The sequence below is a fragment of the Gallinula chloropus genome (genome assembly GCF_964237585.1).
Source record: "Gallinula chloropus genome assembly, chromosome: 2".
In the NCBI taxonomy this organism is placed as follows: domain Eukaryota; kingdom Metazoa; phylum Chordata; class Aves; order Gruiformes; family Rallidae; genus Gallinula; species Gallinula chloropus.
The window spans coordinates 144,109,043-144,180,085 of NC_140086.1; the positions used below are offsets into that span (position 1 = coordinate 144,109,043).

Sequence of the window (71,043 nt, forward strand, 5' to 3'; positions counted from 1 at the left end):
TGCACCGAATATCAGGTTTTGAAACAATTTTAACATATTTATGTTTTCTCTCATAGGAATGTATTGAACCTAGCAAACTTTTTCTTTCTTTTTTTCTTTTTTTTTTCCCTTCAGAAAAACAAGGATGCTTTGGAAATCCTATTGGGAAGGTAGGTGATTCAGTCAGCACAGATACATAGTTTTTATTGCAGCTAATTAAAACTGTCCTGGAAAACACTTATGCACCTACTCTAGCTGATTAAAGTAAGAAATATTGTGCCATTAAAAAAAAAAGGTACATCTGTAACAAACTTTGGAAAACAGCTGTTCAAACTTTGCTTCCTCCTTTCTACTCGTACTATTTGAACTTTTCAAGAAGCATCACAAGGGTCATAAAAAAAAAGTACTTTATTGATGAACATCTTGAGAAAATGTTTTCTTTTAGAGTAGGGAACTTCTAACTGTTGTGTCTTTCAGTATAGGCAGATCTCCTCTCCATATAACTGATGTGTCTTGGCGCTTGGACTATCAGATCAAGGTAATTTTCTCTCATCAAAGTGTTTCTTTAGTCTGTTTCAGTGCTGATACCTGACTTTTTTCTGTGCTCTTTGCTTTTAATTTAGAGCAATCAACTTCATAAAACTTACCAGCCTTCCTACTTGGTGACCTTAAACGTAGAGGTACTGTACTAGCACCTTCAGAGCAATTTCATAATTTTAATTTTTTTTTAATTAAAACAGGCTCTTTTTTTTTTTTTTTCTTCAGAACAGTGATTCAGGATCACACCCAGATGTTAGGTTTAGTTGCACAATGGAGCAATTACAGGTACTTCTTTCCTTCATCATTATTTCTATGCTTGGCTCCAGCTGTGGGTGTAAATCTTTTTTAACAACTTGCCAATCAAAATGAAATCATATATAACTTTATCAAGATTTTAAAAAATAATAAGAATTTTAAAAATCCGGGACTGGGAGGGTAGGGAAGAATCTTCTATAAAAATTATCTAAGTGTAATTTTCTGGTCTTCTCAAATAAAGTTGTGAAGTAACTGATTTTATGCATGGGGAGTGGTTTACATACATGCATAAATGTTGTGTCTTTGTTTTCATAATTGTAATATATATGTATGTGTGTGTGGGAGGAAAGACTTTTTTTTTTCTGAAAGTCTGATTTCTCATGGTTTTGAGAAATGATTAAAGAAGCTGGTTCAATGATTTAAATGTTCGATGAGTAAAAACAGGGAACAGACTGAAGGCACTTCAGTGCTCTTAATGACATGTAAAAAATGTTCTGAAACAAATGTTCATCTTTGTTTAGCGATTTAAATGTGTAACTGAACAATAGAGGTATTGTAATGCTTGGAAGTGACCAAACTCGGGAGGACTGGGAAGAGGGTTTGGGGTGGGAGAGGAAAAGCAAGATATGAAAGCATCAGGTTTGCACCTCTGCTGTTTTAATGTGTGCCTCAAAAGTCACCCTTCCCTCACTAATGAGTGGGTTTAATCTGTTTGCTGACTTGTTTAAATCTGCCACGCTCTGGCTGGAGAATGGACCTAGGACAAAATTGCACTCTAAATATTTTCAGTATTTTAGAAATGTATACAAGTACTTCAAAGCCTGGAGCAAACGTCAGCGTCAAGCATCATAACGGTGCTGATAAAATCTCTGTGTTAAAAGCAGTGATCTATTTTAATAGATAATATATGTTAAAAGGTGTTTTCCTTCAGTTCCCACTTTTCATGCTCTGTTGTAAAATGGGAAGCTATTTAATTACTTGCTGGCATTGTTCAGCAGTTGCAACATTTCTTTGTGGCATAAGGTGCTGGTTTCCCTTGTCTCTCTGTATATATAAAAAAATACTACGTTCCTCCAGCCGACCTTTTAAAAAATGTTTATTCTAAGGCAGTATTTCATCTCTTAGGATTTAGTTGGAAAACTAAAAGACGCTGCAAAAAGTCTAGAAAGAGCGACTCAGATGTGATTGAAGGAAGGTGTCAGCCTGCTGAGCTGAAGTACTCTCATTCCTGTGTCTTCTCAATGACAAATGTCTTTCATCTCTTCATGCAAACTGTTCTTTTTTTTTTTTTAAGTCCTTGAATACAAATTAAGTGAAATATCTGGTTTTTATGACCGCGCTTGGTATTCCTTGCTCGCGTCATATTTTTTTTTAATTAACTGTTGTTAAATCTTCGCTTAACTGGCGTGTCTTCAAAGCATTCCTTCTGTTTTGTGTATTCGGACGATTGTCACGGAGTATTTTTCCCCCGCGATCCAATAAAATGTATTCGCCCCCGTCCCGCAGTTTCCGAGGGTGAATTAGCTGTACCTAAAAAGTAAGATGCTAAACGTCGGAGCAGCTCGGTGAGGCGCAAACCCCTGCCTCCCGTGCCGCGGCCGCGGCGCGGCTTTGGCTAAATTGCCCCATCGCGCTTTGTTATTTCGCTGCAGCCGATGTTACATCTCGGCTAAGAATAAAGGCTGGTCCGCTGCACGGAGGGCTCGAATTTAATTTAGTTTTGTGGAGCCGGGGCGCCGCACAGAAAGCCGCTAGTCCGCGGGCTGAGCGGAGCTCGGTGTCGGCTCCGGCTCGACGGCAGCTTCCCCTCTCTCGGGGCCGCTCCGCGCCCGGCGGCGGGGTCGCTGCTCGCCTCTCCCGCTGGCTCCGGTGGCGGCCGCGGAGCCACTTCTCGCTGGCTGCGCCGCGGAGCCCGCCCGCACCTGCCGGCAGGGCGGCGGAAAGCCACCCCGCGGAGGAAGCGCGGCGGCGGGCGGGCCCTCGCCGCCCCGCCGCATAGCTAGCGCGGAGCCGGGCGCTTCCCTCCCCGGTGCCCGACGTTCGGGCTGCGGGCGGCGTCTCGTCCTCGGCGCCTGCGAAGGCTTCCCCGTTTCCCTCCCGCCCGCTCGGGCGGCGGCAGCTTTCGGCGCTCTCTTTTCCCTTCGCGGGGCGGGGAGCGGGGGGCGGGGGGGGAGAAACACCGCGGCTCTCCGCGACACGCGCTCCCGCCACCGCTGGGGAGGCGCCGGGGAGGGCTGGGGCCGGGGGCCGCGGCTCTGGGCGGGAAAGCGTCGGCGCGGCCCCCGCGGGGACGTGTCGCCCCGACGCCAGCAGCGGCCGGACGAGCGGTGCGTCCCGCGGCCGCGTGCGGGAGGCGGGCAGCGCGCACCGCGCACGAGGCGGCGGGGGCGCGAGGCCGCGGCGCGGTGTCCCGCGTGGGCTCGCTCCGCGGCGGGACGGGGCGTGCGGGGCGGCCGCGGGTGGGAGCGCGCAACAAGTGCGCGGAGGGAGGCGAGGAAAGGGGGCCGGGGCCGGCGTGTGGGGTCGGCGGGTGTGCGGGCAGGGGGGCTGCGGCGTGGGGAGGATGGAGAGGGCAGCGCCGGGCCGGGCGGGGGACGCACGTCGCGGTTGGTCGGGGTTGGGGGGGGGGGGGGCTGGAGGAGGACGGCGATCAGGATGGGTGGCGGCGGGGGGAATTGGGGTGGACGGGTGGAGAACGGGGCGGGGGAGTGGGGAGCGCGGAGCTCGGGTGGCAGCTCGGAGGGGAGCGGGGGCGGCGAGGGCGACAGGCGGAGGGGCTTAATGGGAGCGGCGGCGCGGGCGGAGGGAGCGCGGGGAAGGAGACATCGGGCTGCCACGGGCGGAGGGAGGCGGGCGGGAGCCGCGGGAGCGGGGCCGGGGGTCGGGGCGGGCGGGCGGCGCGGCGAGGAAAAGGAGGCATCGGCGGCGCGCGGGCGAGCGCGTGCAGGGCCGGGGGGAGGGGAGGGAGGGAAGAAGGGAGGGAGGGAGGGGAGGGGGCGGCAGGCGGGGGAGGGGAGGAGGGAGGCGAGGGGCGGAGGAGGAGTGGGGAGTGGGGGGGGGGAGGAGGCGGCCGGGTTGCGGGATTGGGTCACGGGGAGGCTGCCGGGCCCCGGCGGCAGCGCCGCTAATTCCCAGGCCGCCCTTAAGGAATGAGGCGCCCCACGTGACGCTGGCGGGGCGGGCGAACTCCGAGCCATTTTGGGGACGGTGTCAGTTTCCACTGTGTGCCTTCAGCGTTGCATTCTTCCCTCCTCCGCCCTCCTCCCGCCCGCCCGCCCGCCCGCCCTCCTTCCCTCCCCGGGTCCCCGCCACCAACTATGAAATAACAACAACAATAATACTCGTAATAATAATAATAATAATAAAAAAAGGAACGCGAGCGAGGCCGCGAGGCGGAGCGGGGGGCAGAGGGAGAGACAATGGGCTGGTGGAGAGAGGACCCATCCGGACCGGGGAGACTTTGCGCTCCCAGCGCCTGAGCCGCCCGGGCGGCGAACTCGGAGGGAGAGCGAGGGAGCGAGAAGGGCCGGTGGACGAGAGGAGAAAACCCGGGTGTTTTGTAACTAAAATGAGCGGAGCGCAGCGGCGGCGGCGGCAATAAGCTTATTGCAATTGACAGCGTCTGCAGTTCATTTCAAGATGGCCGCTTGGCTCACATTCATTTTCTGCTGAACGACTTTTAACTTTCATTGTCTTTTTTGGCCGCTCCGATCATCACCCACCGGCTCCGTTTTCCGGGTACGTATGAAGCGAGGTGTCGCCTTACCAAGGGCGGGGGGCGAAGGGGGCTCGGCGGCGGTTTTCGGCCGGTTTGGGGGCTGCAAAGGGGAGCCTAGGTGTCCCCCGAGCTCTCCGTATGGGAAAAGCGCTGACAGGCTGCTCCAGCCACACACACACACATATAGACACGCAGCAGCAGCCCGTGCACTCGCTCGCGTTACGCACCCACATTTGCAAATTTTAGTTCCTTTCTTTCTCCAGACGCCCCCTAAAACCTTTCTGTGCACATGGCCCCCGAGGAGAATATTTATATTTCCAGACCCTGCTGCCAGCCCGGCCTGAGCGCCCTTTGTTTAAAGGCAGATTTTGATTAAACAGGGACGTTCGTGAAATCTGGAGCTGCCTGGGTCAAGTGATTTCAGTCCTCCCCGAAAGAAATGTGTCTGGGGGAGGTTAAAATGTCAGATAACGCACCCATTTTATAGAGATAGAGCCAGCGGGGGGTAGCGATCCTCCTGGAGGGGTTGTTAGGCGTCGGGGCACCCAGCAGAAAATGTTATTAACTTAAGTTGGACAAGTACTTGTGTGAAATTGGATGGGTTGTAAGATGGCGGTTCCCAGTTGTTTCCAATGTCTCCTCTTACATTTCTGCTCGAAATGCTGAAGTTTGGGGGTTTGCGCCTGCTGGGGGAGGAAAAGGGGGTCTAACGCCGAGAAATAACTTTTTTTTGGAGGGGTGAGGGTAGCAGTTTGGCTGCGATCTTGGGGAGCTGGGGCATGCGGTTTGCTGGAGCCTTTGGAGCAAAGGTGATGTGTCTGTGGGACGCAGGGTTTGGTTGGTTTTTTTAAAAATTTCTTTTCTCTGATTGTTGTGGGGTTTTTTTTCCTCTTGAGCCCGGGAGGGGTAAATTTACATGAAATCCTTTGTCAGGACTTACAAGATGTCAGGAATGGGCTCCTCGTGCTGCTGGTGGGCAGCCCTGGAAAGTTGCTGCTGTATGTTTTTCTAACTGTATGGCCTTGGCGGTATGTAACGCGGGACGTTCCTCTGTGTTTACTGTAAATATTTGCAAATAATCAGGTAAAAAGAAGCAGAAAAATCGCATTTCTCTAAAAGTGAGATAGTCACTTTTCAGCCTCTAGAAACTTTGATTCACTCCTCCACTCTTCAGAAAAGTTGAGGAAAACCAGGGCGTGTGTGCCCATTTGCAAGCTTGGCATTTAAAGGATTTTTTTTTTTAATTTTTTTTTTTTTCGGAGTCCGCAGTGGTCAGAGCAACTCCCTTTATGGGACTGTGCCGAAACCCGGGGTAATTCTGAAATACAGTCCAATAAAACTCCTTGGAGTGACTGTGCAGTGCGTCCTGGAGACTGAGACAGACTTGTCTTGCAGTTTGCCAGGGACTCGGAGGGTTGACCTACCTGATCGCTTACCAAGTACAAAATTAACATTTTTGCATGCTTTTTAAGTAGATGGATCGTGTCCTTCACCTAGTTCCAGGGAGGCGATTTAGGGGATTGGGGTCCTTTTGCACTCTCTTGCCAATATTCAGGTCTCTTCCTCGCTGCAGCGAGCTGGGCAGAGACATTTGAGCTCCGTGTGCCTTCTCTGAATGAAGCACCGTCCCTCTTTTAAAACATATGTGGCCATTCTTAAGCGAAAGAGTAATAACCCGCTCGATAGATAGTAAAAGTGGCTCTGACTGATAATGGGCGAAGATGTAGAACGACGGCTTCTTTATTCCTGATGAGAGAGTTTTCCGAGAGGAGACGGGTGCAAGCCACGCAAACCCACCCCAGCGATGCTTTTGTTTTTTGTCTATGTGTTTTCTGTTAGAGACCCGTCGAGCAAGGTTTGATAGCTTATTGCCTTTATAGATTTTTAATAATGGGGCAGATTCTTAGCAGGAGAATGCACTTCTGTTTTTCTTCATTTTGACATAACCCGTTTAAGGCCTCTAAATAATCAGTTGGCTGGCAGTGTTTACTTCTGGCGGGTATTATCTCCGTATATTTTACGTTCGGTTGTTCCGTGTGTCAGTGTGTAAAATATATACGTCCCTGGCTAAGGGGCTGTTTGTATTGACTGTGTGAAGTGTTGGTATTCGCCGTGCTATCAGCACGAGCAGAGAAGAGAAAAAAAAATCTGAAGGGCTTTCCCTCGTACCAAAATGTTCTGCTCAGGCGGCTGTAGTAAAATCTGCAGGGTTCGTGTCGCGTACCCGTAGGCATGGACACGCGTGTGCCTGCCCGGGTGGCTTTTGGGGAGAGGAAAGGCACCTGGTTCAGCTCGCTGGAGAAAACCCACCGATTTCAGAGATATCTTATAGGACGTTGAAAATGTGCAAACTTTGGGCAATAAATAATCCGCGTTTAGAGGTTGCTTCGACAAAACAGGTTTCACGGTTGAATTTAATCCCCCTCCATTTAGGAAGGGGGCTACGCCTGCGTGAAATAAACGCGTTAATATCTTGAAAGGTTTGTCCCAGTCTGGCAGGGCTGGGAAGGAATTCTCGGTCAGCCGACTTGCGTGACCTCGGTCACTGCTGGGTTTTTCAGTTCAGATATTTATGAATTATAAGGTAGTGGCTTGAACAAATAAAACACAGAACCGTGAAGGCAGCCTGCCCATGTCTGAGGACATAAGGGGACCTCAGAGCCGCCGGCTTCAGGGCTCTGGACTCTTCATGGAGGAGCGCAGAAGCCCGAGCTCTGCGTTTTCTGGGAAAAGCAAGCTCTCCGTGTCAGTTTAAAAGTAAGAAGCGGAGGGTCAGGGACCCTGAAAGCGACATTGAAACCGCAGCAGGGACTCTTGCTTTCCCGCACCGGGCTAAGAACAGCTTTGGGGACCTGATCTCGCTCGGTACTTCTTGTACTTTGCTTTTCTGTGTGCTGGCTGGCTGTGGTTTGATGCTGGGGGAGTTTTATCTGCTGTTCACTCGAGGGTTCTACTGCAGCAGCAAGAGAAGTTTCCTGGCTAGGGTCGCTCGTTGGCGCTGTGCACACTTCTTGAGGAATATTGTACCCCTGTCCTGGGCAGTTTGGACGCAATTCAAAGTTTTCAGAAAGCTTGGTGGGGTTTTTGTTGTGTTTTGTTTGGTTGGTTGGTTGGTTTTTTCGCTGCCTAAGATCGAAGTTTGCGAGTGGCTGGGGAGAACCTCGCATCTTGAGACTTCTCCAGCTCGCTGCAGTGAGAGGTGGCTCCCAAGCTCTGTCTCGGGAAGAGTGGGGACCAGGAATAGGAGCTGCTGTGCTGGGACCACTGGCGTAGGGAAAGGAATAGCTTGCGTTGGAGCAACGATGCTACGTTACATTTTTCAGGATCTGGTTGTCAGAAAATAATTTACTTTGCTATTGACGTGGCTGACGGGGCTTTTTTTTTTTTTTTCCCCCGGTGTACTTTCCCTTTTACCTCTTATTCCCTCTCATTTTAAATAGTATGTGTGCATCTAACGTTCGTGCCAGTGCATCCGATGGGGGTTTACGGGTTTCAGACTGTGAAAATGACATTTGTTTTTCACTCTTGTCGCTGCATTGTGTTGACAAGGTGTTGATTTAGCTTTTGGAATGATCTGGTCACATGGTCCTTCGCATGTTGTCACTAATGTACCGTTTAAAGTCAGTTTGGGCTTTCCCCCCAGTCCTCGGTGTGCTTTATTGCTGAAAAGGGGACTTGTTTAACTATCCGGAGACTTGTTTTCTCCCGTCCAAACACCTTACCCTGGTGCTGCAAATCTCTTTCCATCTCTTGCAAAACTTTGCACTGCGCTCGCTTCGTCCGCGGGAGGCTTTTCAAACGGGAGTCAAAAGAGAGGGGGAAGGAGAGAAAGAGAGAAAGAGTTGAGGGGCGGGGGAAGAGAGAGAAAGGAAGGAAGGAGAGAAAGGAGGAAAGGGGAGAAGGGATGCCGGCGGCGCGGAGCGGGAGCCGGGGATCGGCACCCCGCTGGCGGTGCTGGGGGCTCGGTCCCCGAGAGCGCGGCGCGGCTTGGCGGAGGGAGGGAGCGGAGGGGGAGAGGAGCGATCGCAGACCAGCTCCTCGCACCGAGTCGACGTGGAGAGAGGCCCCTGAGAGGATCCGAAATGGCCGAGGCTCGGGAGGAGCCTCTGGCACTCGCCTCCTCCGGGCTGAGACCCCAAAGCCCGGCTCAGCCCCGCGCTCGGAGCCTCCCCCGCCGCCCGGGTCGCTCCGCACCGCTTCTCGGCACCCTCCGGGCTACGGCACACCGACCCCGCCCGGGCTGGTAGTCACCCCCACGCTCTTCCTCCCGCCCTTCTCCCCTCGCAATCGGGCTCCCAGACCCCCGCGGGCTCCTCGGCTCCTCCACCCCCTCCGCCAGCCCCCGGGCCCCGCGTCCCACCCCCTGGCCCGGCTCGGCTCGGCCCGTCCCGCCCCCCCCCCTCGACCGCCCCCCCGCCCGGCTCTCGTGTGTTCCCAGCGGTGGCAGGATGCCAAGTGTAAGTGTAAGTTGCTATAGCAACCCCCTCGGAGAGCGGAGCAGATCCGGATCGGCACCGAGCAGCAGCGGCAGCCGCCCGGACCCCTCTCGCGGGCCGGCCCCGCCGCCCCGGTGCCCGGCCCCGCTCCGAGGTGCGTGTCCCCCCCCGTCCCTCCCCCCGCCGCCCCTCCCCGCTCTCCGGAAATGCCAGGGCAGCCGCACCGGGAGGCGCTGGTTCCCCTTTGTGCTGCTCGCCGGCAGCCCGGTGCCCGGCCATCCCCCCGCCCGGAGCGCCCCTCCGCCCCGCCGCATCGCCGCCGAGCCGCCCGGAGAGCCCGAGCCAGCCGGTCCCCCGCCGCGCCGCGGGGAGAGCCCGTGCCCACCGGGGAGCGGCGCGGTGGGTGCAGCGGCGCGACCGCGCCTCCGCGGGGCTGTGCCCAGGCCGGCCCGGTGCGGGGAGGGGCGGGGCGGGGACGCCCCGCCGGCCTCGGGACCGGCCCTCGCCTGCCGCCCGGCCCCGCGCCGCCGCCTTCCGCGCTTTATCTTCCCCCTGCGCCGGGGGATGCGACTGCACGGGGGAAGGGGACGCGCCGGATCTCGGCACCTGGGACGCCGCCGCGCTCGTCCCCGCTGATCGGTCCTGTGTGTGTGTCTTTCAGAGCCGCCCCTGGCCACGCCAAAATGCACCGAACAACCAGAATCAAAATAACCGAGCTAAACCCCCATCTCATGTGCGTGCTCTGTGGCGGGTACTTCATTGATGCAACAACCATCATAGAGTGCCTCCACTCCTGTAAGTACTATCGAGCGCTCCGCGTTGTTTCCTCCCCCCTCCCCTCCCCCCCGCCTCCCCCACCCCCCCCTCGCCGCTTCCCACCTTTCCCGGCATCCCGGGAGCACAAAAAACCCAACAAAAAACCCGCGACCCAACCCAACCCGAAACCCCCGGAGGCGCTCGGGTCCACCCGCCGCCCCTCCGCCTCCCCGACGGGCTGGGAAATAGGTGGCCCGGCCGCGGTGCAGTTTTTCTGACGACGGCGCTACAGTCTTTGTTAAAGTAATAATATATGTGCTCTAAGCGTCTCCTTTTCATGGTAATTGCAGTTTATTTGGGTATTTGTTTAGCTTAAGCAGCGCGCTGCTGACAATGGACGATTTGCTCTAGCTTGCATAGTTTAGAAAATCGCACCTCGATCTATGCATATCTGAGCGTCACCTACGACCATGCTTAAGGCTTTCGTGTTTGCCTTACAGTCTGTAAGACCTGTATCGTGCGTTACTTGGAGACCAGCAAGTATTGTCCTATCTGTGATGTCCAAGTTCACAAAACTCGACCGCTTTTGAATATAAGGTAGGAGAAAGATGCAATGTGTACCCTGCATCTCTTATTGTACTTTATATGGGGAGACCAGCGGTAGTCGTGTCGATGTTATCTCTTCGCCTGCGATTTAAATCTGAAAGGACTTGTCAATTTACAAGCCAACTCTGTGTATGCTCTCTCTTTCAAGTTTTGTCATTGATTGAAATTGAAGATTTCTCTGGATGCAAGACAGAAAGTTTTGGGGAGTTGGGTTGGGGGTTTTGGTTCCTTCCCCCCCATTTTTTTTTCTTTGCATATGCCAGCCACTGATGCAATGCCTCTTCCCGACATTTTTTACCTCTGCTTTCTCTATCTCCCAGTCATGCTTCATTCCAGCCATAGCTCCTAGTCATGAAAACTCTTCCAAGCTAAGAGTCAACAGCCTTTAAATCAGGCTGTTCCTTTCAGAAACAATTTTCTTGTCGAGTGTTACTCTTGCTGTCTTTACATGTCCTCCCTAGAAAATATTTTTGAAGGCCTTCCTTCAGTCCAAGAGAATTATTTTTTAAGTTGGGGTATCACAGATGAGTTTTGTTTTATAGCAGTATTTAGAGCAGTCTTAGTTTGATTACAAGGTCTTCTAAGTTAACTTTTTATGACTACTTTCCCACTTTGTATAAGATGCCTCATTGTTTTGAAAGATTATAAATGAGGAGCTGCTGCTTGGATTGAAACATCACTTCATCTACTTAATTTTATGTCTTGGGTTGTGTTTTTTTTTTTTTTTCCAGGTCAGATAAAACTCTCCAAGATATCGTATACAAGCTAGTACCAGGCCTCTTCAAAAGTAAGTAGCTAATGGTTGCAGAGCATTTTCTTTTTTTCTGAAGAGTAAAAAAACAAAACCAGAACTGCTATCTTATGTCAGTACTAGGGGTTGCAGACTATATACTAAAAGGAAAATATATGCTTTTCCATCTAGATGAAATGAAAAGAAGAAGGGATTTTTATGCTGCTCATCCGTCGGCTGATGGTAAAAGCTTCTCGTTCGCGACTTTAATAAATGTAGCATTGCCCTAGATGCTTTACTGTTTCCTTTGTAACTTACAAATTGTGTATCACCATGACAGAATTTTAAGAAGTAAATTCAGGATGATAAAAGTTTATTGTTTTAACAGTTTGGTAGCTGTAATTCATAATATTACTGTGGAGCTTTTTTTTTCTTGTTACTGAGAATTGCCATTCTTCCTGATTTGAATTTCAAAATGTAAATTATTGTGGAAATTTCTGTGCAGCTGCCAATGGCTCTAATGAAGACAGGGGAGAAGTGGCTGACGAAGACAAAAGAATTATAACAGACGACGAGATAATAAGCTTATCCATTGAATTCTTTGACCAGAATAGGCAAGTTCCAGAATGGCAATATTTTATGTTTACCTGACTGATGGCAGCTCAATTTATTATTTGTTGTAATTGCTTCATTTCTTCTCACAGACTGGAACGGAAAGGAAACAAGGAGAAAGAAAAATCAAAGGAAGAGGTAAATAACTTTTCCTTACTCTAGGGGAAACTAACACACACAAACATCAGGTTGGTGGCTGAAAAGAACACATAGGTATGTGCGTCTAGAACAAAAGAGCACACATCCTATTGTGGTGCTGAGTACAGAAGAGGTCAAACGCCTTCCTACACCTGTATATGTAAACAACTTTTTGAAATTAAAATATACCTGCAGTGTTACTTTTAAAGCGCTCTGCGATAAATTAATAATTAATTTTGAAAATCAACATGTCATACCTGCATGTATTCTAAAAAGATATTTGCTGGGAGATCAAAATATTTATGTATAAAAGTAGTTGAATTTTTTTAATTACTTATTCTGGAACTTTCATTTACCACTTCATTTACCACTTTCATTTACCAGTTTCTGTTCCTTCCAAGGCAGCAGAAATGATTAAAATTAATAATTTAGTAAAGTTTACTTTTTAAAAAATTATCACAAGATGTCAGAATAAAACTTTGGTGGAAGTAATTGCTTGTTCTCAGTAGACTTATTTTTCTTTACTGTGCCATCAGGTGAATGACAAGAGATACTTACGCTGCCCAGCAGCAATGACAGTGATGCATCTAAGGAAGTTCCTGCGGAGTAAAATGGATATACCTAACACTTTCCAGGTACCTGGGAGGAAAGAGGGGTTTAAAACCAAAATTGTTGGCATTCATTTTCTCATTACAGCCAGTTCCAGCAAGCGCTGACTGGTATGTACACTGCGTTGATGGGGTCACGAACATTATTTTTAAGATAACTACCCAGAGAGTTTGGTAGTGCCATGTAATTTTTTTATTGCTGTAAACGACAAGGTACCAATTAATTGCTCCTTAACATATTTAAAGCATACCTAATAGACACAAAAATTCCCTATTCTCTGCTGGGTTTTGTATAGCACTTTTAAAATTTTCCAATATATATGGCAGCAGGGTTACTGTCACCGCAGAGCAAATACTAGCCAGGGGTAAATGCCCGGATGATCCTTAATGCCAGGATTTGTATCTTGAACAGATCGATGTGATGTATGAAGAGGAGCCTCTGAAGGACTACTACACCCTAATGGATATTGCCTACATCTACACCTGGAGACGGGTGAGTATCCTCGGCGTGCCTTCCTGCGGGGTGTGAGAGGGTCAGTCTTGGACTGGGGAGGGTACTTACCGGGGTTTCCCCTTTGCCTTGCAGAACGGGCCTCTCCCCTTGAAATACCGGGTCCGACCTACTTGCAAGAGGATGAAGATCAGTCACCAGAGGGAAGGCTTGAATAATAGCGGGGAGCTGGAAAGTGACTCTGGGAGCGACAAGGCGAGCAGCCCGGCAGGAGGCATCCCCTCCACCTCCTCCTGTTTGCCCAGCCCCAGCACGCCAGTCCAGTCTCCTCACCCCCAGTTCCCCCACATCTCCAGCACCATGAACGGCACCAGCAGCAGCCCCAGCAGTAACCACCAGTCCTCCTTTACCAACAGAGCGCGGAAAACATCAATAAATGGCTCCTCGGCCACTTCATCTGGTTGATGTGCCAACCAGGCTACCGCCCCACCCCCACCCACCCATCCCCCTTTATATAGATCTCTCCATGCCATTACAGCTTTATAGATGCTAATCCATGTGACTATCGTCCAAATTGCTTTCTTTTGTAGTGACACTGAACTTGGCTATAAAAGGCGACTAGGTGGCATTCAGGATGGACGTTAATGGAAACGCGAGATTGAAATGTAAATTGATTTCAGAGGACTGGGAAGCAAACAAAAGTTACACCTTCACCTGTGCTGAGTGATGCGGAAGTTGTTTCAGTCCCCATCATCTGGTCTCGGGAGTCTCCAGAAGTTGATACAAATCCCGGGAAGTAGTTTGTTAATCCAGACTAACTCCTCCACTGCGTTCTCTTCGATTGTTATTGTTCTTATGCTGTTTTGTGAACCTGTAGAAAGCAAGTGCTTTTTCATCTTGAAATCCAACAAAACGGAAAGAATATGCATAGAATAATGCATATATGTAGCCATGTCACTGTGAATAACGATTTTTGCGTATTAGCCATTTTGATTCTTATGTTGCATCTTTTACTTCTCTGTTGCTGCGCAGAACCGATCAAAAGAAAAGTAAACTTCAGTTTTACAATCTGTATGCCTAAAAGCGGGTATTACCGTTTTATTTACTGACTTGTTTAAATGATTCGCTTTTGTAAGAATCAGATGGCATTATGCTTATTGTACAATGCCATATTGGTATATGACATAACAGGAAACAGTATTGTATGATATATTTATAAATACTATAAAGAAAATATTGTGTTTCATGCACTCATGATATGGTTGTTAAATTTACTGGTTCGACCCTTGCAGATGCCGCCTGTTTGAGCTTTGCTCATACTGCAAGAAACACTTTGCGTGTGAGAGCTACAGTATTGGGAAAGCACATTCAAGTCTCTGATAACCTGGAGGCAATTGGCAATCTTAAAAGGATTTTACTGGCATTGTCTCTTTTTCCAAGTGATACGTTTTTACTTTACCAAATGTTGAAGTGATGCAGTGAACAAAAAGAAAAAAAAAAGAAAAAAAAGAAAAAAGTTAATGGACATGGAAGTCTGACCTGTTTCATTACATTTTTTTTTTTGGTGTGGTGGGACTGTGTTCTTAAAAGCACATGGAATCATTACAGAAGCCATAAACTATTTGGTATAAAATTTAAGGAACCGGCAAGTCGCTGGATGAAGGCATTTTATCTAAATTTGTTTTAATATATATGTATATGGTACAGTACTAACTTCATTAAAATTTAACAGGTACTTTAATATTTCCAATAAATTGTGGAGAATGCCTCCTCTAATGGCCTGCAAATAGGTGCATTTTATTAGAGGCTTCTAAGGGGTTTGTTTTTGAGGTGGGTTTTTTTTTTCGGCAGAAGGAACTTTTCCACCATAAAATATGAACAGCCCAGAACACTTTTCAGTTTGTGCTTTGCTTTGGTCGAACTTCGTGTGTGTTCATCACCCATCAGTTATACATTTGTGAGGGTGTTTATTCTATATGGATATTGTTTCATGTTTGTACGGGAAAATTGTAGTTAAACATTTCATTGTCTCCAGTCTGCAAAAGAAGCACAATTCTATTGCTTTGTCTTGCTTATAGTCATTAAATCATTACTTTTGCATATAAATTGCTGTTATTTGTCCTGCTTGTTTTTATAGACCAGGTGATTGCAAATCCTCCACAAGGTTATTGCTTATTGATGTATAATGTCTTGTTAAACAAGAGTTGATATTTTTCCTGTAGTAAACATGTACAGTTCAATTTCAACAGTAAAAAACTTCAGTTTTATATACACGAATAACTTTCATTTATAGCTGATCAAAGAAATAAACAAATAAAAGGGATAATTCATTGAAAAATAGCAAATGACCTCTGTTGATAATGTGGCGTTAAAAGAGAGACCTCTTGCTCTCATTGGGAGCCTTTCTGGGTGTACAAAAGATTTTAGCGAACAGAAGAGCACAGTCCTAAAATAACAACAGCAACAAAAATTGCCTAGAGATCCCCATCATTTGTTTTGGTTGCCTGCCTGGAAAAAAAAATTGCTGTTCTTTATTAGTGTCGAACTGTTCTTGAAAATCAGGAAAGGGTGTCCTCTCAGACCCCAGTCGGGCACAGGTTTTACCTCCTTTCTGTTCAAACTTTACCCCTGTTAAATCGTGCTGGCTGGGAAGGGAAAAACAGGACTTTTGTGATGGCGAGTGCCAGGTCCCGCACGGGTTGCTCCGGATTACTTTCTAAAACCTCAGTGGAACACTGGAAGCGTGTTAACGTAGAGATACCTCTTCATGAGACCGATCTTGGCACCACTCCCTCGACTGTATGAGTTAATCACACTGTACCGGTGGAATTAATTCTCCCAAAGACCAGCACTGCCCCGGCAGCAGAGGGTTGTACATTAGCACACGGGTCCAAATGCGCTTATTTACACTGGGAGTAACTGGTGATGACAACTTTTAGCACCAAAACGGAACTATCATCGGTCTTTGTAAGTGGCCATGAAGCACAAAGCAATGAAACAGGAGTTGGATAATTCCCTTCGAGGTTTATTAAGCTCTCACGGCACTTTCGACATCTCCCAATTTGACATCTCCCGCCTGAAAAAGAACAAACGTTTTCAGTAGGTCTCTTGCCGAGCTGCAGAAGCCGCCGAGGATGTTTGTGCTGCCATGTGAAACTTTTGTTTTGCTGCTGGCCCTAGGCAGATGGCACCGCGATGCGTATATATATACACATACAGTGCTAAGCACAACTGGGAGGACGATCAAAGATAGCATCTTGATGTTCTACTTGCGAAGCTGCTGTGTCAACCTCCCCGGTTTCACAGTGTTCCTTGTTGCAGCTGAATAGTGAACGGGTTTCCTTACAAACGTGCGGAAATTCTCCGTACTGGGAAAGAAATCTCAGCCCGGTGTATGTAAGAGGAGCCTTTTTATTCCCTGACGTTGCGTTTATATAGATCAGGGGATAACGCCGAAGTCTGCTGCGTTTTCTCTGAGCTTGTTCAACAAGCAATCTGATCAAAGGTAGAGGCAGGGGCAGTGCGTGGCCGCTGGAAAATGATGTTTTACTGTCTTCCCCCGACCAAATTTTCTGCCCCGGTTCAGCTGCCGGCAGCTCCAAGCGGCGCTTTTGTGTCCGGCCGGAACGGGGGATCGGCGGTAACGATCCAGCCCCGGGGAAAGAGAGGGGGAGGGAGCGTGAAGAGCTGCACAGACTTCTGGAGAAGACGGGCAGAAATAAGGAGAAGGAATGCAGAAATACGCAGAAAGAGAAAGAGAAGGAGCATGCTGAGCTTTGCTCAGCCGGTCTGTTTGTCCTCGGGAACTGAGCACTGCTCAAAATAACCTGCGCCGCTGCCCGTCAGCAGGCCGATGCCGGCGGGCGGGCACCGCCGAGAAACTCCCGAAAATCGGTAGCGTCCCGTGGGCAGGACCGGAGAGCGAACGGCAGCTCCTGCGGCGGCGCCGGGGGCCCGGGCAGCACTGGAGAGAGCTACGGGGAACGCCACTCAGAGACGACGTTCTCCGGTTTTCTGATAATGAAGGGGGCACACAGAAACCCGATGGCAGAGGCAAAGCAAGCGGCGGGCGTCCGTCCAGCTGAAGCGATGCTTCTGGTCCTTTCCCCTCCGGGTCGCACCGCTTGTCACCGCCGCCGGCGGACAGCCGCCCAAGGAGTTTCGCTGGAGATTTTCAAAGTACGGCCAAAGCAAGTCCTACCGGGGCCGGTACCGGGACGAAGCTTCCTCCGTTCCGTCTCCGCCACCCCTGCGCCTCTTTTCCTCTTCGCCGCGGCCTCGCACCGCCCGCCCGTTCGCCCCGCCGGCAGAGAGCTGCGCTCCTGCTTTCTAAACATCACTTCTGGGCTGCTCATCTCCGGCGACGCAGGAACTCCTGCAGTTCCGATCTTTGCCACCAAACCGGTTCACGAGGATCGGGCTGTCTCGCCGCGTCTGGCTCCGGTTTCCAGCCCCGGCGCGGGGCGGGCGGCGGCAGCGGCCCCCGCCGCCAGGTACCGCAGCGGGAAGCGGGCGGCTGCGGCGCCGGGAGCACCTTGCGCCCTCCCAATTTTAATACGGTGAAATTCTGAGACAATGTTTACTCAGATAAGTGTTTCCTGTTTCCGCTGTTAATTTTTAACGTTCTTACTTCTACTCTGGGTACTCGAAACGGATTTCCTTTATTTTACTATAAACAGTTTCTTTTTCATGTTTTCTGCCTGTCTCCTGCCAGGAGAAAGCCTTGAGAAGGACCTGCTCTCCCGCCCGAAGGGCTGAGGATCTCCGCTTTCCTCGGTTCAAAGTCGTTGGCCCGCTCCGAGATCTGCTTTGTGCTTTATTAACTCAAGAATTGCGAGGATCCTGGCAGCAAGGATTTATTTTTGATCTCCCCACCAGCTCTGGCTCCTGCTTTCCCTTTCCCGGCGACTGACGGAGAACTCCCACAAAGGACAACAGAAAAAAGCTGCTAAAGCCCGGCAGGACCGGGGCAACGTTCGGTGTCCCCGTCTTTGGGGATGGGATATCTGTGTTTACTTGACAGAGGTGATGTGGGATATTAAAAAAAAAAAAAAAAAAAAAGGGGGAAAGGAGAGGAGAAAAAAAAAAAAGAGAAGGAAAAAAAAAGATCGGTAACGGGCACAGCGCGAAGGACACGTAATTCCCGTGGCAAACCAAGGTTCTCCCTGCTCGGGGTGGCAGGCAGAGGGACTTCCATCCCCGGTCGCTGCCGCGGAGAGGCCCTAAGCGGCGGTGCCAGGGGCGGACACTGCCAGGGGCGGGCACTGCCTCAAGGGTGCGAGGAGTCCGCGGCCGTCCCGGCCGTCCCGCCGACTCTCCTCCGGGCCGCGGAAGGCCGGCGGGGAGCCGCGGTACGACCGCGCTCCGAGCCGCCTCCGCCGGCAGGGACGCGACTCCCCGGCCGGTGCGGAAACGTGGCGCTCGGCCCGACCGGTGCCCCGGACGAGGCCTGCCCGCCCCCCCCCCGCCCCCCGCGCCGGCTGCCTCCCCGCCGGCCGGGCCGGGCGGGCTCCGCGCCCCCCACCGCCGCCCGGGCAGAGGCCATCTTGCGCCTGCGCAGCTCTCCCGCCTCGCGCCCGCGGAACTTCCTCCGCGCGCCGCCAGATTCGAACGGGGTGCACGGGGGGCGGTGCGCGGGGAGCCCCCGGGACGCTGCGCCCCTCTCTGCGCAGCCCCCTCCGCGCCGCCCGGCCCGGCGCCCCTGGCAAGCGCTGTCCGAGCCGCCTCCGCCGGCCTTCCGCGGGCGGCCGCTGCCGCGTGCGGTGCCCCGCTTCGCCGCCGGGTCGGGCCGGGCCGGGCCCCGCCGAGGGAAGGCGGGCACGCTCGGTGGGCAGTGCACCCGCCCTGCGCCAAGGCGTAACGATGCGTCCGCGGCCCCGCACCGCTCTGCGCCTCTGCCTGCCTTTCCCCAACCCCGGTCCTGCCCTTGGGGTGCTCCAGCGAGCACGGATGTTTGGGGATGGATATGTTCACCGGGAAGGGGGCACCGGGACGTGACTCTCCGGCACTGCGGGGCCAGCTGCCGGGCGCCGCGGTCCCGTGTCCCCGTCCGCCCTGACGCAGGGACACGGTGTCGCTGCGAGGCCGGCCGGCCTCAGCCCTCCCCAGGGTACGGCGGAGCCCCGGGCGCCCCGACCTCCCCCAGAGAAGGGAGGGGGCCGCGGCAGCCATTTGGCGCCTGTATTTTCATGGCACGCAGCTGAATATCGCACCTCGTCTAGAGAGACAAAGGGCTGTATGTTCCTCATCGCCAGGGAAAAGCAGATGCTTTTCCCGCTCCCTGCGCCGGTACTCCCAGCGGAGCGGCGGGGGGATATTCCCTGAGGAGCGGCCGGGTGAGCTCTCCCCCTTGGCAGGGGAGGCACTTTCCCAAGGGCAGAGGCAGCCAGCAGCCCTTCCCCCTCCGTGCCCGCCGCCGGGCTCCGCGCCGCCGGTGTCTCTCGGATGCCGCGTCCCCGGTGGAGAAGGCCAAGGCTGGGAGGCGCCGAACCCGTGTCCTGGGGCCTGAGCTGAGCGCAGAGCCCCCGGCACCTCTGCCAGCACCGGCATTTCTCGCTCCTCCCTCCGCGTGTGCTGGCGATGCTCGAGAGGTGCCTCCTCGACGAAGCACTTTCTGATCTGTGATGTAACATCGTGTCAAAAACCCTGCGGCTGCTGAAGGCTTCCGAAATGGGATGAATAAAAAATAAAAAAGGAAAGAAACATATTTAAAAAAAAAAAACCCAAACAAAACTCACCCACTTCAGCCCTAAACAGCCCTGCATACACAGCCCCCAAACTATTAATGACAGATGCAGGAAAATCCAAACCAAACCAACGCTTAAACACCAAGGGGAAAACCCAAAAGGACAACGCCAAAAGGGTGCTGGACGGGAAGGTGAAGGTGCGTTGGCATGGCCAAGGTGCAGGGGCACTATGTGAATGACGCCTCTGCAAAGCAGCTGCCGCTGCGCGGGGCGCGCAGCTTTGCGCACACCCTCCGCAGGTTCCCGGCTCTGGCAGACCGCTTAACCGGAGCTGGGCTGCGCTGGGCGCCGAGCCGCCGCTCTGCTCGGCCACCGGGTGCTCCGGTTGCAGCCGGGCGGGACGCGTCCCATCCGGAGGGATGGGAGTTTGGTTTCCAGGCTGGGTGGGCTGGTTGCGGAGGGCGAAGGGCTGCGGGGAAAACACCGCGCTGCCGCTCCCCGAGCTGGGGCATTTCCCCTGCGCAGGCGGACGTGTAGGGAGAACCCCTGGGAGCTGGCAGCACGGGGGATCGGGGGAGGCGAGGTAGGCGCTCAGCGCCGAGAGGGATGCCTGCAAGCCACGAGCTGCCATTTTGTCTCTTTTAAGAGGGTTGCCTTTCCCCTTTCCTGGAGCGCAGTGTGCGGCGGTGGCAGCGGTGTCTCCTCTTGCCCTGCCCTCCTCGGCCGCCCCCCTCGTGGAGGCAGCCCGGGGCTGCACGGGAGGTCCCCTCGGGAAAGCGCCCACCAGCACCGGGCTTCCGAACCCCGGCGTTTTCCTTGCCACCTCCGCCCTAGGTGCTCGGGGTTTGCAGGCTGTTCAGCTGATTTGTTGCTAATAGCAACCACACGACAGCGATTTGCAGCCTTTTCTGCTGCTGGTGCCTCTCGTTACACCTTCTTCTGCAGACCGGGATATCGTCGTCTGGCTGCTGTGTATCCCCACCCCTCTAACCACAGCAGCCAGGGACAATGACGGGGCAGGAGGACGCGATGGGCTCCGCCCGGGCATGGCGCAAATTTGGTCCTTCCAGATCAAGAGCTAACTACCGGCCAGCCTCCACCCGGCCGCCGCAGCCGCGCAGGCTCCGCGTATTTCGCATTGTCTGGCAGCATTGTTGTGAGCTGCCAGCGCCCGCAATCCTACCGGCATTGGGGGGGTGGGGAGGGGGGAGTGTGGAGGGGGGGGAAGCGCTGCTGGGTTTACATATGTAGATGCCGGCAGCGTTCAGCGCCAAGCCGACACACACCCTCCCCCGGAGCAACACACACAAAGGAAGACCTCGTTCCTTTCAAGTCCCCAGAATAAATTAAGCTCTAGCTTTCAGTTTTGGAACGTCCCAAAAATACTTGACTTTTAAAAAAAATTATTATTTATTTTTCTCTAATGGCACTGCATAAGCGGTGATGGTTCCGCAGGAAACCAGAGGTGTAACCGTATGCACGTGGTCAGAACGGCTCAGCCCTACCAGCTAATATTTTCCTGGTCTTATCCTACAAGTCCACCTGAAATGTTTTCCCATTTCCCAATTTATTTATCCTTTATAATTTTTGTTCTGTCTTTGCCTAGTGCGATGGCAACGCACCAGCCCCCACTAGCCGAATCTATACCGTTTACATCTTTACGGTTACAGATGTCTGCTCAAATGCCAGTGTCGTCCTATTAGATGAAGAAAAAAGGAGAAGTCTTCTTTCTAGCGCGTTTGAAGTGCCTTGGCAGTTTTGTCTTCGCCTCACAGAACTAATTTACTGTACAGGAAAGTGTCACAAATTAAATTCCCTGCCAAAAATCCGGAGAAGGGACCCCGGAATATCCTGAGCTGCTGGAGCTCCCAGCCAAAGCTCAGGGAAAAAAATAATAAAAAAAAAGGACAAGGTACTGCTAGGGTCCCTCTGACAGACTGACGGCTAAAATCACATAATGGCAAAGCCCAACTTAAACTTGAAAAATAAATTCTTCAAGGATTAAAATATTGTATGTTAGTAGAGGCTATACACGGAGATAGAGATCCCTCACTCAGTACATTCTCTTCGAGAGAGCAGTTCAGTTTCCTAGACCCCATTAACTCCCACGAACCTTTCCACGCTTAAACTCTCGGCTTGCAAAAGCCCAACAGCGATCCGCGGGAGGGAGCGGAGGGCTTTGCGCCTTCCTCTTCCCACCAGACGCCCTCAGTCGTGCAAACACGGGGTTTTAAAAAACTAATTTCTGTAATCCTGTAAATATCTGCTCAAAGACTGGAACACTTTGCCAGGCATGTGGCGAGCAGAGTAGACCCTCCAGAGGCAGATCTGACGACCCAGCGCGGTGCCGAGGGGCGTCGGGGGGGTTGTCCGGCAGGGCAGGGGAGGGAGATCGTCCAGAGAGCGAGTCCAACCCGGCTATCCCGCAGCCCCGACGGGTTGTCCCGGGGCGCATCCCGCAGCCCGTGAGGAAGCCGCCATCCCAAGACGCCTGAAGATTTCACCTTTCCCTGAGTGTCGCGCAGTTTCAAGCCGTAGAGGAACAGCCACGGCTTGTTCTGCCGCCTCACCGCGGGGCGTGAGCCGTCGAGGGGCAACGAGTCCGGTCCTGGACCCGCTACCCGGACTCCTTCCAGCTGGGCTGGGGGTGGACACCTGAGGAGGACCCGGCTGCTCCCGTTCGGGGTCTGAACCACCTGTTGCCTCCCACCCGCGGGGACGGGACAACGCCAGGAAAACCGGTGGGAAGCCCCTCCGGCACTCCTCACCCACCAGAAACACACCGGGAACAACTTCGCCCTTCACCGGCTTGGGGAAAATGATGCTTCCCCGCCCCGTTACGGGCGTGTTTCCGCGTGAATCAGAGGCTGATAATGAAGAACGCCCACCAGAAAGCGAATGCACGTTATTAATTCGGATTATTGTTGCCGATTTCCCCTGTCTCCGGTTTATTTTTTAAGCTGACGTGTGCAGTAACGCAGTCGTTACTAACACCACCCGCCTTAAGGATACAGGTTTCCTACTAATGAGTACCCCAGCAGCAGGCAATGAAGTCTCACAACTACGTCATTTCCATAAATGATTTTCCGTCTTCAGTACTTTTGTGAGAACCGGTGACATTTCCGTAGACCGCATTTGCATGGTGTTTATTCCTCATTATTATTATTAACCATGTGAACAGACTCTCAGTATCAAGCAACGAAATCTAACAGCAAGTTTTGGAGGTACCCAGAGTGCGTTTTGTTGTTTCACTTATCTGAACATTAGACTTATTTAGACAGATAAATCAATTTATCTGTAATCGACACATCTGCTTTCAAAAAAACCCCCAACCTCTGGAAGCAATTCATCACCGTTTGTTTATTTTTTTTTATTTAACTTAAGAACAGAAATAAGTATCAAGAAATGTGTTTAACAGCTGTTCCCTTCTCAAGTACACATGGTGATAATTTCCCAAAATATTTTCTGTGGCAAACGACCTTCTCACCAATCTGATTTAATTTCTGTCATTCATTTGTAAAGAGCAGCACATTGCCTGTTTTGTTTGTTTGCTTAAAGAGAGATTTTTTTCGCATTAAATACTCCTGGAAACACGTGGCTCATTTTTGACCATGATGTTCTTTACATTAGCTCACTTCTTTGCAGTTGAGCGATCCCAGAGATGATTTATTAAAATTAGACCACAGCTGATTTGTTAAAATTTGACGTCTTTCTTACACTTTTCCAAACTTTTAAAATGCGGCCGAAGGAACTCCAGCCTTTCAACTTTAAGGTATTGAGACAAAACTTTATACTCCCTATCAAACAATAGGTTTTATAGCATCAGTCCTCTGATTCTGGACATTTAGAGCTTTGCAAAACAAAATACCAGGCTATGAAATCCTGAAGCCACTGGGGGTTGAGGGGTGGCCACGGAAAAGGACAATTTTTTATTGAATGATTTGACTCTGGTTTTCTGCTGTGGATCAGAATGTCACTTGGAGCAGCCTGATCGATAGCAGAGCTAACTAGCAACTTCGTTCACAAATATCCCATGTCTTGGGAATCGCCCTCAAAAGGCACCGGAGGAGATGTAGAGTCCATTTTCACTCAAATCCTGACAACCCTGATTTTATTCTGCAGTCCCACCGTTTGAGTTAGTTGCTGTAAAGACCTCCAAGGCTGTGCCTATTCATAGATGCCACCACGCCTTGACCGACCGGTTGTGAAGGGAACCATTCGTAAATAGTCCTCACAGCCGGAGACACCAAGATGGGAAAAGTAGAAGGCAGTGCCTAGCTTATCTAACAGGCAATGGAAAAAATACATTAAAAAATAATGTTATGGTGCACAGGAATAACTGGTACTTGCGCCTGGCAAAGTCAGAAGGCTGCTGCCAGACCACCTCCCCCAGTGCCCCTTCCTGCGCTGCTCCCCCCCGGCACGGGTGGCTGCGCTCGGGCTCATCGTCAGATCTGCGCGGGTGCATGGAGTGAGCAAAGCCTTCCCCTCCAGCGGGGACGGCGCTTTTCCCGCGGCCCGATCCGCGTACATCCCGGCAGAGGCTGTAGCTCCACGGGTTCGCCCCTGCGCGCCCGCGCTGTCCGCACCGCCGAAGAGCCGCAACGCTCCGCGGCTGTGAGTGGGCGGGGGCTCCGCGGCTCTGCGCGGAGCGAATTGATTCCCCGTGCGGCGCGAAAAACCCCGGCGTGGGCCGGCGCGGCGGCGTTAGGCAACAGCGGAGATCCCCGCGGAGGAACCGCAGTGGTGGTAAGAGGTCATTAAAAAAAAAAAAAGATAAAAAAATTAAAATCGAAGCGCCCCCTCCCCGGAGGATAAAGGCGCGGCGGGGCGCGGTGAGGACAGCCCCAGGAGCGCCGCAGCTGCCCTTCTTTTTATTCTCCCTTTTTATTTCTCCCCCAGCCAGGAGCGGAGGGGCAGCGGGAGCCGGGCAGGGGACCTCGGCGCAGCTCCCGGGCGATGCGTGGCACTCAGCCGGGGCTGCGGGGCTCTCTCTCCCTGCCCACTGCGCCCCTGGCAAAGTTGCGCAGCAGTGGAGCGGGACGAGTCAGCCTCTCCGGCCGCGGAGCAGCGCGCATGTCCCCGCGCAGCGCTGGGGCCCGAGAGCCTGGGGAGCGGCTCCCCGCGAGGAGCGATCGGGGAGGAGGGGATCCCCCTTCGCCCGCTCCGTGAAGCGCCTACCGCTCTCGGCGTCTAAATATCGGCCCCGCCTCCGACCCAGCTTGCGCCGCTCTGCGCGGGACGCGGAGGGACAGCGGCGGCGGCCCGCGGGTAACGAGCCTCAGCTGCGGCCCGGGCAAGTCCCTACGCCCGGCCCGGCCCCGTCCCGCGGGCGCTGCGTGTCCCCTGCCCGTTCCCATCCTTGCCCGGCGCTCCGGAGGACCACAGCTCCCGGCGCAGAGGTGAGGGCGTACAGCTGCCTCCTGCACGAGTAACTTCGTGTTCGCCTATACGCGCGGATAACGTCTCCGCGCCGCTGCGCGCAGATCTGCCCTGTAGGCGTGAAGTCCTCTCTCCCCAGACTTGCCGGTCCGTACGCCCCTGCGCATCCCGAGATGCGCACCCGCGCACCTGTAGCTGTACGTTTCACAGACGCGTGCGGCACACCGACGTGCGGGCACAGCCCCGGCCCGCTGCGGGGGGGTGCAGGGCCCCCCCCGGGGGGGGTGCAGGTCGCCCGGTTCCCTGCACCCCCCCGCTGGGGCCGACACTGCGCGGGGCAGGCGGGCGCGCTGACGTCACGGGCGGTGTTGGCGCGGGCCCCGCCCTCCCCCGCGCCGCGGCTTCCGCCCGGTTGCCAGGGCGACGGGTACACAGTGCGGCCCTGCGCGGCCGCGCAGCCTGCCGCGCCGCCACCATGAGCCAGAGGCAGGTTCTGCTAGGTAGGTCGGGGCGGCGGCGGCCGGAGCCGGGGCCGGCGGGGCAACCGCTTAACCCGGTGCCCCAGCCTCTCTAACCCCGTGTCTCCGCGCTGCCGCCCGCAGTTTTCGAGAAGTACCAGCGCGCCCGGACGCAGTTCGTGCAGGCGGTGGCCGAGCTCGCCGCCCGCCCGCAGAACCTCGAGACCCTCCGAAACGCAGGTACGCCCCCCGTCACGCGAGAGCCGGCGGACACCGGGCGGCTTGAACCCCCCACCGGCGGCGGGGAAGGGAGAGGGAGCGCGGTGGGGGTCGGTGTCCCGCGGGGCTGCCGGGGCGCTTCCCTGTTGTTCTTCCCCGCCCCGGCTTGGCCGCGTAGTTCCCAGGGGTTTTCCTTTCCTCCCCTCTCCGTGGGATCCCTTGAGGGGCTGATCCGGCCCGATCCCCTGCGGCGCGGTGGGGGAAGTTAACGACGCTGCATGCGCGGGGTGCCCGGCTTGTCTGCGGGGTTGGCTCTGTGTTCCTGCTGGGGTAGGTGCCTCTGGCCGTGGTCTCGTCACTTGTTTGTATTCCAGGGAAACTTTCTCAGTATAACACACCTCTTGTACTTCCCCGAGCCTCAGCTTTGGGTAGAGGACAGAAAACGGAATCCCCGCCGCAGCCAGCGCTGACTCGCCGAGGAAAACCTCCTGTAGAAAGGAGAAACCTGCACTAGCTTTACGGGTTGTACCCGGATTCTTCAGTGCTTTTTTTTTTTTGCCAGCAGATTTCCTCAGGTTTAGGAGGGATTCGCTTTTGTTATATTGCTATCGTGGGATGTCGTGAACCAAATCGAGCATTTTTAGAAACGGGAGCTGCGGGAGCACTTGTACCAGCTGTTGTGCTGCTGGCATCTGGCAGACCCGCTCCTCTTGGCCAGAGTTCCTGAGCTTAAACGGGGACAAAGGAAGAAGTGCTCAGTAATTGATTACCTGAAAGGCAGATTGAAAAAGTGCTATAAATCGGTAGTTGGTTTACCATATGGTATTCATGAATTGATTATGTTTTGGTTTGTCTTGACTTTGTTTTTAATACTTGTTTCCCAAATCTAGTAAATCTGTCAGTCTTCTCTGAGATACGATGGGAACAAACGAACAAAAAATAAACCCAGAGCGTAAATATATTCAACTTTTGGTTGTTGTATTTACAACTGTCTACTAAAATGGCTTTGTTGAAAAACTGTCACTTAAATTCTTGTTAAACATTTGCTTTGATTATGGGAGTGACATGTTGACATCAGTCCTTTCGCATTGCCTTGCCGTGCCTCTTGGCTTTTATTTTTTTCCTTCCATATTTCAGCAAGTAAATGCCACTGCTTTAGTTTATACAGATGATCCCCATTTACCAAAGGGACATCTTGGCCACAGGGATAATTTACGCCTTATTTGTAAGAAGAGGTCCCTCTGTGTCCATTTACAGTTCTGGTTTTTAGCTGCTCACAGAGAGAGATCCCATTCAGATGGGCTTCTAACAGATCGGTGCTTTAAAAAATGCAGAAAGTGGCTGTTTTAAGAAAGCAAACAAAACGTTTAGCTAACTTCAGTTGTGTTGTATTTCTTCTTATGGTAATTATTTGATGTAATCTGGTTGGTAGCTTTACCTCATTACCTGATTTGTTGCTGGTGCAGAAGAGATGATTGGTTCAGAGGCCGGAAACCTTGAAGCCCAGCTGGTGTTGGTCTAAAGGTTAACTTTGCAGAGATCCAGCTCTGGGGTAGTAGTGTGGCAATGCACATTTGTGTAGGTTATCATTCCTCTTGGTTCATTCTGGTACTGAGCTGCTTTTCCAGAAGCTTTAGTTGTTCAGACGCTAGGTGGGAGGGGAATGGTGGCAAATATCGTGTTTCCTGTTATAATTTATTTGACTGGCTGAGGCCTGCAAGTATTTTAATCCTCTTCTTTCCCAGCCTGTGCCTTAAAACTGATTTGCAGGTATAGAATTAAAATGATTGCTGTTAGTTTTCACCTTTTCTGGATGCACTAGAAACCTCCTCCTAAATGAAACATGATAAAATAGTTTTTTATAACCTGCCCCCACATAAAGTGAGGTTTTGTCCTTTTTTAAAAAAAAGAATTCTTTACTACACTGTAAGCCCTGCTTCTGTGGTATTGTTGCAAATAAGGAGATGGCAGACTGCAGCATGGAGGGGGAAGTAAGCAGCCAGGATCAGAGGTGGGAGCTTCTTACTCTGACCTGGCTGTTGAGAAGCCTTGTGATATTGTTGTATGACCTGCAAGGAGAAATGGCAAACTGGAAAGAAGGTCAGAGAGGACCAACAGGAAACTCACTTTTTCCCAGGGCATCCCTGTTCCGAGGCCTCCAGAGCTGCATTTCCCACTAAACAGAGATCCCAAAGGTGGTTGTAACCGGGGAACTGGAATCTGGCCCCAGAGTTTGACACTTTTACAAGGCACTGTCTCTCTCCTGGTCAGGAATGTTCTGGAGAGTTAGTGCCTGTGAGCTCAGCAGCTTTCTGGTGGCGGGGAAGTATAAGGAATGATCAGAGAAATCCCTTTGTCAGAACGCATTCCTTTGTGTTGTCCAACTCTGTGATTGGCTTTGATAAGGCTGCTCGTACTGCTGTGAATCATAATTGCAGGATTTGTCTTTTGAATATTTAGTTAATGGACACTTGGAAAAAAAAAAATCTCCTCCTAAACTTTTTCCATTTAGTAAATATACACTTGGAATGATGACAGATTATTAATTTATCCAATCTCATTTCTGGAGGGCTGCTGATTTATGGGAAAAGCTACTTTGATAGTAATGTTTTAAACATATTTAAGACAAACCTGTTAATTTAGCAGCTGCAGCTCAGGAAGTTTGGTACTGGAACTCATTCTTGAGCTCCACACTCCCCTTGCCCCCATCCTTCCAACATCCTTCCGAATCCTAGGAGGAGACCATTTTCTATTCAAATGGCAGGTGAACTGGAGCGCTTTCTCCTGCTGTGAGATTTAGGCAGCTTTCTGTCTTTCAGAAAATGTAGGAGAAAATCTGAACTGTTTCCAGTATGTTTCCAGGAGTGGTAGTCACTGAGGGCCTAATTCTTCTTCCTTTATCTGCCTTGTGAAGCGCAGCACTCTAAATAAATAGTCCCGTTGAAACAGCATTTAGTTTTGATATATTTTTTCCCAAGGAGGTATTTACAATTCAGCATTAATAAACGTATCAGAATAGGACTGGGATTACTGCTGGGTATTCATTTTTTGTATTATCTCATAATATGAATTAAATCTTTATTTATTTTACATTAGAGTTTGTGGTGATGGGATTGTTGCTCTTAATTTGTAAGTTATTTAAAGATATCATTTGGATTAAGAAACTGTTTAGCCTAGCAATTTCCCCCCTGACTTTAAAGATATTATAAGATCAGCTCTTTAACCCCTTTCTTGGCGCTGATCACGTGGTTAACCATAGTGGCTGTGGAAGTCACAGGGACAGCTGAGCCTGGAACATGGAAAAATAAATTTGAAGCTGTGTGTTGCCATGGGACTGCACGTGCTGGGACCCTGCACACCTAGGTGCCCTTCTCATTGCTGCTGGGGCCTTTTTATCATCTCAGGCAGATAACTTCAAATTCTGTTCCTGTGCCTTTACCTACTTGCTGGCCAGCCTGCAGGGTTCCAGGAAAGTTCCAAAATATCAATGTAAAGGAAGACCCTCTCCCAGCGTATCTCTTCCATCTGTCCTGCCACTCCATCAGCCCACAACCCTGAGCCCTGGTGTGCCTTTCCATTCTGCCTGGTATCGAGCTATTTCTGAGGCCTTCCTGCTCCAGCATACAAGCCGTACTTCAGGATCAAGTCCTCTTCTCCTCTTTTGCTCTGGGCATCTTCTCTGGTTTCTCTTCCTCACAGTCTTGCTGGCAAGAGCTTGAGGGCAGGGCTTGTCTGTTCAGACTAGAGCTCCATCACAAACCCTTGTGGCACATCAGATTTTCCTCTACCTTCATTGTCTCTTTTTATGCAGGTAAAGGATGATGTCATGACTATTAGTTCTGTTCCAGCTCCAGAACTATTCCACTGACAGCAGGTTTTAAAAGCTGCATTTCCTAATCTTTGCAGTGGCTTTAGGAGTCTTTGTTTTTGAGAACAGGCTGTTCAAATTTATTTTCTGCATCCAGTGACAGGGGCTCGTTTTGCTCATGCTTTTTTCAACTTCTCTCCTTGGTATATGTGTTTTAAATGTACAGTTGGACACTTGGTCCTATGTAAGGAGGATCAAACTCTGGGAAGAGATTTCAGGATGTAATTCCGTGTTTTAAAGAATGAGGTCTGATAGCACAATGCTTTGTAGAAAGCCTACTGGGAGCACAGGATTTGTAGGGAGGGTGGCTGGCAAGTCAGCTGTGTGGAAAAGGACCTGCTCCATTAAAGTATCTGTGTTCTTGCCCTACCTGGACCCTACAAGTGGATATGCATGGATGTACTCCAAAATCCCCTTATAGCTAGTTTCAGTGTTTGGGTTTATGTACTCTCTCTTGTGAAGGATATACTTACCTTATATATATATATATATATAAAATATATTATATATTATATATATATAATTTTCATTTTGAGTTAAAAGCTGAGATTTGGCAGGATGAGAAGTGGGAGTGAAGTATGCAATATGCCATGAAAGGCAAAAGGTTATCTTTGGAGTTGTACGAGATCAAGTGAGGAGAGTAGCTTGATGATGTGGTGGTGCCTGATGAAGGGAAGGAAGAGGTTGTGTGTTAGGGAAAGTACCCATAGGATGAGAGAGAAGGAGAAAGTAAATGCAGCTGAAGCTGGAGAACTGTAACTCAGTCAACTGAAAGCTCAGCTGCTCTGGCGTTCCTCCTCTTCTCACCCACCAACCCATTTGGAAGAGATTGGCAAGTAAAATTTCAAAGCCAGAATTTTTTAGGAACTTCAGTCTCATTTTAGCAAGTGGCCATTAAAAAGAAGCCACTCCTTGTGACCAACTTGGTTTTTGTGTGTCTCTGAAGGATTGAGTGGTGGCCAGTAACTAGCCCTGTGAGGGGCATTTTCAGAAACCCGGTCCTCTTGAAACAGGATTAGTTCAGCTCCATTAATGCAGAAACAGGGTCTGGAAAAATTATCAGCCAGATCAGCTTTTAAGGAGGAGAAACTCACTGCTCCTCAATCCCTCAGAAATCTCCAGCTGTGCTGTCAAACTGAATCTGCATTATGTCCCACGCCATTCGGTAATTGCTTTACGAATTACTTGATTACCCAGAGTCTCTGTTTCCAAACTGTATTTATGTTCCCTTTGATATTTGAAGGATTGTAGTTGTGTTGTGCATGGGGCTGTCGCAGTGAGGAGTCCTTTCTCTGGTGAGTCACCCTTGAGGAGTATGTACTTGAGATGTGTGTGCTGCATCATCTCTGGAAGAGGTTGTGTCAAGGCAAGTGAGTGTGAAACTTCTCCCTCTCACTATTCTTCTGGGAACTTTTTTTTAAGTCTCCTACTTAAAACTTGCTGCTTACGCTGCTTCTAGGAAAAGGTAGTTGAAGATAGGGAGCTGGGGTGAGGCAGAAATAAATTTCCATTTATTGCCTTGTTAGATCTGCTGAATTTGATGTAAGGAACTCTGAAAAATCAGGGTGATATGATGAATGAGTGATATATAAGTGCTAATGTGAGCTGGGTGAACGTTCTTAGTGTAACAGGTAGCACACCAAAAAAAAAAAAAAAGAGAAGACAGCATTTTCTTTGATCCAAAGCAGAAATTAGAGTATCTTCAAGATGTGAGTGTCCAGAAATAACACTAGCATAGAATGACTTTATTCCACATTTATATTTTAAAACAGAATTAAAATTTGGTTTTAAGAAAGGATAGGAGGAGTCATCTTCAGGTGTGAAAATGGACAGAAATAGAAATGTAGAGCGACATTTCTCTGACTGGTGAGTATTGAAGTTTGACAAGGGTTTGACAGGGGCAGGAGGAGGGTAGAGAGATTCTGCCTGACTTCCAGGTGTTTTTTCTCAAGAAATCAAAACGACCAAATGAAGATTGCTATCTCCAGAACAGTGACTGTCTGGCTACAGAAACTTGGAATGAAAAAACTTGGAACCTGCTGCTGTCCTGAGCACTTTGTTTTGTTGTGGGGCTTTTTGTGTTTTTGGTGTTGTGGGTTGGGTTTTTTTTTGTTGTTGTTTAATTGTTTTTTAAATCCAGATAGGCTGCAGCCAACACTTGCTTGTTAAAAGAAAGTGCATCAGGCCTGTGCACAACAGCTCCACTTGAGAAGTGTGTATAAAGGTGATTCAGCTTCTAGAGTGTGTCATTCTTTGAAAGAAACCTGAGTGGGAAAGTGAAGATAGAAAGAGGAATCATTTCTTGCCCAAGGTCAGCCAAGGTTCCATGATGCAAGAGAGAATATTTGGCAGTAATTCTTTGCAACTCTGTTTCTGAGTTGCTAGTGGGAACTCATCCAAAACAAATCTAGCCCAATGGTCTAAATGCCTTATTCTGTAGTTTACTTTCTGTGTTGCTGCCTTTGAATTAGAGTTAATAAATTTCCTACTTCTGTCACAAGAGACTTATTTAGAAGACCACCAAAGACTTCTAAAGTTTTCAGCAGCAAGACACTGTGGCTACTCCCTGCTCTCTATGGCCCTGTTCACTCAAGTGAATAGTAGAGGTAAAAGGAAGTTGTTGGAAGGTTCTTGCCTATTTCCCTGCCTTATGATAAAGTTAAAGCAATTTGAATGTAATTCAAAATGCTAACAGGAGTCCTGGCTTGCACCTCTTTGGAGAAGAGGGGTAGACTTTGCTCTAGGCAGTACAGTAAAAGAAATTAAGAGATCAAATAGTTGTATTTGAGCTCCTCTGTCTCAGGGAGAAGGAGCTGGGTTGGACAGAAAGGCCTCCTCCTGTGTCGGGCACATTCTAGCACTATCTTCAGCAGTCATAGAAGGAAAAGTGGACATCTTGGTTTTGCTAGGGATGTTTTAGTGAAGACCATGTAATCTCTAAACAGTTGTTTTCATACTCATAGAACCAGTTGCTTATTTTTTCTAAGTTCTGTAAAGAGAGGAATACTCTATTTGCTGAAGATGTAAAAATCATGACAATGGTGAAAACTTAAGTGGTTGCTGTTACAGAAGAGTCAGAGATGACAGATAGCATCTTGATGCAGAGAAAGAAACTTTTTAGGGAATGTGGGAAGTAGAGATAGAAGCTTTTAATTATGTTCAGTGTATAGGCCTAGATTATGCCTGTGCACTTCTCTCACTTCTCAGTTAATTTGATGTCAATATAAGGCTAGTACAGCAGCAGGAATTGATTTTTTTTTCTTGTTCCACCAAAGCTCTTGTCGTGAGAATTATTTGTTCACTGTCTTTTCTCACATACAGACATCAATTTGGAAAAATAATTTTTCCTTGAAGGTCAGCACAGTTTCTGTTGTTTCTAAACATTTTCCATTCATTTAGTCTTTTTTTCAGCCCTGCTTTAGCATCTTGTTTCTTTTCAGTTACTCTCATTTCACTTTTCATCTCTTTCCTCACCTTCAGTTTCATCAACTAAAATAATTTGTGGTAGAATGTTTTGTGCTGACACTTGAACGTTATCACCAACCTCTACATGGTTTATACTACAATGGAATAGTAGTGGTTGTGGGGAATCATGCTGCTCAGAAGCATTTTAAAACTCAAGGCTTTTTAGCCTGTTCTGAAAGGGAAATCTGTATCAGCTAATCTTGAATATACAAGTGATATAAATCTCCTATTTGGGACAACGTGAAGCATATGCATAGGCACACTTTCTTAAATGTGGTTTTACGTTTTGTGGTGTCTGGGTATGTCATGCAGGCCAGAAACATGTCATGTGGCCTGGATCTCACTCATGGGTTCCTCCTGGGTAAAGCAGTTCTAGTCTTGTTAAATTTGACTGGACTTTGAGGCCATGGCCAGAATTGAATAGTCTGCCACATCATGCTTGAGTGTACCACTCATCTGGCTCTTGGCTTTTTGAGGGTCAGGGCATTGCGCAGCAAAGCACTTTTTTTTTTCTTTTCCTTTTTTTCTTTTTTTTTTCCCCCAGGCACTTCTAACTGTATTTTTTACATCAATAAAACTTTTTTAAAAAAAACCTGTTTGTCTTTATATGAAATCCTGGGTTTATATTATCTCAACTTAAAGGCTCAAATGTAATATCTATACACTAAATACAAGCGTCCTGCTTCTAACTGTTCTTGCTTTACTGAAACACTTTCAGTGTAGAATCAGAACAGCATGAAGTCCCCTTATGAACTTCAGCCACTGTTTAACCATGCAACTGGTGTTAGAAAGGACAAGAAAATATTCTCACATAGAGGTGGAGATGACTTGCTAGGAGAGAACAGTAGCTGTAGAGCTATTAGACATCATGGATGTATCATGTTATAGCTTCCATCCCTTTGGACCATTCCTTGCTTTAAGGCCCTCAGCTTTTCCTTGTAATGGTGTACCTGTTCAGCACCATGGTATCATTCCACTGTTGTGGGACTGTTGGATCAAATGACCTTTGTTCAGTGCTTATAACCTACATGAGCTCATGAGAAGGGAAGTCCTGCTTTCCTCCACAGTCACCCAACTAAAGCTTTTATGTTTGTTAGCAAAAATGTTAGAGAAGGAGCTGAGACAGCTGATATGGGGATTCTGATGGTAGCTCAGGGTGTCTGGTGTTCTGTTGCAGCACTACTGCATCTTGAGAGCATTGCTTTCCGGCTGAGGTGTAAAGCTCAGAAGTATTAATTCATGAAGCTGGCTGGTAAAGAGACAACAATCTTGAAGAACCACAATAGAAGTAATTTTCCTTTCCCAGACTTTACAAATCATATTTTTTATCTAACCATGTGAATCTCATTTATATCCCTATTGAAGAGTCATAGATTAACTGTAGGAGAATCTTCTACATATAGAGTAGTCATCTTTGATCATCCTTGTTGCCTTTCACTGAACCTTTTCCAGTCCTGCTATAGGGGAGGTTATTAAACATATGATAGATTTATACAGATCTCTGCTTTAGCCTCTGTTCCTTTCCAAATAATCCTGAGCACTCTGTGGGTAAAGTTTCTTCTCTGCTACTGAGCACTGAGCCTGTATCTCCATGGAACTGTTCTAATATTGAGATCTTTTCTCCTGGGCGCTATGATCCATTTGTGGTCCATCACTGCATGTGCGAGGTTGGGATTCGCTTCCCCATATGTGGGTGTTCCATTTCACTTGACATTTTGTTATTCAGTCATTCAGTCTCTAGTTTCTTGGCTGTTTTCCTCACCAGTACTACCTTGAATAACTTTGGGTCACCAGCAAAGTCTCATCTCTCTTCATGCTGTTCCAGATCATAGATGAATACTGAATGGAACATGTACCAGCACAAACCTGCAGAAGTCCAGTGCAGGTCACTGCATTGTGACCTCCTCCCTCCCCTGCTCCTCCTCAGGCTGGGGGATGATGCGATAGAGAGCAGCCCTGCGGAAAAGGACTTGGGGGTACTGATGAACAAAAAGCTGGACATGAGCCAACAATGTGCACTTGCAACCCAGGAGGCCAACCAAATTCTGGGTTGCATCAAAAGAAGGGTGGTCAGCAGGTTGAGAGGTGATTCTCGCCCTCCGCTCTGCTCTGGTGAGACCCTCCCTGGAGTACTGTGTCCAGCTCTGGAGCACTCAGCACAAGAAGGACATGGATCTCTTGGAGCAGCTCCAGAGGAGGGCCACAAGGATGATCTCTGGCCTAGAACACCTTCCCTCTGAAGACAGGATGAGAGAATTGGGATTCAATCTGGAGAAGAGAAGGCTCCAGGGAGACCTTATAGTGGCCTTTACAGTAGCTAAAGAGGCCTACAGGAAAGCTGGGGAGGGACTGTTTTAAGGGCATGTAGTGATAGGACAAGGGGCAGTGGTTTTAAACTAGAGCAGGGTAGATTTAGATTAGACATTAGAAAAAAACTCTTCACTATGAGATTGGTGAAACACTGGAACAGGTTGCCCACCGAGGTGATGGAGGCCCCATCCCTGGAAGCATTGAAGGTCAGGCTTGAAGCTCTGAGCAACCTGATCCAGTTAAAGGTGTCCCTGCTTGCTGCAGGAAGGTTGGACTAGAAGACCTTTAAAGGTCCATTCTAACCTTGCACGCTGCTTTATTCTATTGCAAGAATGGGAAGTTTGTTCCTATTTTTAGCAGGACATGTATCCATGCAAGGCCTTTCTTAGGCTGTAACTGCTAATTTTAGTTCATGTCACGACTACTTACCTTGCCTACAATTTCAGTGTGTCTTGTAATGCACCTTAGAGAATGGACTTTTGTATTCTTTCACATTTAACTGATACACTGCAGACTTGTCAGTGAAAACACATTGTAAATAATAACATAAGATAATCTTCAACTCTCCTCTCTGGAGTGTAATGTATTATGGATATTGGTCTCCAAATTATTCTTTGCTTATGATAGATGAAATGTAATTTGGTGTAATTCAATGTAGAGGTTCTTCTGGCATGCTGAATGAGTGATGTGCCAATGTCAGCTCTCCAGGTCCTCCAGATGGAGTTCCCTATGCATGTTTTAACACATGTATTTTACATATGTTTGAATATGCTTTGTTTTCTTGTGTATACTTTAACGTGTATTTTATAGGTGCACGAATATAGCTTATTTCTATGTGTGACTTTTTTATATTTCAGAAGTGTTTCGTACCTCCAAAAACTGGGCAGAAACACTGCTGTGTTTCAATAGTGCTGTGCAAGTGACAACTTCATTTCAGTGGAATACGTAGATTTCCTACAAGTTCTTATTATCTGGAAGAGTAATTTAATAGTCTTTTTATGAATGAAGGCAAATATTTAGAAAAAATTCTGCTTACCAAATGGGCTTTTCTCTTCCCTGTGTAACTCAGGTGTAATGTCTTTGCTGAGACCTCTTTTGCTGGATGTTGTCCCAACTATCCAACAGACTGCTGCTTTGGCTCTCGGGAGACTTGCCAATTACAACAGTGACCTGGCAGAGGCAGTCGTGAAGGGAGACATTCTTCCACATCTCATGTGCTCATTGTCTGAGCAGAATGTAAGGCATCATTGTTTTCTTAAGTAATCATTTGGTTTTTTTTTTTTTAACTGTTGCACAGGGAAAGAGAAATCTTTCTGTATCAGCTATTTGTTGTTATTCTAATACAGCAACAAATGTACTGAAGTCAGAGACAGCATGTATGTGTGAACTCCCGAGAGATCACTGTGCCTAAGTTTGATTTTTAATAAGCTTGACTTTAAAGTATCGTCTTACCTTTTAGTGCACTATAAAACAATCTATTCATGGTGCTGCTGTGTTTTTGAAATGTTGAACGATGCTTTATAAAAAGTCCCTCTATAAAAATGAGGCAATTTTCAATCTGTAGTGATAATTGACTAGGAATTGTTGATAATACCAAACACTTGCAAAATATATGTAAAAACCCCAGAACTTCTGCAATGAAATATTTAATATCTCCAAACATAGCCTTTTTGGAAATCTGTAGCATGGGAAATACAATCTGACACAGGAAAATACACTGAAAGGTTTTCATCTTTGTATTTGTCAAAAAAAGCCCACAACAAAAAAGTATTGTTACTACTGCAATACAAATAAACCTAGTGGTCTATTTTCCTCTCTTCTTACCATTTTTCTTCAGGTTTTGCATATATTCATTCTAGCTTTAGTTTTCCAGCGATCCTAACCTAGGTTACAGAAATACTTTCAAAAAAGGTTCCTAATATTTGGGGGTTGGGGATAAGTGCTGAGAGTTAAGTACATTTATATCGCAGCCACTCTTAGGTTGTGTTTTGATTTATTAGGTTTAGTAGAAGTAAGATTTCAATGGAAGTATAATTTGAAAACTATTTTCAATCTTTTGAAGGAAACATAAATAGGTACACACTGTATTTTTTGTGCATGCAATTAAAAAAAAAAGCCAAAGAAAAACCTTGATTCTGGTATAGTATGGAAAGATTTAAGATTTTAGTTAGACAAATTTACAACCATTTTGGTTATTTTATTTTTAAGGGAAGAAGGGGAACAAAACTTTTTATCTTCCATTTTTTGAGTTGGAAACCACCCCCTGCTATAACTCAAAGCCCTCACTAAATTAGCTTGGGTCCCTTGATTTATCTCTTCCATGTTACTGCTCGTGCTGTCGTTACATCGAGATGGCAGTAATTCAGAATCACTTGGGGCAGCAGCAAGATTAGTGTGAGGTCATGGAAAGCCTACTATGCTTTGGTGACTGAGGGCAAGTGAAGGAAACTCATTATCCAGTTCATGCAGAGTTTAGCAATGCATGCAGTTTGTTACTTCCCATAGGCAAAAGAAAAAAACCAACCCAACCCAGATACATTTCCATTCTATTCACTCTTTGTGTATCGACATCTATATTTAAGGAGAAGATTCTTTGAGCACACTAAATAAATACTGTTTCTGTTGATTTGTGGAGAACTGTTACAGGGTCACATCCCAGATCAATGTTTTGTCAATTTAAGTGAGCAGAATATAGTTTTACAGTGTTTTCTGACTGTGCCTGGGAATACAGTTTGTTTGTAAATAAATGTCATTTGGATAATAAAAACAAAGCAGTGTTTTTCTTTGCCAGGAGCATAATTACTTAACAGACATAACATATCCATATTTGCTCAGGCATAGACTGGTGTAAACAACTATAGCTCCATTGAGTTTGACAAAACTTGGAGTAACTTGCATTAACTAGGGATTTGAGCATTTGTCTGTACTGTTCCCCTTAACTTATGTTCCCCTAAATGATGTTTAATGCTTTGCTTGTAAATTATGTTTAATGTACCTGCTTGTAGGCTTTAACTTGGAAGACTGGATTTTTGGCATTAAGCAATCAGTACTGGTAAACTAAGCAGGGTCAGGGCATGTGTTTGAGCACTGGAAGAAGACATGTGCTTTCGTATGTGCTTCTAGCCAATGCCAAACACCAAACACCTCAGCAATGCCTGGGCATGATTTAGGGGGTAGCACGAGGTGGGGACGGTTTCCAGTAACATAGATGAAGTCATTGTGCTTTGGGGAAAAGGGAGTTTAGGTGACTTGGACGTGATACGCTGTGTTGCTTTGGGGCCAGGGAGTAGGCCTGTTTCCCTTTTATTTCCTGCAGAGCCACTGCAAATACTCCTCTGTTGCCATACCTTAGTGGTTTAGATCAGACTTTCAAAGGTGTTTGGGTACCTCACAGGATGCACAAAATGCTCACGTGATTCTTTGTTACTCTGGACTTGATCCAAAAGGGATGTGGGCTTTGTATTGTTAAAGTTCTGGGTACCTTTATAGTTGGAAGCAAGCACTGAAGTGCCCAGGCGCCTTGTGCAGAGGAGGGGAGAATCAGGCGTTTTGTATTGGGATTAAAGCCAGTGGGCACACAGAGAGCAAGCCCTCCAGTCTGTATGGCTGATCTGTCGATTGCCAGGCTGGAAAGCACATTCTGGGTACGTGGGCATAGCAGCAGATGATTTGTGTCCCAATGAATCTTGCACTTGGTGCTGCACAGTGGCTTCAATAGGGAGTTGACTGTCTCCTGAAACAGTTGTCTGTGGACAGAGTGCTTTAACTTTTTTTGAACTGTAAAACTGGGGAAGAAATTTAACCTTCAGTTTCCACATCCCAAGAAAGAGACTGAAATATGACTTCTGGGAGGAATAATTCAACTGTGCTTTTAGAATAAACCACAACCACCACTGTAGTTTATGTGGAACCCCATGATGTGCACAGCATCATGCATTTTATATATATGTATACATGCACATATATGCTCAAAACATGTATTTGGTCCAGCACTGAGGGAGATGGGTAGAACTGAGATGGGTGCTTGGACTTTGCTTGAACTAGTAACAGAGGAGCCTAGCTGCTTAGTCCCATCAAAGTGAGCTGTCCTGGACATGCAGGAGCAGAATTGCAGGCTGCCAGGTCAAAACCAAGGTTCATCCAGTGTTGGATATTCGGTGGGATGGGTTTTCAGGATCTTAGCCTTGGGTTTAAGCAATACTTGGGTATTTAAGGACTCAGATCCTAAACCCTTTTGTTGTGTCTAGTTCTCTATGCCTGTGTTTCCTGCTTCTAAACGTAAACAATGTTTTCTCATAGAAATTTTGTGAGGGTGTATGCATTGGAAACTGTGAAACCTTGCAAGTGTCACAGATGGGTAGAATTATTTTAGGAACTTGCCCCGTGTAACCTGTGTAATCTGGCTAAATATGTTAAGAGCTATTGTTTTTGCAGCTCTTACCATTCACTGCTCATTTAAACAAACAGACTTATCTAGACTATTATCTTTTCCCCATATCCTCTTAGCCCTCTCATTTTTTCTGTTTGTTTATGCACTTACTGCAAATTTTAGATCATGAGCTGTCTCGAAGGACTGTAAGGTTCATCGTGTGATGTCTGGTGGTCCTGATTTGGATCTGTATGAGATACTGCTGCTACTAAAAAAGTCTAATTTATGCATGTCTGTACTGTATTATGCTTTGAACTACTTCATGTTAGTAAAAGCTTTTTTTTTTTTCCCCTCTCTGATTTGTATAGCGTTTCTACAAGAAAGCAGCTGCATTTGTGCTAAGAGCAGTCGGTAAACATTCTCCACAGCTAGCTCAGGCAGTAGTTCAGCATGGAGCACTGGAAATGCTTGTGATTTGCTTGGAAGATTTTGACCCTGGAGTCAAGGAAGCTGCATGTTGGGCAGTTGGGTATATTGCTCAACACAATTCAGGTAACAGGTTTCACATGTGTTATCTTTCAGCTTAATCCTATGTAATAGTAACTGTTACTATGGAACAAAGTTTCTTTTGCTAGAGATGAGTTCTTAATTTATATACATAGTAAAGTGGAGAAGCTTAAGCAGAGCCAAGCTTCATTCAGTTTACAGCAGTGCCTGCAGGATAAACCTGCCAAATTCATTGCAGTGACTATGTTAGCATTAGCCAGTAGACCACACTCTTCTCTGAGAGTCAGGAATAGATCCTAGGAATCTGATATCAAGCAGTTCCCTGCTGTCTCACAAGCAGTTGTATAACTCACTGGCAGTGTCATGTTCCTATTTAAAAGCTGATCCACGTGGTTGATAATTCTTTTACCAGCTATTTATATAGTTCAAGTAAAAGTTTAGAGCTGTGCATCAACGAATTGAGGGAAAAAAACCTGCTGTCTGGAAAGGGAGGGAGAAATGGCTTGTGTTCATATCATTTGAAGTGAAATTTACTCTGGGATCATAACATTAACTCATGCATTTATGTTTGGTTTTGGCTCTAAAATGTACATAGACTGAATTTGGAAGTGATTTTCTTCTTTTCCTTTTTTAATCAATATGGAGTGTTGGATTGCAGAAGGCACGGGGGACTTCCCCTTCCTACTTAGAGAGAGGTTTAACTTACTGGGAGAGACTCCAAAGTTGTCATCACCTTCCTAACAGACTGCTTTTTCTGGGGAACAAATTCATTCTAGGGGCACCTCAGTGTGCTAAAGATATTTTGGTCAGTGAGTATGAATCCCACCCTTGGTGGAAAATAATGGTTGCTTCCATCTGAAAGATTTTTAAGTGTTATTTGAAAGTGTTCCTTTGTATACATGTGTGTAGTGTAAGTGTGTGTCTGTGTTACTCTTAACATAAACATTTCTGTAGTTTTGTTATGTCAGTAAATCAATATTGACTCACTTCAATTGCCCTTCATGCTATTCACTGCATGAATGCTGGCTGATCTTTAGGGCGATCCAGCTCACTCTGTGATGGCATTGTCTGTGAAGATTGAGGTGATGTGGGGTATGGAAGACAACAAATTCCTTGTGCAAATTTTTATTCCATGGTTATGAATTATTTATTCACTGACTGTGAGTGGTGCATGTCTCATGTCATTTTATACCCACAATAAGAACAGTATTTTCAGAAATTAGGTTGAAATTGCAAGTGCTACCAAGCTACAAACATGAGGACATAGACAGATCACTAGATGCAATCAGTTTAAAAATAACCTAACCAAAGAACCCCAAAACAAAATAAAAAAGAAACCTGAAAAAAATGGTTCTTCTTCTGCCCAGCTACGGCCGATTTGGGGGATTTACCTTTCTATGTAACACAGTCACAGGAAGTCTCTAAAATGATTACTGAAAGTAGAGGAGTTACACTGAAGAAAGATCACTCTGCGTGGTATGTTTCTTGCACTCCTACAAGCATGCCTTTGCAACAGGATATTGTTGAAGATGGGATAAGAAGATAGATGGACCTGTTCTTATCAACATCTGGTGTTTACTGTTCAAGAAACTCTGGATTAGACTCACATGCTTGTGTTGACAAAATCTGGCAGTTATGATTTTCTGTCATTGACTAACTGTGGACACACATTGCAGTTTAAACTCTAAAAATAGAGTTGGCTGTGAAATGGTTTTCCCCACCCACAAAAGGTTTTTCAGTTTCAAAAATTGTTTCGGTTCCAAACTGGGACACCATTAAGACAAGATTTTATTCTTTTTCTCTCTGAAAAGACTGGGGGGTAGGGAGGCTTATTTGCCCCAGCAAGAAAAGTTCAGTAATTAGGGCATATGTCTGGGATATATGTGGGAGAGAGATTAAACTCCTGATCTGTCTTAGGCAGGATGTGAACCTCTGTCTCCCTGAATGCAAGCAAAGGCTCCCAGCATTCAGTGATAACTGGTTATAATGGGAGGGTCTTTCTGCTTTTAATCAGAAATTCCATCCATGACCTGGTAAAGATGCTCTCCAGGAACTGTGGTGTGTGTTCCCATGAAAAGACTTACATTTTGAGTAATCAAGATTTTTTTTTTTCCCTTTTCCTTTCACCTGATGAAAACATTCTCTGGTTAGCAAGTTCCCCACTGTCTTCATACAACAACCTCTTAAAATGCAGTTGTTCTGTGAACAGATGTCTCCAGAACGCCTGTGAGATTTTAGGTCAAGACAGATGTCTAGATACTAGAAATCTTGCCAGGGAGCAGCTCTTGCAGTTTTGCTCTTTCTTGTAGATCCCTTTGAGCTGAATTTCAGATGCTGCTCTTACTCCAAAGTATACAAATCAGTGTGCTGTGTTTTTGCCATTCATTCTAGAAGAGTTGTCTTTGGAAAGAACTGTAAAACATTTCAAACACCATCAGGTCCGGAAAAAATATTTTGCAAATTTTTACTTATACCATATTCTGCTACTTTTAAAAGGCAAAATTCTTATGTTTGAGATAGGTAAATAACTTAGCTTTCCATTCATTTTGCCTACCTAAAGGGTGTAATTTATTAATTGTCTCTTACCTGCTTCAGCATCTTGTAAATTGGTAGGAAAACAAACCTAAACAATATTCAAACGTATTACTGAGAGCAGAGTTATTTTCATTTTCTGTCATACGGTGGTACTCTTGGGATCATGGGATAGTTCAGCTTGGAAGGGATCTTGGGAGGTCTCTAGTCCAGCTTCTTCCTCAAAGCAGGGTCAGCTACAAGGTTAAACCAGGTTGCTCAGCTCCTCAGTGATTTGAGTTGAGCAGTAACTTTGCCTTATTCCAGGAGCAAAGGTTGCTCTGTAATTAATGACGTCCAACCTTCTTGTGGTGAAAGGTTTTCCCACTGGTTCTAGTGGAGTCTTTATCACTGTGGTTGTAGCACTCTGCATAAACCTGTGATTCTGTGCAGCCTTTGGGCTCGTGGGGATTAGAGTCTTCCTATGTGGTCACTACATGATCACACAGTCCTCAAAAACAAATTATGGTATTAGTGGTGGTTTTGGTCAAAACCTGTTATTTCCTGTGGACACACCTGCCACCATTGCAGGGTCTGAGAATCCTGGTCTGGACTGAAACTTCCATTTGCTTCCAAGCAAAGTAAGTTCTTGCTGCAGCTCCACTATGCACGTGGCATCTGTTCAGAGCTGGTTTTTCGTCTCTGGGGACCTGCACATTTGCAGTCTTACCTTCATCTTTTCTCCCTAATTGTCTTTTACCCATACTATTATTGCCACCATGTTAATGTTAGTATGGATTTCTTTTTTTGGTAACAATTTAAACCAGTCTAGATGAATCCTGTAAGACTTCCCATTGATTTCAGTGGATCTTATTGACTCTCTGTTCAATATCCGCTCTTCTTGATCACATAAATTCATGACTGGGCCTCAACTTACTTTGAATTAATTTCTTAGTCCCTGACAAATGCTTTTGTATTGAGACAAATCAGTACTGTTCTAGTACAACTTCTAGTTGAACTGGTGGCATCTTAAACTCCAAAGTCTTTCTTTGTCAGTCTTTCTTTATAAGTCTTTCTTCTATCTTTATGTCAGTCTGTCTTCATGCTTGCAGTATCTTTTTTTGCTAAGATCTTCCTCATATTGTTCTGGAAAAAAAACAGCTATGGTGGGTTTTGAATCTTAGTTCTCTTGTCTCTGAGAATGTGTAGGATAACATTTCCTACTTTTGCTCACATAGAGAGAAGTCCTACTTCTACTTTATCACTGTGCAGTTGGACAGGTTCCTTGAGCTGTACCCTGAACTGAAATTCCAAGCCCAGGGTTTTCACAACTCTCTGTGGAAGTAAACAAGGTTCATAGATTAGTTTTTGTCTGTTGTATTTCTCCTCTTCAGCCATTGGACTTGTGTTTGCCCTTATAATGAAGTCCTGGCATAGTGTTCAGAAAATTCTCTTTTGCAATTTGTTCTGTCTCTTTTAGTATCTTTGACTGAATATTGGTTTAAAAAAATAATCTTGATAACTATATTTTCTCCTTTAGCTATTTCTCAGGCATAATTTTTTTTTACCTCTGTCTGTGTTTTATAATTGGATATCAAAGTTTTGTGAATCCTTTGGTGTATAGTCTGAATTAAAGATGTTCTACCCAGTCAGAAGGTTAATTGCACTGGTTTTTTTTTTTTTGAGAAACACACCCCCACCTACCCCCAACCAATACAGTTATCATAGAGTCACTTAGAACTGTAGTTTGGGGAGCTGAGTTTTCAGGGGAATGTGATGGGAAGATCTATATTTTCTTTTGTCCCTGCCTCAGCTTTCCTGTTTTTCTGACAGTCAGTTTACTGGTTGTCTGTCTTTTGACACATGGTCCAGCCCTCCATGTGGTAAGTTACTAGCCATGAACCTTATAAACACCACTCAAAGAACAACCATTTAATTAGCCATGACCAACAATAACCATCAGTATATAAATGATATTGGACTTCTAACAGCAAGAGCTGATTTAAATTGAATCAGATTTAGTTTGCTTGTTTAAGTCACTTTTATGGTTACTTTTGCATGCCTGGTCATAGCTGTGACCTGAGAATATTACTCTTTCTCTCCCTACTTGAACTTTATGATTCCAGCTCACAAGGCATCAAAGAAACCTGTTCTTCTAGTAGTATCCTGTCTTTCTTGACATGATTCTCCTGGTATTAGTCTCTCCTAGTAGACTGTAGGCAATTGAGTTGGTTGCTCTGAAGTTGCTTCTGAGACACAGTCAGATGGATTAATCTGGAACATTGGCCAGTAGTTCATGATGTTTTCCACTTGATCAGCATTACAGCATCAAAATACAATTTGAAGAAACCAACTATGGCTTTTTTTCTATGAAGTATTGGAAGTGGCTTATACCACTTACATTGATTATGTAGTTTTCAGGTTTCTTTTTGGATATGTTTCAGGTACACTTAATTTCACGTTTATAAAACTGGAGATTCAGTGTTTGGGTTTTGTTGAAATCTTATGATTTGTGTGTATTTAAGGGATGCACACCCTACATTTTTATTCAAATAGTTGAAAAGTGAACCTTAAAGGGTTAATTTTTTGTTAGTTGAAAATTTACTCCATTATGTATTACAATTTTGTGAGGTAATAATTATAATTTCTTTAAAATATTATATCATAAAATAACATACAGTGTAAATATTTGACTTATCACATGTATTGGAGTGGCTATAACTCACTAATTGAAAACCAATCTGGTCAGGAACATTATTTGGATATTAACAATGTAATGATGACATGACTTACAGATTTCATGAAAAACTATATTAGTCTATGTATATTTAATGAAGTATGCTATATTTTTCTTAGTATGAAAATCTCTTTATGGATGGACTATAAATCAAAAGCTAAGTTAGAGTCTTGAAATACAACAGCCATATGTTGCCATGGTACTGTAAGTCAAGATAAATGTTAAAGATAATAATGGATATGCATAATAAGGTGTAGCAAAACTGTACCAAGAACCTAATAGATTATTGAATCCCCCATGATTTTTACCACTTTTCCAGCACTATTTTAAAATAGCACAGCTTGGTTAGAGTATGAATTTTGCTTCTGTAACCAGTAATTCTTATTTTAGGACTGTGATTAAAGCTGCATACATGGAGAGAGCTAATGAATTTCTAATAGTGTAATTTTTGTCCATGTCAGCTAATCATATGCTCTTTTTTTTTCTTTTCTTTTTTTATTTAAGGTGCAGTTAGTTAAGGATATTGTACTAATCGCAGGCACACAATATCCCACTGATGATATTTCTCATTTGTGTAATTGTGTATGATAACATTTTCATGTCATTAAAGTATAAATTCTGTTTTGTCCTATGTATGGTAGTAAAACCTAGTTTTGATCAGCAAGTTCCATTTTTCCAATCTTTTATGTAAGATAAATCTTTTATGTATGTTTTTTGTATTTCTGTTTTTGGCATTTGATCTATGCTAATATCTGCTTATCATTTAAAGAGGGTAAAATGCTCTCTAATTAGGTGGTTGGTAAAATTTTGGTACTTTGGCTTTCTGTGTTGTTGTTAGCCATGCATAAAATGCTTTCCTATTGATCAGTGTAGAATAGCCAGGGTTTAAACAGCTGACATCTGCTTACTTTAAAAAAAGAAAAAGAAAACAGAATAACAAACCATTTCAGCCTAATCTACCTCAAATGTGTGCATGTAAATGGGGGTCCATCTATTGACCTGCATTCTTTTCAGTTGTGGATTGGTCCACACGGTTTATGAAACCAGGAGGGCTGATTTGAAATGCAGATGTCGAGACAGTGAACTACACCCTCCCCTCTTTCCTTTGCTGTATCTGTCAGGGTGAAAAATGGCTTGCACAAGGGTCAGTCACCCATACTCACTTAATTACTTTCCTTGGACCTACAGAACTGTCACAAGCTGTGGTGGATGCAGGAGCTGTTCCTCTTTTAGTGCTCTGTATCCAGGAGCCAGAAATTGCTTTGAAAAGGATTGCTGCTTCAACTCTCAGTGATATTTCAAAGCATTCTCCAGAGTTAGCACAGACAGTAGTGGATGCAGGAGCTATCGCTCACTTAGCTCAGATGATCCTGAACCCTGATGCTAAACTGAAGGTACATTTAAAAATTATATTTTATTTTTAGTCTCCATTATACCAGTCATTACTTGATATTGAACCAAAGACACTGATTTGCATATTTATTTAGGAACCTCTTGTTTTGGGCGTTAACAAAATGTAACTCCATAGTTAGTGACAAAGAGTTTTGAACATATTCACAGATTTAGCTGCTGGATAAAAACTGCTGCTCTGTGAGGGGTGGCTAAACTAATGTTTAAAGTGAATAGCATGGTTTGTTTTTTTTTTTAGAATTATATAGTATATGAAGAATGAAAGAGATTTTTTTTTAACAGATAAAATTTGCACAATTCAGTTACAAAAAAGGTTTTGCATACTTAGGATTATATTATAAACTAGTTAATATTATATGTGTTACTTTATTTTAGTATGTACCATCTGATGTGAATAGCTGTGGTCGAAGGTTTAATTGTGAGAGTTTAATTGAAAAAAATAGTTTAATATAAATTTTCTGTCTTACTTTAACAGAAACAGAAGACTACAAAAATGTAGTATCACAAACAGGATAAAAATTCTTTAATATAAGGTCTGATAGACCAAACTTATGCAAATAAAGATACTTTCTATGGCTTTCACCAAATTTTAAATTACATTTTTAAATATTGTGTATATATATATATGTATATTCTTTCTCATACATAGCAAGCTTGAGTAGAATAAAACAAAGGAGAAACTTTTATTCAGGAACCAGCGAATGTTCTGTGCCATTATATTCGTGCATGAATTGACTCAGTGAATTGTAAAATAGCTGTAATTGTTTTCCCTATCCTGCTTTGTTTTCCTTGATGCAATAGATTTTTGTGTGCAGGAGGAGTGTGTGTTGTGGGATGTTTGTATACTATTGATTTTATAACAATTTTTATTTACTAGCGTCAGGTGCTGTCAGCTCTAAGCCAAATAGCAAAGCATTCGGTGGATCTGGCAGAGTTGGTGGTTGAAGCAGAAATTTTCCCAGTTGTGCTCACATGCCTGAAGGACTCAGATGAATATGTCAAGAAAAATGGTGCAACTTTAATTAGAGAGATAGCAAAGCATACGCCTGAGGTAAAACCTTGAAAATGCAAATACAAGGTCATATCATTAGATTTTACACTTTAAATAAAATACAGGATTATTCTGTCATTTGCTTTTTGAAAGAGAGGGCAAATAGCTGTTTGGCATGTTCATTGGAAAAATATGGAAATGCTTGCTGATATTATGAGATGTGTATTGAATACGAATTGGGGTAGGAAACTGGGAATCATATAATGTATACTTAGCTACTTCATTCCATAAGATATCTTTGCAGAGACAGAGTTTAGGCTGACAGTATTGCCAGTCCTAGATATTAAAAATATCATGAGAAAAGCCTTGCAGAAGTCATGATACCAGCTAATAAATGGCAAGATCATCCTGTAACAATAATAGATGGTGTGTGTCTTTTAAAAAAAATCTTCTGGGGTGCTGGGATCACATTTTAATTATTTTTCCAATGACAAAGAAGGTCAAAAGTTCTCTTAGTTATTATTAAACTGATGGTAGTTTCTTTTATTAGCTGGAGTTTGTAATTTGAATCTCGGTGTTTGCAGCAGTTTTGCCAGTAATTGATACGGGAAGGTGGGGATATTTGACAAAGTCAATACAAAATAAACAAGTAATTATAACTATGTTAATCTGTTAGACTGTAGAGATAATTAAAAGGCTGTAAAGATGACTCTGGAATGAAATACAGGGAATGGATTTGTGGAATACCTAATGCCATGAGCACAGCCTTTTCAAAATTGCAATACTAACTTAACAACTGAGAAGAGTTTAAACAGGATACTGTGCTGGTCTTCAGCCTGCTAATCTTTAAGCTGGTGGTGATGACAGGTTGCAGTCTTGTTGCATTTCCTGTTTTCTCTCCTGCACCTCATGAGTAATGCAACTTCACTTTCTCAAAAAAGTGAATAAATTATCATTATCAAAGAGGGGGCACTAGAGTAGGAAGCCGGAGGCCAAACTCAGAAGTCAGGGACACTGACCATTCTAGCAGCTCCCCAGAGGAGCAGTAGGAAGTATCTGGGCGACTCCCAGTGGGAAGACACAATCCACTCCTGACTTCAGAGTTGATACCATACATACACTGCTACCATCCCTCGAGTGAAGCTTCTTTTGGAAAGAAAGAAACTTAGTTAGTTAGTTGATAAATGCAGCAAGCATCATAGACTGTGGACATGATTATAATTTATAAGCAAGGCCGTATCATTTGTCATTCTGGGGCAAACTCCACTGCCCATCCAGTGTGTTCTCTGGACACCTCCCTCAAAATACCCTAACAGGGCAGAATGGCATAGTCCATGTCAGTTTTGTGCATCCATTATAGCTGTGTTTGGCATCATGCCTCAGTAGGGGGATCCACAAAGACTCTTATGCTGCAGAAGTTACCTGGAATATGTAGGTGAGAGGAGGAGTGGGCCTTTCCCTCTGTCCCTGCACAGAACGTATGATGTTGGCTTGGGAATGAGTGGGCACCATAGTATCTGACTTAGTGGGTGCACCTTCAAGGATATTAATGTATTAGGCTGTCATTTGCATGATCCCTTGGTGTATATGAATGGAGTTGAGAGTATGTCATTCCATGCTGCAACAGCATCGAGTCCCGATTTTCTTGCAGTAAAGTCAGTCAAAACCAGAGTAGTGAAACACCTTCTTACCTGAGAACCTGATGCTGCCCTGAGTGCTCAACAGTCTGTATGATACAGCACTTCTATTCCAGCTTTATTTTGTAAACCAGGAGCAATAGATTTAAGAGTTTTCTAATGTAGTGCTTTGTGCCTGTTGATACTTACAGTATCTAATCTCTTCTGTTTATCTTTTCAGCTTTCACAGCTTATAGTAAATGCAGGTGGAGTTGCTGCTGTGATTGATTGTATTGGCAGCTGCAGAGGGACTGTCAGGCTGCCTGGCATCATGGTGCTTGGTTACGTAGCGGCTCATTCGGAGAACCTGTCAATGGCAGTGATTGTCTCCAAGGTTAGCTATCACTTTGTTGTCTTCCTATAATTCTTCAGTGGTATTCTGAGGAAGAGATACAAATTCACGTAGGCAGTGAATGTATTTTGTGACAGAATTATATACTCGCACTTTCTCCTAATATTGCTGCTTGCTGTGGCTGAAATTGTGTGGTAACCTGACCAGAGTGTGTCTTTATGAAGTTGAACCTGTTATAAAATGTCCTGCATTAGTTTGTGAACATCCATTTGTGTAACAGTACATGATTTTTCTGCGTTGCAAATGCATGGGTACAGAAAAAGTCAGCAAATTTCTATGGTCTGTTTCCTCTTTAAGTGAACATTTCTGGCTACATCAAAACCCTCGTTGAAAGAACGTTTAATGGCATGTTCTTCATTGCACTAGCATGACTCTGCTAGTACGGCTAGAGTAGTCTGGCAACAGAAATCTTCAGACTTTAAAAGACTTCGTTTTCTGATGTGGTATGGTTTGATTCAGTTGTGCAAGTGACATTTCAAATGAGAGAAGCTATACATTTTCAGGTTTAAATAAAGTCTGGGCAATAACATAGAAGGGAGAGAATTTGCCGTATTCACAATAGGTGAAATTAGTGCCTGACATAATATTCTGATGTGCATAATGCTAACTAATGACAGGAGGAAGGAAGTAATTTCACTGAGCATTGTTGGCCCATTTTCACACTATGTCAGTCATTTAAAATATACTGTATGAGTGGAAACAACGGAACAATACAAATTGAGGAACAGAAATGTATTCTAGTAGGAATTCGAGTTAAAAAATAGAAAATGCTGCAATGTAACAGCAATAACTGTGCAGGGAAGGTAGCAGTGATCCAAAAAATGCTCTTCTGCATTTGAAAACTAGAGAAAGAGATGCTTTTTCCTTGCCCTTTCTGGAGGTCCTTCTCTGGATGTGTCTTTGTCTCTCCACTTTCAGAGGTGCCTACAGGAAATATGGTCCTGCTGTTGGATGCTTAATGTTCAGTGGGATGAATCCAGGATTAAGTTTGCAAAGAAATACCTAACTGATAATTTTTTGAAGAGTAATAATGGTTGCTACTATAACTCAATGGGATTTGTGCAACCTCTGATGAAACTATATATTTTAATTAATGATCCATAAAAGAAACCTAAATAGCCCCTAAACCCATTAAAAAAATGCTTCAGAGGAGACTAAGCTTGTGGAATGGTACATAGTGCTGAGGACATGGCTTGGTAAACTGGAACCATTTGAAAGAAATGTTCTGTGGTGTAAACACACGTAGTTATGTATCTACGATGTTATGATGTAAAGTGCAAGCTCCATTCCATGGCACTGTATCCTGAAAGGAGGAATTTTGAAAAAGTTGTTTTGGGGTCATGCTGGACAAACACTTCATTGTGGTCTTCTGCTGCAGTGCAGGGACAAAATAAAAGAGACAAAGACAGTGCAGTCCCCTGTGGTATTGAAGAGTGGAAGATGAAGCATAATTGGAAAAGTTAATGTATCTGTAGTACTAGTGCATATAGTTCTGCTGTCTGCATTTGAAAAGGATCTTGAAAAAAAACCCTGAAGAGTGTGGAGAAAAGACTAAAAAATGATCCCTGGCATGGAGAAAAAGGTTTTCTAGTTAGGGGTTTTAAATTTACTTAAATGTAGCATGGAATGATTCTTACTGAAGTATTCTGGCATGAAATACCAGCTACTAAGTAGATCCATAATCCTGTGGAGAAAAGATAAAGTCTGTGACCCTGAGCCAGAAGAACTTAAGTAACCACTGGATGTGAGCAAGGTATTCTCCATCCCTTGATGTCCTCAAATCAAGAGTTGAAACCTTTCTGGAGGTGATCGGATGAGTCAAACATGAACTACTGGGCTCAAGAAGAGGTTGATAAGTTGAAATTCAGTGCTGTGAATAAAAAAGAAAATACTCAGTGATTGAGCCTTTTCTGGTCTTAAACGGCTTTCACAGATTCATAAACACTCAAATTCTTTTCCTTTCAGTCTGCCAAAAATGAAGCCTTTACTCTCAGTACAGCCTGAATTGTGTCGTGTGTTCCTTTTATCCCTTAAATTCGTGTGCTAGCCCAAACTGCCTTCTGACTTAGAACATTGAATCTGTTTCTCTCTTTCTTTAACTAGATTTATTAAGATTTATTCAAAATTCTTGCTAGTCCCAATGTTGTAAAAGTATGACACCACTAGCATTTTCTTACAGCTTATCTTAGGAGTGTAAATACAGAAGCATTTTCTAACAATCTGTACCAGTTTCAAGTTGTCCTTCCCTACAGGGAATACCACCGCTGTGTGCCTGCTTGATGGAAGAACATGAAGATCATATTAAGGCAGCAGCTGCTTGGGCCTTGGGACAGGTTGGAAGACATACTCCTGAGCATGCTCGTGCTGTTGCGGTAGCAAACGTACTACCTACACTACTTGCTATGTATATGGATGCACACAGTTCGGAAGATCTTCAAGTGAAAGCAAGTATATTTGTAGTATAGAATCATAGAGCCATAGAATGGTTTGAGTGTGAAGGGGCCTTAAAGATTATCTAGCTCCAACTCCCTCCTGCCATGGGCAGGGACACCCTCTACTAGACCAGCTTGCTCAAAGCCCCATCCAACCTGGCCTTGAACACTGCCAGGGAAGGGTCAGCCACAGCTTCTCTGGGCATCTGCAGTATGAGATATTTATTGTAATCAACAGGTATAAAAACTACAAAATGGTACCTGCTTTTGTTGGTGTTCATCACATCACAGATTTCCTGGGTGTAGGGTGTCTGAAGGTTCTGTGTGATTTGTTGGGACTGGCTCATCCTAATGAGCATGCATAGGATGCATACTAAATCGTATGGTACTGCCATAGCGTTGTAGTTCCTAAGGTTCTGCATATACCCGTAGATGCTATAGTTTCTTGTGAGCAATTTCTAATTATCTACTCTTTTTTTTTTCTAAGTATAAGCTCTTGTACAAAATATTATAGTCCTTGTAGTGGATTTGCTTAACATTTTTATTACTATAATAAAGCCATAACAACTACTCAAAGCTCTGCTGTTGAAAACATGCAATTGGTTGTACTTGAGGCCTTCCTTGTGTGGGAGCTAGTAGAGTTGCAGTGAGGTAGAGGGTATTTTTAATGACAGTAAGCGAACCATCTGAAGAGTACACAGTGACAGGATATGCTCTCCAGGTTGTACTATGCTTCTGTACATTCTGCTGAACTATGACATTCCGTATCAGTAAAATAACCTTTGTATAGACATTTTCAGTGTCACCATAATATCAAGGTTAAATTAGCTGTCCCTGTGATCCTACCCAAGAAGGTTGTTACTGGTTGTGGCAATCAACACATTGAGACTGTTTTCAGAAACTGAGCAGTGATGTGCAACTGTGTCACTGTTTCCCTCCCTGCCTGGAGGGCTGTGTGCTTTGCTGTCCCAGACCAGAAGACTTGCAGTAAAGCCACTTCTAAAATACAGTCTTTTAAAATGTGTTTTGATTTAGTTTTCTTATTATATTACAGTACTTCACTTTACTTAAAGGGCCTGTTCCTGCTTCCGTTGCAGCCAAAGGAATATTGCCATTACTTCGACTGTAGGTAACATAAGAATATGATGCACCATAGGTTTTGAGGCTTAATAAATCTAAGTAGAAAATTGATTCCTCCTTAAGTGACTTGATAGATATTGTAGTTTTTACTCAGAAAATGGTCTTTGAGAATTCTGATCAATTTGGTTATTTGATCAGACTTCAGTGATATATAGCACAAATGAATTCTTGTTGTTTTCACTGATGTGTTACTAGAGAAATTTTATTTTGCATTTCAATAGACTAAAAAAGCCTTAAAGAACATCCTTCAGAAATGCACATACCTTCCAGCACTTGAACCATTGCTGCATGATGCTCCTCCCAATATTATGAAACATATTGTTGGGCAGTTCAGTAAGGTAAGAAAAGAGTCTGCTTGATGGGTAGCATGTTAATTGTTTTCCATTTAGCAAGGAAGCTATCTTTCCAAAGATGAAGTCTCTCTAAAGGTCTCAGTTGTTTCCTCAGGATCCTCAAGCATCCCCCACAGAAGCAGTTTGGAGCATCCTGTTCTTTTGTCTGATAAAGCTGGATACTGTTTCATCCGTAACCTGCCATAATTCATCCTAAGACTGGGAAAATAGTTGCTTGTAAGCAAGGTGGTTTTTTTTCTTCCTTGCCTCTTGAGATTAAGTGGAATATTAACTCATGTGCAAATATTTTCACTGAGCCAATGTATCACATAAATCCCAGTCACATCTGTTTTAGATAAAGTACGAGCTCTCTGTACAGGAGTGACTTAAGTCAGGTATTTTAAAATAATCTAGAGTATAAAGGCTTCACCACTTTATCCTCATTAATTTTCAGCCTCAATTAAATAAGTAAAAATCCCAGATCTTTTCTCATCCCTCTCAAAATTTGGAACTGTTGTTAATTACATTGTTGATTAGAGCACAGCATGTAAAAAGTGATACAATTTAATAAAAATATTTCAAATTATTTAAGTAATTGCTAACTAATCAGGAGATTTCTGGTGTCTGCAGTGTTCACCAGCTGTTGGGAATCCTGCTCAACCAGAGGCTTTATTGTGTGCAATACTCTGCAGTGTAATCTGTTAGCAGGGGGTACCAGCCTCTCTTGGTGTGATGTCCTTTCTGGAAAAGCCAAATAAACCACTCTTGATATTCTGTTCTGATTATCGTGGATCTGGAAGCACTACTGTTTGCAGTGGAGATTCCTGATTGCATTGCCATGCTGAGGTTTCTTCTTTCTTCGTGCTAAGTCTGCACAAAGATTGGAGATTTGCACTGAATCCAGTGCCTTCTGCTTCTGTGAGCTGAGTGGAGCTGCTGGGAGCTGAGCGCAGAGTAATTGGCTGCCCGGTGCAGAGATGTGAATGTTGTTTGCTGCTGAGTGGCTTTGTACCCTTCCTATCGGCGGTGTTGTTTTTCTTCTCCTACATTCTATTAAGCAAACTATACTTGTCTGGCATTTGCTTTTCTGAAGTATACATTTAAAATTAAGCTCTCTGCAGTAAATGCATTTTGCTCTCCTGTACCATAGCTTGGGAATTTCCTATTCTTAGAGCTGTGGTGTATGAGTTCTGTGGGCTTATTTATAGCACAGTAAAAGCCTTATTTCCGAGCTGTGCCTGGGAGTGGGATGCTATCCGTTCCTGGTGCTGGACTGTGTCGGTTTCGCTTTATCGTTTCCAGGGTCTGTGCAATTCTGTGCTGCCTCAGTTCGGACTGGGGGAAGGGACTGTTGTCTCAGAGGTGCTGTCTGTCTTCAGGGCCTATTCCAAGAGAGTTTTCTGCTGTCTTATCCAGCCTGGGAGTCACAGTGGGGAGGAGGAAGGCAGGGAAGGGCCACATCCTGTCTCCTTGCTAGTTCCTCCTTGGCAGTTCTTGCTGTGGGAGATATGTGGAAACAGACGTCTTTTCAGTTCCCACAATGAAACAATCACAGTTGTTCCTGACACTTCCATGAGGCGTATAATAGGGAGAAGTCTCTGTGCTCCCCTGTTTTTTCTTTACCTGTCAATTGATTTTGTACAACCTAGAGGAACCAGAGAAATGAAGGCTGTTTGCCTATATGAATGGCAGAAATTTCATCCTCCTTTTCCCTCATCCCTTTAGACAATCCTTTCCTCCTTCAAGGCTCTTGTTTTACACTGAGATAACAGTGAAATTTATGGCCTGATTTGTCTGACCAGTGTAAAGGTTTATAAAATGCCTTTACCCCCATAGTATGTAACTCTGGGTTGGTTTTAAACCCATTCATTCTGTTGCAGATGCATCTGATGTCTTGCATTATCTTTTCCTTTTTTTTTTTTTTTTTTAATATTATTGCAGCCCTGTGGGCCTATGGGCTACACGCTGTCATTCTCCCTCGCCTGGCCCAGCCCCCACCTCCATCCCTCCCTCCCTCCCTCCCTCCCTCCTGTCCTCTGGACAGAGCTGCATATTGGCATCACTCAGGGAGTGCAGAATGTATTGTCTGATCATTTCTGCTTCTCATCCCCTTTGGCTGCAGAAACTTCACATTTTTGCTTTGTGTGTGTGTTTGTAAAAGGCTTCCATGGCTACACAGTGTGTTGTAGGATTTTAATATCTAGGAATTTAATAGTAGCATGTAAGGCTTCAAGGCTGCATTGTTCACTTGCAACAATTCTCAGTATTGTTTTCATGCAGTAATCTATACTAGATCATTATAATGATATAAAATTCTGCTTTACAATTAAACTGTGGGAATTGACATTAAGGACCTGAATAACTTGGTTTAAGTGGAACAGATGCTGTTGTTATTCCATGTTAGTGTTCTGGTTTTATTATCTATTTAATCTCCACAATCATACCGCCTCTGTAGGAATAATTCAAGAAATATTATTTACATCAAGATAAATATTCAATTTAATATTTTTATATGTATTATGTATTAAAGTACATGTTAAATTGTATTATAACCATAAAGGACTGGTTTATGATTTTTTTTCTCCCGTACAACTGTGTTAAAATACAGTAGTCATTACAGATGTTGTACCTCTGATGTGTTCCATTTTATTTGTCCTCTGAATTAAAAACAGGTAAGTGATATTTGAGCCTAGTAGCATAAAAGAAAATGTTTTGGGGTTTTTTTAATGTACTTTTCTGTGTGTAGGTGTTACCACATGACAGTAAGGCACGTCGTCTCTTTGTAACATCTGGTGGACTTAAAAAGGTTCAAGAAATAAAAGCAGAATCTGGGTCACTTCTTCAGGAATACATCAACACTATTAACAATTGCTATCCAGAGGAAATAGTAAGGTAGGGAAAATGATATTAAAAAAATCCATACTTATAACATTGTTCATGTTTTTTCCAGGAACAATGCAAACCAAGAATTTAAAATACTAACTTCTACATGAATTTTGATTTTAATAAAACAACAAAACATTTGGTTAACAGCCTAGTGGTAACACAACCATTGGACACATACTTTTGAGCACTTTATTTTTTCTGCTAGTTCTTGGGATCAGATGTCTTTGTCTATAAACAAAGTCCAAATAATCAGGCTCTCACAGGAAACTGGGGAAGAAAAGTCAGTCCCGGTAGACAAACTCTGAGGCTTCAACTCAACCACTGTCATATTAATAAACGTCTGTGGGAAGTTAAGTTTATCTTAGTAACTTATTTATGGATTGCTCAGGCTCCAAACTACAGGTACTGGTGACTCTTTGCTTGCATCCTTGACTTCCCTGAGCGCCTGTCTGAACCAGTGTATTCAGAGGCTCCTTTGAAACTTCTCTGATGTACAGAGGGTCCAGAGGCTCTCCTGCACAGTTTCTCTGCCCACAGCTGCCCTTCCTCCCCCAGCCTCATCATGAGGCTTAAGTGTTATATAAAAGGACCATACACCAGCTGTCTGCACCAAGTTGAACTTTGCCCTTAATGAATACAGAAACACTATTAAATAGCTTACAGTCAAAATGTCACCATCCTAAATTGTAATAATGAGAGAAATGCCCTCCTAGATTCTAGATATCCATTTACCAGTCCTTCACTCCATCAACACATCAAAAGGATGTTATACTCATGCACTCCCTCTACAGGCTCTGAAAATCTGCATCATCAATTTTAATTATAGCAACAGAGCTCTTCAGCTAATAGTAGCTACAAAGTCATGCAAAATGAAGCCCTGCTTGGCTCCACAAGGAAAAGCCAGTGCCTGTCAAATAGGTAAAGAGAAATCATAAAGAAACTTTATTCTGCAGTTACAAATACTAATATTTCAGAGGGAAAGAGGGCATTTGCTTACTCTTTTCTGGGTATAATTAATGTTTCTTTGTTACAGCTATTGTTTTCCCTGTAAATGAACAAGGTTACTCATGTAGGCTGGGATGTAATAAAGAAAAGGGCCCCTTCGTGCATCTCCTGCTTACTGCTTTGTGCTACTGCCTGATGTTGGTTCTGCTGCCTGAGGCACAGCTGCTGCAACAGACTCCAGTTCTGGGTTTGTCCCAGAGACCTGTTATTTTGGGCTGTTTGCAGACTGAGTATAATAATGCATTGAAAAGTTGGCTTTACAATCAGAGAACAAATAGGAGTTTTTAAAAGGGTTACATTATGCAGATACCATCCAGAAAATGAAAATTAACAAGGTAAATGGATCTTCCATCAGTGTGAAAACATTGGGGATTTCAACTTGAATACACATATTACATAGAAATCTGTTCCTCTTTCTTTATAGTTAAAGCTTCCAGGGCTCAGAGATGGCAATTTACACGACTGCAAACTCAGAAATACACTGAGATGTATGTTTTTAGAATAACACAGTAATAAATTTCAGATAATCTTAACCTGGAAAACAAGAACTAAATGCAGCCTTGGTGATGCTTGCATATTGGAAGCATGTAGTTTATCCATTGTGGAAATCCAGCTGAATGACAGCAGGACAATAATGAAAACCTATTGGATAATCTCCATCCTTGAGTTGGCACTAGACACAGAAGGTCATTGTGATTAATTTTTTTGTTCCAGAAGCAAAGTCTATCTCATTGATGTAGGCTTCACAGTAGCTTTGGGATGTGTGCTTATGTTTGGCGATCAGCAGTAGACTATTGTCATCTGGCAGCCTATAGTTCTGTGTAAACTCAGGCCACAATTTCAAAAAGAAGTTAAGTTCTACATTTCTCAGTAAAGACAATGCTTGTGGCTGCTGAATCTAAGAATAATGCCCTAAAAGAAGCTAAACTTATTTTTGAAACTCAACTTCCAAGTATAAATGATAGTGTAAGTTGAAAAGCAGGCTCTTAAAACATTGTAGAGGAGTAACTCTTGACCAGTGTTTAATGCTAGGATTTTTTTACCTGATCAATAGAAATATGAATAGTGTTTCATTACTGAGCACAGAACATGCCTTGTAGTCTAATACACAAACAAAATGTTTCTCTTTCAGGTATTATTCCCCTGGATATTCTGAAATACTTCTGGAAAGGGTGGAAAACTACCATCCAGTTTTTTAAACTTCAAATTTTTTATTAGAGCTGTATTTCACATTTATGCCTTTATGACTGTAACACAAATACAGCTGTTGAAACTCTTGTTTGATTCTGAAATCTTCGACTGTTTGAACTACTGAAAGAGCTCAGCAATTCCAGCAAGCTATATTTTGTTCTCTCTAAACTTATTTTCTGCGAAGTTTTTGTTCTCTCTTGTTTTTCTCTAACATTACTACAAGATACTGCAACATATTTGAATGGAATTTCATGTAGGGGTGATGATTTATCACAGAAGCTTTTTTAGAATCAGTCATTTCCTTTTCCTTCCACAAGAAAGGTTTGTTATTATCTCATTCAAATTTTAGCCCTCTCAATACTGTAACCATTTTCCCCTTTTGCCTTTGCATATTGTTTAGAGCTTCCCAAGCTTGATGAGGGGGAAAAAGCTGGCCCCTGTGCTATTTCTAATTATGGAATCTATTCTGCACTGAGATTATCTCCCACTTCTACCTTCCAGAAAGTAAAGTGATGTGATTTTGCAGCTCCAAATATGTTAGTTGCTGCTGATCAAAGAAACAGTCAGATCTGATGATGAGTAAAGGGGTAAATTCTGCATAACATGATAGGGTGGTAGTCTGACATAGTAGATAACACATCTTCTGCGGAAGTCCTCCTAATTAAGGCAGGATTCTCTGTGGAGGGAAGGAGAAATACACTGGTGTATGCATCGTTCCTCCTCTTGGAAAGGATAGAGTGAACTTAGAACTGTTGTGGGCAAATGGGAAGGAGCCTGGGAGGTTCAGCTTCATGTGGGTCAGAGCAAATTTGCGTGGCTCAGAAGAGAGGAGAATTGCTTGGCTGCAGGAACACTGTTAGCAAAGTTCTGAGCACATTCAGAGGAAACCTGAGGATACTTGTGTCCCACTGATTTGAATGATGGGTCTAAGGCTGCTGTGGACTTTTGAAGAGCTGGAATTGTTGCAGAATTGAGTTGAAACACACTTTGAACTTGGTCTTGAAGTTGCAGATCACATTGATGTGGAGGTTATTTGAGGTATGAGCTCCTGTCTGGCTGTGGAACATCCTGGAAATATTTTTGCCTTTTTACGTAGAGTGAAATTACATTCTGTACTCTTGTTTACTCCTCTGGTGTACTGCAGCAGCAGGGAGCAGCATACAACCCTATAGTATTTCCTAAGATGTAATTGTCGTTTGCCAGTTTTTGTTTTCCGAACCATTGTTCTTTTCCTCGTACGCAGCAGCTTTTTGTGTTGTGGTTGGTTTTGCGTTTTGGATTTTTTTCTGAAAGAGTAATAAACAGTGTTTCTGGAAAGGGATGTTGAAATACTGACAGCCACAAGGAAAGACAATATTTGAAAACCCCCACAGGAGAGAAACTTGTCTACTTTCTTAAACATATTAACTGAATGAGTTTATAAAACAGAGATAGCCCCTTCTGTTACTCGGAAAACAGGAGCAAAGACTTACTGCAGTTGGAAACGATTTAGAGTTGCTTTTCTCTGCCAAATTCCAAATGACTATTTTCTTTTATTCTCGTCTTTTCTGGACTTTTCAACAGTTCACAAGGACATTGATGGGCTATCTTGTGTTTAATTTTACAGAGGGCTGTGCTCTCACTGTGAGGTACTTGGTGCTCTTAGCTCTGCTTTTCAGGAGGAGCAGGGGATGTGCAGTACCTTGCTGTGTGGAGCCTGAGGTGGAAAGTCTTGGTGTCATGAATGCTGGTATAGAAACCACACCGGCTGAGTTCTTTCCTTAGTCCACCTCATAGTGAAAAGTCTTGGAACTGATTAGCTTCTACCAAATACCTTTTTGGTTTTGGTGTTTATATTCTGACATTATTAATGCTAGAACACTAGTGGAAAAATGTTATGTCTGTTAAAAAGACTGTTGTAAGACTTGATAATTCTATCACTTGCATTATGGATATTTAAAAATAAAATCTTCTACAGTCTTTAAAAGGAAATGCAATAGAAGGGCCTCCAGATGGAAAAGGGGCAGAGAGCTGAGTGCAGTTGCAGTGCAGATGGGAGGCAGGGTAGGCATGGACCTGTGCACCCGTAGCTGCATCGTGTGCTTGGGAGCACACCCACACCACACAGTGCTAATGTATATGTTTTGTGCAGAGTGAGCAAAGAGGCTGCAGTCCCCTGACAAATGTGCTCCTGCTGTGTCATACTGTGCTACACTGTAAGGATTCCACAGGGTTAAATTTCAATGCCTAAACAATTTGTTCACAGTCTTTTCACAGTCTTTTTCTGATTCCTGACAAAGGAATTGATTGCACAAGGCAAATCTTCAAAGCGATCTGATTGTGCAGAACACTGTCTAAATCAGACCTAGTGTAACTACAACGCTACACCAGCCAGGCAGCTCTGTCCTAGGCCTGCGGCTGTTAGGCCTCTTGTCGCAGGACTCTTCTGGACGATGCCACATCCTGTTAGGCTGTGGCAGTGCAAAGTCTTCTCCCACATACACTGGAGACCCCCTCAGCTCTCCTTTGCTAGGAGGCTGCTTCCTTGCACTGTACATAGTCCCTGTGGCTGGAGGCTTCCCAGGAGGTACGCACCTGCACAAGGCACTGCGAGCCCTTTACACCAGAATTACTGCTGGTTTGCGTATTAGGCTTACGGAGCCAGGGCAAGAGTTGCTTTTTTCACGAGCTCTGATGTACATAGTGTTTTTATTCCATCCTCTCATTTGGCTTAAGTCATCATCTAAAACTATATTAATATTTGTAATTGCTACTCTGGCAGGCTTCAAGTGTGTGTCATTTGTCTCAATTTCATAGAATAAAATGTAGATTTGCATTTTAATTCATTCTGTAAATGCTGTTTTCATGCTAGTTTGTGACTGTGATGCTAGAGAAGATGAAGAACAGGCTCATTTTGCAGCTTGAGCCTGACACCACCTTTGGATGTTTGTTTACCACTCAACAGTGCCTGCTTCTGAGCATTTCAAGCAAGAGTCCCTCTCACAAAGGTGGCTTATTACGGCACAAAGAAAATTAAGCCAGTGCTTTGGCAGAAATAAATGTAAGTGGAGACAGCCCTTAAATCATTTTTCCAGTTCCTTTGACTTGCAGCACTGGGACTTTTCAACCCAAGTCTTTAAAGATCTTCTCTGGGGGCCCGAGTCATGAGTTTTGTCTACATTACTACAGCTATTATTACATATACAGATGTAAACCAGGGCCTTGAAAGAACATGTGGATGTGTAAAACTTTACCATATTTCATTCAGTGGATGGATTAACTGGCCTACAAAAGCTCCATTCTTTATCTGAATGACTGGAAACCAAGAGGATCTGAAAAGGGGAAATTCAAGGACTTCAACTCTTGTGCATATAATATGTTCTGCATTTCCAGAGGGATTTACCAAGGGATTGCTTTGTCTCATCTGAAGTCATCAATCTGCTGGAGATCTGCATCTTAACAAGTGAACAAAATGTTGAAGGAGCTGAATGGAAGTGGTGAAGGAAGAAATTAATCTCATTTTGTGAAGTAGAGCGTAAAGTTACTGTAATTAGGAAGTGGATGGAGTGTGGGTAGATCCTCAGTGTTCTTGGTTTGGTCTAGGGAAACAGCTTGGCCAAAAGGAGTTTTTTAGGCATGGAGGATGCTATGGGATAGCCTTCAGCTTCAGGTATAAATGGAAGTCCTCTGATTTCTGGGCATGTAGGAGTTGGCTGGCTGTTGTCTCTTCGTGTGAGGAAGCTGTGAAGGAATACTTGCCTCAGTATCTTTCTGAATGGCTGCTTGGTGCCCAGTACCTTGATTGTTATAGATCTGACTATGCAACCAGGGTAGAAAGGAAATATGGATGGGCACTGGATTGCAAAGCCAATGCTTCCACTCTGTGCACAGACGTAGGATTGCTTTTCTGGTCTTGGATAATTATTACAAATCTCAGTGTATCATTATCTTTGGCTGTGACTTCTCTGTTACACTCCTTTGTTAACTTGCAGAAGTACTGGGAAAATTAAACTCATGTGAGATGCAGCAGAACTTAAGTTTTTTATAACTAATACCTTAGTCAGGAAGGAATATTGTATAAGAAAATACAAAAATGTACCTAAGAAATCTTTGAGATACTGATTTTTACAATTTGAGTTGAACTAAAAGCCAGTGGATTTTGTGAGTTTCCTCACCTGACACAATTTGAAGGGATCTTGGAGAAAGAGGAAATTACAGTGTCTCTCATGACTATACTAAAACTATTGATGTCATTTTTGTATAATACTTAACTATTAATATTGATGCTACTATGCTGTATTCTGCAGTCAGCTCTATAATTTAGCTAGTGAAAATACTAATTATGTTATTACTGCTGTACTGTATTTCTAGATACTGTACAAAAGATTGAATTAGAAAATACATATAAGCAATACTAAAGCATATTTTGGTGATGAGTGCCTCTTAAACCCAGGAAATGATACTGTGCTGCTTTTCACAAGAAGTTACTCTTACTTGTCTTAAACACATTTTGTAGGTGTTTGTGTTCCCTCCCTGCCCAGAGGTTCAATCACAAGGCTTGCCCAGTGCTCAGCAAAGCGCTGAAGACTGCTGTCTGCTGTCTGTAGCAGAAACAGGTTGTGCTCATTATCATCCATTAGCAAGCTATGGAAAGGAACATTGTGAGTGTCCTAATGTTATCACCTTAACAGATTTCCACAGAGATTATGAAGGCTTGCTTTTTCTTCACTAAAAATATGCTTGTTCCTACCTCTAGGTTGACTTTAGCTGCACTATATTTTGTTCCTTTTACAACAAAAATTAAATTGGGGAGGTGTATTAATGTCCTTCAATGTCTTTAAGACAAAGTTCTTGATTATTTATTACTATGTCAAAATCAGTAGCAAAACTCTTCGTATTCTTGTGATAAGTTTTGTGCCCTTTGGTCTCAAGAAAGTTTTGTCTTCACTGATGCAGACTAGTGATGTGTTTTATCCCTTGTTGTCCTGTTTATAATTAGGTTTAATTGGCCTCTAAACATATGCACCTTTTAATATTAGGTCAGTGTTCAAGTCATTATCAACCTAAAAATTTGGGTTATTACCAGGATTAAACCTTTGTTGCCCCACAGTGCTATAAATTATATTACAATCTATTGTTAAAAATGAATAATATGCAACATAGAGGTCTGATAGAGTCATGTTAATGAGAACACTAAAGCTTCATTGACTTGCAATATCATTAGAGCTATGAGACAGGTTTATAGGCTTGTGCAAAGAATATTTGTGTTGATTTAGACACTATTTATTTGGTCACACCCAGCCAAATGTTTCCTTACTAAATTAAAATAAATGCTGGTTAGTTCAATGAGCTACAAAGATATATAGTGTAATTTCAGCTTCTCAAGTCACAGAAAATAAGCCCTGACAATAGAAATCAGTAGAGGATCAAAAATGATGGATATACAAGAGTGAATATGAACAAAGAGGGAAGGGAGTTTACTGAGTTGGGCAAAGTTAATTTTTTATGACTCAAGCAACCTATAAAATTTGGAAAGAACAGCTCCCTGTTTTAGTCTGCTTTGCTCTTGATGTAACCCCTCCCTGTACACACATACACACTTGCAAGCATGGTCAAACCAAAATGTAATCTTAATGATTTCTGTCTTTACTTTCACCACGCTGTCCTCTGTAAAGCACCTTCAGTGGCTGGAGGGCAGCGAGCAGGACATTGGCAGGTCCTCTGCTCACTAATGCCAGCTTTATGGGGTAATTTCCATTAGGGTCAGCAGCACAGATATGATTTCCCTTGCGGGGAGAATCAGGCACTGTATCTGTGTCACCTGTACTCCTTTGTGCTCTGAACAGCTCTACTTCTTGCTGGAAAGAAAGCAGAAGTGATAAAATGACTTCCTTGTTTCCTTTCCCAATAGTGCTTCAAATGAGGGAGTGGTAGGAACTCTTTGTAGAGCTTTTGGGGAATGGTGTATACTCTGTGTTGGACACTGAATCCTGAGCTGTGCAGGGCACGAGACAGAAGTGGGAAAGAGAAGAGTCGGTAACATATTGGTGTTGCAGGTGTTTACCTGCTTTGGGAAATGACCACATAAGGAACCTTCAGGGTTTCTATCTCCTTCCATGAGTAACACCTCTGTGCTGTGGCCATCGCTGGGTTGGCCTTAGGGCTTGTTGTCTCTGCCTCCTGTTTTGGGGTCAGGCTGTTGCATCGGTCAGTGACAGAGGGGCAGTGCTGCTGATGTCAGCCTAGCATTGGATCATGATTGCTACAGATGTTTTTGTTTATGGGAACAGAAAGAAGGGTAACTCCAGCAATTCTGTAAGCAGTTTAACTTGCTTTCTGCCACTCCAAAGCAAACCCAGTGCCAGCTTCTCTGTGAAGACTGCAAGGGCTTGGAGCACACCTAACATAGGGAACTGCAACAGTGGGAAGCTGGGCAGGGTTTGAGGAGGGCAGGCCTCGTGCCTGTGCAGCTTGTGTGCCGTCATAGCCAGAGAAATGGAGCTGAAATCAGCCTGTACTTAATTGTGTGGACTAAGAGCCCATGCTGCCCTGGAAAAAAGCAGGGTGTACAGCATAAGCACATACCCACAGGGCCAAAAAGAATTATAGATGCCTCTTCCCTTCCTGCATCCCATGTCCATTCAGCAGCAGGGCTCCAAGATCACCTGGTTGGGCCTGTCACAGGGAGGACTTCCACCTCCTCAGGGTGCCCAGGGGTGGTGTTCATTAGCACCATGAAGTTGAAACCTCCTATGAACATGAAGTGTTACTACTGTTTACTGAGGTCATTGAGGTGTAGCTGACCTTAATTCATTTTTTTTGGTGGTAATTCCCTTGGTTAAAGTGAAGAAAATGATGGGTTTTTTTTAAAATAAGCTGCCATTTCAGAAGCTGTAGCTATGCCTGTGGTACCCTATCCAACAGCAAGGGTGTGAAACTTGGCTTTCTCTCTGAGCTGGGGAGCTGCAGGTTGGATTATGATTTTTTTTTCCATAACAGATATGACCAATTAGTTACAAAATCTGTTAAAATTTTTGCCCTTGAGTGGAATAATCATGAGGTCAAGAATCTTTATTTCCTCCTCTGAGTCTTTGAAAAAGCTGATATTTCTGTTTATACTCGTGTAGTTGTGCAGTGGGAGTGCTTGGTAAAATTTTGGTTTAATTTACACTAGAAGAATGGTTTAGCAGCTGTTTTATAGCACTGACCTAAATGCCTGTTCTTAAGAGATTAAAAAATAATTGAAAAGGTGAAAAAGTCCAGGACTGTCCTATCTTTTTTGGGTTTTTTGCATTTTATGTTTCTTTTTTTAAAGCATCTTTGAAACTGCTTTATAAACAATTGGAGTTCCTCTGCGTAATGTAGATGAGAGATGCCTGTTTACTGCACCTTTTCTCTGACCACCTGAGAAAAATGAGTTTTTCATCCTCTTGAACATCATCTGGAGTTATAATAAAATGTGCTCTCAGCTGGATTCCTTCTGTGTGAAAACAGACAGAGTTACATCATCGCACACCTAAAGGAAGGACTCAGAACTACAAAAGCAATCTGAAATCTGGATTTTTCCTGCTCCTCGGAGACCACAAGTAATTTTCTGTAATCTTAATGAAAATTACTGGAAGGAGGGATATACCTCCCCCTCAACCTGAGTATTCCAAAGGACCAGAGCTAGAGATCTTTTTATACACAGCTAAGTTACCAGTCAGGATCAGAGCATGAAAAACCCTAGCGATAGCTGTTTGAAGGAACTGAAAGAAATCCACAGAAGTAAGATGTAATTTTGAAATCAGAGATTTATCACAGTGAGCTGATAAAGCTTCAGCTGAATGGTCATTGCAGTCTGTTGCAGGTGAATGAAATGCAGTGCTGGTGTGCTGGAGCCCCAGGGTGGTAGGCACGTGAAGAATACACACAAGATGGGTGTCAGTTAAGCACTGCTGCAGACAGGCTGTCCTGCTTGCCTGGGGAGCTGGTCCTGCAAACCCTCAGCCAGGCAAACCTTTTGATTTGAGGGTGACTGTGCACTCAAGGAAGGTTCCCGGGCATATGGCAGTCAGATGACGGCGGTGCAGCGCCCGTGATGTGCTCTGGACTGGTGGAATGGTTGGATGACAAAACTGCAACTTCACACAAGTGCGATGTAATTTGAAGCCGTTCTGCAGGGAGACTGTAGGCAGCAAGTACAGTTTCTAAGCCTGATATAAATTCCATCGTGTTTAACTGCCTTCAGTTCTGCTGCTGCAGATTAACACACCAAGTGAAAGAACAAAGCAATGGAGAGATTTGATCTTGCTTCATAATGCTGCTGAAAACCTTCTAATTAGAAGAGCATTTTCCACAGCACCAAAAGCACAGTTCCGGAGGTCTTCACTGTCTCCTGTTGCCATGTTGTTGTGCTCTGGGTGGGCAGCTGGTCCATTTGCTCCCTCCCCTTTCTCCTGCTGGACAAAATAGCAGTTCAGTTACTTTTTGCTGGATTTTCTTCATCTTACTTCTCTTTTTCTTCTTTTTTTTTCCAAATCAGTTCATTTGTTTTAACTCAAATCCATTGACGCACATTGATCCTACGTGACTAGGTCTGTGGGAGAGATGCAGACATCTCTGCTTTGGTGCCTTCTCAATGCTTTTCCAGCCCTCGGGTACTCCCTCCGTTCCTTGCTTCCAGGTTATGATGTGTTTAAATAGTTTGTCCTGTGGTTCTGTTTATTTAGCTAATTACTTTTCACATCTTTAGCCCTTCTGAATTACCACTCCACACATTGCTTGCCATACTTCACACTCCTTTTGTTTGACTTTGCTTTTTCCAAAGGAAGTTACTGAGTCCTGACAGAATTGTTACAGCTTCTCCCAAAGAGCTGGTTTTTGCTGTGACCATAGGCTGATGTACACTTGGAAAGCAAACACACAGGTCTCTGTATTAAATGCTTCATGTTTTGACAAGCAAAACTATTTTTAAAAAGATCTTAAAAAAATTTAAGGGAGAGATCAAAAATAAGAAATTATTGAAAGGAAACATTCCTAAACTGCGAAGTAGGCATGCCTGAGATGAGCTCCACACATTGTGAGATGTGGAAAATCTCAAAGAAGATCTTATGCAGTGAAAGACTTCAAGAGGAGAGGAAAACACCGTGGGCCCCGTGATGTCCTGTGTGTAGGAAATGCAGCCTGTGAGTGCCTACACCATTTCTGCTGGTCTGTGTCCCAGTAAAGGGATCACAGCGTCAATGCAGCTCCATTTACCCAGCAAGGTAGAGTGTTCTTATTCCACAGAATTCATCTGTTGTTTCAAATAAACTGTTTTATCAGAGAACTTAATCATGATCATTCTGGGCATGTCTTCGAATGACTGCTTTGTTTTAAAGCTACTGCCTTCATCCTTCTCTTTCCATTACCTTTCTCCATTGGAGTTTGATGCACGCTATAAGGTACGTATGTCGGTGGGTATTACTTTCACCAGCTTTTCCATGTAGTAGTATGTCTCTAAATGGCAGACAGCATCATTCCTAATTACATGTTGCCCCCAGATGCTCCACGGGTGATGCTGATGGATTGCTGTGTGGGTGGTGTTGAAGGGGCTGGGGGAGGGGGAGCCAGGATGCGGCTCCTCTAAGTGGTAGCAGAGGTCTCTCCTCGGGCTGCACTCATCAGTCCTCCCTCTCAGTAAAGCCAGCTCAGGAACCACTGAGATGGTGCATCTGGGCCTTGGAAATGGGATGTAATGCAGGAAGGGCTTTGGGATACAACCTAAAGCAGGAGGAGCTGGGAGAGACAGAGAATTTACCTTTTACCTATCACTGCAGAAACTACACAGTACAGAGAGCTGGCAGACTACACAAGCTGCTAAATCATGTTTTCTTGACTTTAATTCCCCCCAGCCCTTAATTCAGTGCTGCAGGGCAGACCCTTATCACTCAAGGCTGCGGCAGTTGAAGGGCATCTGCCTTGCTGGCTGCAGGGACTCGGCTTTGTTTCATCAATGGTATTTCTGACAGTGACTTTAGGCATGGATTAAGGTAGCTCTGTCATGGTTGAGGGGAGACTGTGTTTTGGAACAGTTAGGCCTTTTCTGGATACCAAAAGCATGGCTGTGGAGCTGGCAGGCTGAGACACAGACCTACCAGTCACCTGCTCTGAGGCACAGTCTGTAGAGGACATGGGTAGAGGAGAGGAAGGACCAAGCATCAGTGGGCTCTGCCTTTAGAAGGGACGGGCCTTTCTGCAGCACAGGGATGGATATGCCTGCACCACCAGACTGAAGAGGAAGAATGGAAAGCTGAGTGATCCTGCACCTTGAAAGAACGTTCTCCGAACCCCAGAGAATTGCAAGGAAAGGTGAGGAGATGAAATCATGGATTTCTAGTCAAGTGTTTGTTGTTTTTGCACAGATCTTTACTCCTTAAGGGCTGCTAATGATGAAGGAGGAAGTGAGAGAGAGTGCACCTGTGAGAAAGCCCATCTGCAGTCTGTTTTCTTCTCTCTTTAACTGTCCTGTGGTCCTTGAAGGGTTTTATATTTAGTGTACCAGCAGGTCAGCTACTAGGAAGACATGGAGGGAGGCAGGCAGTACTAGCTTTGGGGACACAAGCAATTGGACTCCTTGGGTTTTTACATCCCAAGCTTAGTGCCAGGCTGGGCATCACCCCATCAGAGTGAGCACTGAAACTAAGAAGCATCTTTGGATAGTGTGCAGAACGTTTAAGAACCTAAGACATTAACTGCTGCATCAGACCAAAGGTCCATCCTGAGTCTGTCTCCAACAGTGGCAGGAGGCAGTGTTACCTACAGAGAGCAGGTGAGCATGTCACCTGTGGCCCATCCTCTCTATACTCTCCCTGCATCCCCAACTGTTGGATTTGGATGTTAGAGGCTCACCATGGCCTAACACTTCTAGTATCTGCTTATGGACCCATTGCCACTCACACAATTTTATGAAGTCCTTCTGGAGTTACTTGCCTGAAAGAGCTTAGTGTCACATAGAAACTTGAGGACTTCACTGTTTGCTCCCCTCTTCAGGCACTCAAGGAAAATGTTGAGTAGAGCCAGTCCCACCATCAATACCACAGCAGGGAAACCCTGCTAATGCCTCTTCTCCTCCCTGAAAAGTGGCTAGTAAGCCTTATCTTTCACTTCATGTCCTGCTTTCGATTTTCTATCTTTAAGACTCTTTCCTCCCATCTTATGGCAAGTTCATTTCTCTGATAAACTTTGCTGTAGAACTTAATCAAAAACTTCTTAAAAATTAAACTGTTCAGTGTCTGCTGAACCCATTCTCCATCTTTACTGATGCAGTCTGAAGACTGTGGTGGTCTGGTGAGGCAGGATTTCTCTCTGCAGAAGCCTTGCTGCCTTGTTCCAAGCAGACCATGTTTATCCCTGTCTACAGTGACTTTGTTTTTTGTAGACCCTACTGCCATTATCGAGGATGGATGGCAAACTTTCTGGTCTGCAGTTCCCAGGATCCCTTCCCAGGGATCCTCTGGCAGCCTGGTGCTTGCCATGCAGTTACCCTCCCTGTCCTGCCCATCCCGACACAGGGGTGAGGATGAATGGTGGTCAGGGGCAGAGTGGAGCTTTACTCAGGAGTAGAAACCACCATAGAGAGAAATGTCAGTAACTTTTTTAAACTTCATATTCATTTGCTCAGCTTCTGAAGTGAGTACTTAGGTACCAGTTATTCTTTCCCACTCTTCCCTCCACAGGTACAAGGCACTTTACGTGGCCTCCCATACAATGGTCTGCAAAATACAGAAGTGATGTATAGAGATTTGCTGATAAAACAATTCCTATCATAGGACTCATACCTGCTGCTGATTCCCTACGCTGTGATGGGAGTATCTGCATTGGCAGTCCATTGGAGTACAGGGAGAGAGACACACACTGTAACTCTACACTGATGTTACATAGGTTAGGATTTAACAGAAGAAGTGAGCACAAAGCTGAAGAACATGGCTAAATGCAGACACTTTGGGCTGGAGAAACACCACAGCAAAAAGGTTTGGGCCCAACTATTAAACACGGATACTTCTTACATGACATCTGATGAGGGGCAAATGCTGCTAAGGGGAGTCTGAGAGAATCCAGCTTGGGAAAGAAGCTGGCAGGCAGCGAAGCCTTTCCTTGTGCCCACTCCCAGGCAATGCAGTTTTGCAGGTAATGGTCTTTACTTATCATCACCAAGGTGGGGAGAAAGGAAATACAGAAGCAAAAAAGAAATAGTGAACAGTACACAAAAACACAGGAAACAGCAGTAAAAGATGTCAGTGTTTTGCTGGGGTCGAAGTGACTGCCAAGGAGCTTTGTTCTGGGGA

General features: G+C 44.9%; 2 protein-coding genes across 2 annotated transcripts in view; both read left to right on the forward strand.

The window, feature by feature from the left end:
* LOC311189105 (uncharacterized protein) overlaps positions 1–13,401 on the forward strand; it is a 14,807-nt gene extending 1,406 nt beyond the window's left edge. Inside the window, exons 3-19 of the mRNA XM_084260685.1 lie at positions 1–15; positions 115–149; positions 457–517; positions 603–659; positions 745–804; positions 1,900–1,955; positions 2,427–2,455; positions 2,576–3,380; positions 8,984–9,723; positions 10,185–10,281; positions 11,022–11,077; positions 11,213–11,263; positions 11,526–11,634; positions 11,725–11,770; positions 12,307–12,405; positions 12,791–12,871; positions 12,965–13,401. The exon at positions 1–15 is cut by the window's left edge and continues 49 nt beyond it. Coding sequence (XP_084116811.1) covers positions 1–15; positions 115–149; positions 457–517; positions 603–659; positions 745–804; positions 1,900–1,955; positions 2,427–2,455; positions 2,576–3,380; positions 8,984–9,723; positions 10,185–10,281; positions 11,022–11,077; positions 11,213–11,263; positions 11,526–11,634; positions 11,725–11,770; positions 12,307–12,405; positions 12,791–12,871; positions 12,965–13,294 — 2,727 coding nt within the window. The 3' untranslated portion in view covers positions 13,295–13,401. The remainder of the gene's footprint in view (positions 16–114; positions 150–456; positions 518–602; positions 660–744; positions 805–1,899; positions 1,956–2,426; positions 2,456–2,575; positions 3,381–8,983; positions 9,724–10,184; positions 10,282–11,021; positions 11,078–11,212; positions 11,264–11,525; positions 11,635–11,724; positions 11,771–12,306; positions 12,406–12,790; positions 12,872–12,964) is intronic.
* An 11,971-nt stretch (positions 13,402–25,372) lies between these two features.
* SPAG6 (sperm associated antigen 6) lies at positions 25,373–58,721 on the forward strand (the record flags this gene model as incomplete). The annotated part of the gene is made up of 10 exons (XM_084260868.1): positions 25,373–25,397; positions 25,500–25,595; positions 36,287–36,453; positions 39,955–40,138; positions 46,530–46,735; positions 47,629–47,802; positions 49,600–49,752; positions 52,023–52,214; positions 53,564–53,680; positions 58,698–58,721. 10 exons carry the CDS (start codon positions 25,373–25,375, stop codon positions 58,719–58,721), a joined length of 1,338 nt encoding a protein of 445 aa, XP_084116994.1.
* Between the last annotated feature and the right edge of the window lie 12,322 nt (positions 58,722–71,043).